This window comes from Triticum aestivum, chromosome 6B, assembly GCF_018294505.1.
Source record: "Triticum aestivum cultivar Chinese Spring chromosome 6B, IWGSC CS RefSeq v2.1, whole genome shotgun sequence".
NCBI lineage: Eukaryota > Viridiplantae > Streptophyta > Magnoliopsida > Poales > Poaceae > Triticum > Triticum aestivum.
The window spans coordinates 649,671,016-649,743,104 of record NC_057810.1 but is presented as its reverse complement, the minus strand read 5'-3'; the positions used below and the strand labels follow the sequence as shown (position 1 = coordinate 649,743,104).

Below are 72,089 nucleotides of genomic sequence, written 5' to 3'. Positions count from 1 at the left end.
CACCTAGTCGGAGAGTTTGGCCTACAGCCAGAGCTCCCCCAGAGGTGATGTTGTCCTTGACAACGAGACGGGCCATCAAGCCTTGCAGCGACAGCATAGAGGAACTCTCAATGAAAGCACCAATGTCGGTGTCAAAACAGGCGGATCTCGGGTAGGGGGTCCCGATATGTGCATTTAAGGCTAATGGTAACAGGAGGTAAGGGACACAATGTTTACCTAGGTTCGGGCCCTCTCGATGGAGGTAAAACCCTACTTCCTGCTTGATTGATATTGATGATATGAGTGTTACAAGAGTTGATCTACCACGAGATCGTAGAGGCTAAACCCTAGAAGCTAGCCTATGATGATTATGATTCTGTCTCTAAGGACTAAACTCTCCGGTTTATATAGACACCGGAGAGGGCTAGTGTTTACATGGAGTCGGTTACAAAGAAGGAAATATAATATTCGAATCGCCAAGCTTGTTTTCCACGCAAAGGAGAGTCCCATCCGGACACGGGACGAAGTCTTGAGTCTTGTATCTTCACGGTCCAATAGTTCGGCCAAAGTATGTAGTCTGGCTGTCCGGATACCCCCTAATCCAGGACTCCCTCACACATAAAAGAGTCCTTCCAGAACACCCCAGAATCATCAAAATAAGGAGATACGTGATAGGATAAGTAAACGGTCTCCGAAAAATCCGCAAAAATATTTTTTGATAGTTTTGGAATAATTTAGAATTTTGGAAGTAAAGAAACTCCCAGGAAATGTCCCCTGGTGGGCATAAGACACCAGGACGCGCCAGGCATGCCTGGCGCACCCATGTGGGTTGTACCCACTTGGGCACCTTCCGGACTCTGTTTTTCTTCTATATACTTGTTCTGCAAGATAAAAAAATTATATATACTTCCCGAACCGGTTAACCATCGTATCGCAAAGAAACCCTCTATTCTATTTTCTTGTTGTTCTTGGTCAGGTTTATCAAGCAAGTAAGCTACCATAAATCCATCCCCGGTGGCAGCACAAGCACTGCTGGCCGAGGAGGAGGAAGAGGCTTCTTCACCACCAAAGGAGAACTGAGTATCGGGTATGGACACTCCCCTTGGCCTTCGTCAACCTTGGGGGAGGTGCCCCGGTATCGCATCATCCACTATCTTTTTTCTTTTACTTATCTTAGTTCGATATTTTTGCTTTAGATGAAATAAAGTTAGTTCGACCCTTTCTTATTCGAGAGTATGCTTAGTGATCTATCCTCGTGATCGTGTGCAAGTTATATAATAAAGTTAGTCTGAGTTTTGCTTTCTTTACTTTCATGTTGCAAATAAAGAAAAGAAATAAGAAAGGAAGAAAAAAATAATGAAAGAAAGGAAATAAATCAATATCATACACTAATCCTATGGTAGGTGATAGCGCCACATAAGGAAAAGTATAAGTAGGAAATTTTTATTAGAGATTGACAAACAGAGCATTAGCCAATGATGCAACTCATGAAAGAATTAATAAGGGAAGAGAAGATTCACATATAAATATACTATCCTAGAAATCTTTTGTGATTGTGAGCCCTCATTGTCGGTGTCAAAACCGGCGGATCTCGGGTAGGGGTACCCAATCTGTGTGTCAAAGGCTAATGGTAATAGGAGGCAAGGGACACAATGTTTACCTAGGTTCGGGCCCTCTCGATGGAGGTAAAAACCTACTTCCTGCTTGATTGATATTGATGATATGAGTGTTACAAGAGTTGATCTACCACGAGATCGTAGAGGCTAAACCCTAGAAGCTAGCCTATGATGATTATGAATGTTGTGATCATCCTCATACGGACTAAACTCTCTGGTTTATATAGACACCGGAGAGGGCTAGGGTTTACATGGAGTCGGTTACAAGGAAGGAAATATAATATCCGAATCGCCAAGCTTGTCTTCCACGCAAAGGAGAGTCCCATCCGGACATGGTCCGAAGTCTTGAGTCTTGTATCTTCACGCTTCTATAGTCCGGACGATGTACATAGTCCGGCTGTCCGGATACCCCCTAATCCAGGACTCCCTCAGTAGCCCCTGAACCAGGCTTCAATAACGATGAGTCCAGCGCGCAGTTTGTCTTCGTCATTGCAAGGCGGGTTCCATCTCTGAATACTCCAGAGTAATTATCGAACACTTAAACCGTGTCCGGATCTGCAAGATGATCTTCGCATACCACCGCACAGAGAATAATATTACAAATGTAATCTGCTGACAACTTTAGACAACATGACACGACACTAAGGTCGGGTTATTATACGAATCGTTTTCCCACAACCAGCCACAGCGCATATTGCGAGGCGGTTTCCTCTGCATGTCTTGCCGAAGCAAAGATAGTGTCCCCTTATTACGGGATTCTCATCAATACGGGTATGGGTAGTCCAACCGCACCGTCAATTGCGGCGAGTGGGGAACGAGCGGGTTCCACCAGGCCAGTGGGGAGGCGCAAAAGCTTTTTACTGCCTCTATAAAGAGATAAGGTCTCTTCCTTTTTTTTCCACGCCTTTTCCTTTCGCTAGTCCATTCCCTTCTGCTCGATCCCTAGCGCCCAAGCACTCTTCTTCTCCATCGAAGAGAGAGATTCCGAAGATGTCCGGATCCGGAGCAGGAGGCAAATGGATGGCATGTACCGTCCGAGAGAAGGATATCAAAAAGCTCCGAGAGGTCGGGTACTTGGCCAAGAAAATCGGCCACCGTCTCCGGAGCCCCACGAGAGGGTCGGGTTCCTTCCTCATTTTGTCCGCGAGCTCGGGTTTCCCCTCCACCCATTTGTTCGCGGCATCATGTATTATTACAGGATAGATTTCCATGGCCTTTCCCCCAATTCTTTCCTTAACATCTCGATGTTCGTCGTCGTGTGTGAGGTTTTTCTCCGTATTTCGCCCCACTTTGGCTTATGGCTGAAAATCTTCAACGTGAAGCCCAAGGTGGTGAATGGTGAGCACGCCGAATGCGATGGTGCCATGGTGAGCAAGATGCTCAAGGTCGTATGGCCGACCGGTGCCTTCAATGATTCTGTCAAGGAGTGGTAGCAGCAGTAGTTCTATATCACCGAACCGCGCGGTAAAAAGTGGGCTGATGCTCCCGAGTTCAGATCCGGAGCCCCATTGCAGCTCACGTCCTGGCCTGAGAAGAGCCGGAACCGGTCCTCATCTGACGAGCTGTCAATGCTCCAGACGTGCGTCCAGAGCGTGGTCGACAAGGATGTCAAACTCGTCAACATAGTCCAGGTGATGTTAGTTCGCCTGGTTCTCCCCTGCCAGCGTCGAGCCTGCAGTTTGTGGAAATATGACCTGGACGAACACCAGACGCTATGGGAGCTCTATGGCTCTTCCCACAAGGACATCTGGAAGGTGCTCTTCAGTCCGGCAAACCGTGGCCGGGCTCCGTCGAGGACCGTGGGTATCAACTATCCCGTTCTGCGAGTCCGGTAAGTCATCGCTGTGCTATGTCTATCCATGTTTTAGCTGACGTGTCCTGAGGGAGATGCCTTTATCATGTTTTCTATAATAATCCCGGGAATGGACGAGAAAGGTGGAGTGGACATACTGTCCAGCCCCACTGCCGGAGGAACCGGCCGGACCTCTTCTGACGAAGATGCTGGTCCCAGCGCCTTACAAGGCACCGAAGAAAGAGGCCTCCGAGAAGGTCAAGAAGACCCGGAGTGGCCTCCGTTGTCGCGATGCTTCGGACACAAAATCTGAAGACTCCCACGACCATCTCCCCTCTGAAGATGAAGAGGAGGAGGAAGAAGACGAGTCCCCCATAGGGGGAGGGAAGAAAAGGACGGCTTCCTCATCCCTGGAGGCCGAATCGCTGAAGAGGGGGAAAGGTCCCCTCCCCGAGGCATCCACCATGGTTGTTGATAGCAGCCCGGAGTGGGATCCCAGGGCCCAGGCCCTGGTAAAGTCGTAAGTATATGAAACCCGCACACACCTTTGTGCCCAAGGTCATTAGGATGTAGTAGTTTTAACTGTCGCCACATTTTGTACAGCCCGGCGAGGTCCCACGCCGGACAGTCCTCATTGGAGGATTCGCTAAGCTCTGATGCCCTGGCGAGCGAGACGCCTCCAGAGGGCCCTTCCCCGGAGCATAGGTGCAACACTGGAGTGTCGTCTCAGCGGGGCCCGGACTAGGGGGAGCATATCCCTGGGGCCGGACACATGGGAGCAGCGGCTCCCATGTTTGTCGACGGCAGGGGAAATGTTGGATTCGGCCCGCGGCCGGACACGGTCCTGGAGACTTTTGGGGCCCCAGGATCGGGTGAGCAGCTACCTTTGATGGGGGGAGGCCCGCCCGCTCCGCCAGCAACCTCTGTCCAAGAAGAGCTGCCGCGCGGCCTATCGATGGCGCTAAAGAGTGCGTCCATCATCGATGAGCAACGCACCCTCATGGATGCGGTGATTGAAAAGATTCGGTCCGTTGAGAGCGGACTGAATGAGTCCTGCCTTAGCCTTATAAAGGGCTTTGAGGTATGTTTTTAGAAACCTTTTGGAGATTATCACGGTATGAGTAGTAGCCCCTGATGCACTTTCCAGCGAAAGGGAGAGAAAGCCGGATAGGGGATCAAATCATCTGCTTTGCAGGAGACTCAGTTAATGACGTGTATCCCTTTGTTTGAAAACAGGCATCCGCAGAGACGACCGCTGCTCATAGTGCGGAGGTGTCCGGACTAAAGTAGTGTCTGGAATGGGCCGAAGAGGAACTTGGCCGTGTGAAGAAGCAGTTGGAGGACAAGCAAGGTATGTCGAAACCTTGTGATAAGTTGAGCACGAATTAGAAGTTGTGCCTGACAAAAATATTTGTATTGTATGCTCTAGGGGCGAGTGCCGAAATTGAGGCACTGAGGAAGGTTGTGGCCGAAGCCGACAATAAGGCCGTCGCCCAGGCTCTTAGTGAGAAGCATGAGGACAGGGTCATTGAGGCTGAACGAGAGCTCCAGGAGGCCGTGACTAAAAGCGAGGCCTTGGAGCAGAGTCTGGTAGGGAAAGAATCCAAATTCGCCCTTGCTCTCCAAGCCGCAGAGGATGCTCGCGAAGGAGCCCGAGGTGCTCTGAAGGACATTCAAGAGGCCCGGAAGGTTGCGGCTGGTAAGGCCTTCTGTACTCAAGGCCGTTTTTGCATAGTAATGGGAGGAACTCTAAGCGACAAGCTGAATTCTTGTTTCTCCAGGGGCATTTGCGGATCTGCCACGCAGCATATCAGATGCTGCCCAATTCTACCAGACTGAGGAGAAGAAGTCTGTGAAGAAGCATTTCTGGTCGCAGTATTTGGCGCCGAATTATCCGGTGCCCTTTATCGATCAGCTGAAGCAGCTGGTCGAACTGCACCAGGCGACCGAGCTGGCCATGAAGGACTTGGTTGTCCGGCTATGGCCCGCGGAGCCAATTCCAAGCAGTTACTTCGGACTCATGAAGTGGATTGTTGGAGCTTGCCCTCGGCTTGATGTCATTAAGAGATCGGTCTGCATAGAGGGTGCATGCATGGCGTTTTCCCGTGCGAAGGTGCACTGGGGGAAGCTTGATGCTGAGAAGCTGATGACTGAGAAACCACCGGAGGGTAAGGAGCATCGCAAGCCCGAGTTGTACTATCAGGGTGTCCTGAAAGGAGCCCGCCTTGTGGCGGATCAGTGTACCAAAGACACTATATTTCCCTGAAGGCATTCATGCCATTCTTTGTAATGCGGGATAATGGCACTTTTATTATTTATTGCCTATTTATGTGAACTTTTTGTTCTTCCTGTGCGGCTGTTTAGTGTATATAAATCCTGAGAGTTGGCCAGTCGTCGGCTTCTGCCCCCTCGTAAAAAGTACGGGGGTGTTCGGGACATACCTAAACACTTTTTATCCTATTGTTGGGTTCTTTTAAGGAGGTGTTACTCACCGCGAACCAGGCAATCAGACTATAGGGCTTTATCACTCTCACTTAGCCATAGGAATTCAAGTATGGTCGGCGCAGCACCCGGTGTTCGGAAGACCGTACTAGGGGCTCTATCGGCACCTGATCGGAAGGCCGATCCGTCGCACTTTGCATTTATAATGGCATTATGCGGAATAAATCTTTAAAGATTTTACAACCTCTCGAACAGCGACCAGCTCTCGTCGTGTCATGACAGTCAGTTTTCGGCTTTATCTACTGAGGTGCTCGTCCGGAAGAACCGGGACACAATCGCAGTAGTTCTCCCAGCGCTACCTTAGCCGATAGAGCGGAACATAAGGTACCAAAACATGGGAGTCGGGAAAACCTAACTAATGACCCAAGACATGATTCGGAGCTGATGCATATATGCTATAAGTTCGGGGTGCCGAGCGACCGAAAAGGTGCTCAGACTTTGTTGCCATATCATAAATATTATGAAGCCCCTGGCATATTGGGGCATAACACGAGGTTTGGGTGCCGTTTATGACAGAAAGGCGTCAATGAGGAACGACGGCCGGTAAGTGTTATTTACGTCTACGCATTGTAGTAGAGTGACATGTCTATGCATATGAGTACGGGTTATAATTATAAAAAGAGGTGTTTTTTGGCGGAACCTATTGTGGCCGAACTGGAGGAGGCTGCGTGTGGATCTGAACTGTATCCGGACTGCCTCCCTTGGGGGGGTTTACTTATGTGCTCGTGCCTTGTGCGTCCGAGCTGATTCCACGTTGTCAGTCCTGTTCTGCTCCAAGGTTAGTCTGTAAAGACAAATGCTTAAGGGCAGTTGCATGTCCTGTGGTTGAACCGCGGGTGCCTGATCGGAGCCTGGCTGAACCAGGCTATCATGCCATAAAGTAGCTCGGACTCCTTAGTTGGTGTCCGGGTAGTTGGCTGCCGAATCAAAATTTGATAAACAGGCACGACTCGCTATTCCAGCAGCGGTAGGATTTCCACTCTGAGGGTGGAGTTCGGACTGGCCTAATGTTGTACCCCGTTGAATCTAGCCAACGTGGTTTGTCCCGTAGTATGTGGTAATTACTGTATAGGGGGGACAGTGCCGAAGACTTATTCTTCGCCGTGGTATTTGTTTGGTGATCCGAAGACAACCATTAGTATGGTGGGCCAGTTAAAACTTGGCCTTTGCACCTTGCATCTTTGAGGAGATGTTGTTGATAGGTTTATGACCGTGGGGGTTCGTGTGAGATGGGTCCCCCAAGCTATTGGGTTGATAGTGAGTGCAATAAACTTGCTATGGCTGATGTTGTTCGGACGGTCGATGTGGTCAGAGACGATCGGCCATATTTTTGGGGGGATCTTCCTTTGACCTCACCATGTTTGATCGGTCTTTGGTTGTTTCGAACATCCCTTCATTGTTTCCGGCGCGCGACCGGACGTTTTGCTTTGAGGATCCAGCATTCTCTATTGGTATGCTTGGTCACCCTTCTAGGGGTACCATGAATTCCGCATGGTTGATCGAGTATGCTACACGGGCTGGATGGGCTTGAGCTGCTCTTTTTCCTGACCGGATTGGGGGCCGCTGAATTCGGCACCAACTTCCCTGACTTGACATTTATGACGATTGCGCCGAGGCTTGAGGATGCTGCTTCGTGTTTCCTGCGTATTGTCCTGGAGTGTGGTGATGTACTGGCGTCGGGGTATGCGACTTAGGTTCTCCTTCTTTGGTTGAGGTAGCGAATTGTGTTGTGTGTGCTTTTTGTCGAGGCGGTCGAGTCCGTATTCCTCAGTGACCAGGACCTTGGTCCATCTGTCAGTGAGCACATCTTGGTCAGCTTTGAGCTGATGTTGCTTCTTTTGCAGGCTCCTCGCAGTGGCCATAAGCCGTCGCTTGAAGTGAACTTGTTCCGCGGGATCCTCAGACACCCTGAATTCATCGTCGCCGAGGCTCACTTCGTCTTCAGAGGGGGCATGTAGTTGTCCCTCTCTGAGTATCCATCCATCACTTGTCTGGCCTGCTCAAAGGCAGGCTGATCGGGCTTGTATTTATCTTCAGCATCTTCTGGATTGTTTTTTACTGTTGTGTCGGTATTGTTGTGGCAGGGCTTGGGGCAGCGCTGGTGACGTTCATACTTTGCCATCTTCCTTGAGGGGTTATCCTCCATTGCCTCATCGCCATTGGTTTCTTTCGGGGTGTCCACCATATACATATCATATGAAGAGGTGGCTGTCCACCGCCCAGTGGGTGGTGGTTCCTGTTCTTCTCCTACATCGTCGTCCATGTCGTCGATGTCTTCGGAGTCGAAGTCAAGCACGTCGGTCAAATAATCGACCGTGGCTATGAAGTGGGTGGTGGGTGGGAAATGAATTCCCTCGTCGCCAGCTTCCCACTCGAGCCGGACATAGTTCGGCCAAGAGTCTCCTAACAAAGAGAGAGACTTTAACGAGTTTAGTATGTCGCCAAAGGGCGAGTGCTGGAAGATATCCGTAGCAGTGAACTCCATTAATGGAGCCCCACCGGATTCGGCGGGCTCGGAGGTGCACGGACTGGAACCTACAGTAGAATACGAGTCCGGGGGTCTGGTGCCACAGGCTTCCTTGGGGGTGAAGTATGTGTTTGGCTCTACCGCCGGTGTGCAGCCTCCGAGGCGGGGTCCATCCACCCGTCCTCGGGTGACGCAATCTCCCCCGGATTTAGAGCCGTCGTGGACGAGGAGCTAAACCGGGTAGGTCCTCGGGGAGCTCCTGCTATTTAGGTAGGCCAAGAAAGGCTTGGTCCACGAGGTGATTACAGCCATGACACCATAGTTGAATCTGGATTCTGATCCGATCTACCACCTAGGGGCAAAGGAGCTCCCGGGCTCGACAGCTCCGGTTCCGGGATGTTGCCAGATTTCTCCGGCCTGTTGCCCGATTCTAAGCTCGGGATCCGGGTCGTTTCCTCCCGCGAACGGGTATCTGGCTCAGAGAGCTCGGTGATCCGGACATAGTTCGTCCTCAGAATAGGGAGGACGGTCCATATGTGGCTCTTCCACTACCGCTATCTCGTGGGTGACCGGCGGGGATTTAATATCCCTCTGGTCGGGTTTAAGCCCAATCCGGTCATAGTCTGTAGCAACTCCCAGAGTGGCGATGCGATCCAAGAGCTCATTCAGGGAAGAGAGCTCCATTGGGTCCATCTGTTCGGCGAGTTCCGAATTGACGTGGAGGCTATTCGTGATGACCCGAGAGGTCATCGTCGGCGCGACAGCCGATTGGGCGGCCATGATTAAGCCACCTAGTCAGAGAGTTTGGCCTACAGCCAGAGCTCCCCCAGAGGTGATGTTGTCCTTGAAAACGAGACGGGCCATCAAGCCTTGCAGCAACGGCGCAGAGGAACTCTCAATGAAAGCACCAATGTCGGTGTCAAAACCGGCAGATCTCGGGTAGGGGGTCCCGATCTGTGCGTCTAAGGCTAATGGTAATACGAGGCAAGGGACATAATGTTTACCTAGGTTCGGGCCCTCTAGATGGAGGTAAAACCCTACTTCCTGCTTGATTGATATTGATGATATGAGTGTTACAAGAGTTGATCTACCACGAGATCGTAGAGGATAAACCCTAGAAGCTAGCCTATGATGATTATGAATGTTGTGATCGTCCTCATACGAACTAAACTCTCTGGTTTATGTAGACACCGGAGAGGGCTAGGGTTTACATGGAGTCAGTTACAAGGAAGGAAATATAATATCCGAATCGCCAAGCTTGTCTTCCACGCAAAGGAGAGTCCCATCCGGACACGGGACGAAGTCTTGAGTCTTGTATCTTCATGGTCCAACAGTCCGACCAAAGTATATAGTCCGGCTGTCCGGATACCCCCTAATCCAGGACTCCCTCACTCATCAAAATATTATATGCCAAAATTGTTGATGTTGGACAAGGAAGACAACTTAATCATTTATGTATATTTATATTCACATAGAAGTCATATTGTCATAGATCCTTTAACATGTGATGCTTGCCCCCTATCTTTGCTAGCCAAAAATTCTGCACCAAGTAGAGATACTACTTGTGCATCCAAAACCCTTAAACCCAAATCTTTTTCAAGTGTCCACCATACCTACATATGGATTGAGCAAGACCCCTCAAGTAAGTTGTCATCGGTGCAAAAAGGCAATAAAAATTGCTTCTAAATATGTGAGATCATTTAGTGTAAGAGGAAATTGAGCGTTGTATGAACTTGGATGACAAAGAATAAAAGAGACAGACTGCATAATAAAGGTTTTCATCTTAAGGGGCAATACAACGTGACGCTCTCTTGCACTAAGGAATTGAGCATGCAAACAAATAAGCGCATGGCAACATCTGCTTCCCTCTACGAAGGGCCTATCTTTCACTTTTATGTATTTACTTTTATGCAAAGAGTCAAAGTTTTCCTTCTATTCCTTTTTATTTTCTCTTTTGGCAAGCATCATGTGGTGAGGAAAGATCTAGGCACATATGTCCAGTTGAATATAGATAGCATGAGTTATTATTGTTGACATCACCCTTGAGGTGAGTATGTTCGGAGGCGAAACTATGAGACCCTATCTTTCTAGTGTCCGGTTGAAACGTTTTGCTCATGGTTACGAGGTGAGTGTTACAATAATAGAAGACTATATGATGGTTGAGTATGTGGACTTGCTAAAAGGCTACGACACGTGAGTCTTCCTCAAAAGATGATGAATTGTAGTTGCAAAGTTGACTGAGAACATAGTTTGTGGGTTTTTAATAGAGTTTTTTATTTATACTTCGATTATGTGATGAACTGTTACTTATTCATGGGAAGTATATGATGCAAGTTCAATGATAAAAGTCCTATGTTCAATTTTGTTGTTGTTATAATAATCAACATGATGCCTCTATGTTTGTATTTTTGTTTTTATCGACACCTCTCTCTCAAAGCATGTGGACATGTTTTTCGATTTCAGTTTTCACTTGAGGACAAGCGAGGTCTAAGATTGGGGGAGTTGATACGTCTATTTTGCATCATGTTTTCTTACTATTATTTATAAAAAATTATCCATAATAATGTTTTTGGAGTAATTCTAATGCCTTTTCTCTCATAATTTGCAAGGTACACACCAAGAGGGAGAATTCTGGCAGCTGGAAATCCGGACCTGAAAAAGCCACGTCAGGCTACCTATTCTGCACAACTCCAAACAAGCTGAACCTTCACGGAAAATTTTTATGGAATATTTAAGGAATATTGGAGCAAATAACTACCAAAGGGGTCCACCAGGTGGGCACAACCCAAATGGGCGCGCCAGGGAGCCCAGTCGCGCCCTGGTGGGTTGTGCCCTCCTCGTCCCACCTCTAGTGCCCATCTTCTGGTATATAAGTCATTTTGACCTAGAAAAATAAAGGGGAGGACATTCAGGATGAAGCGCCGCCGCCTCGAGGCGGGACTTGGGCAGGAGCACTTTTGCTATCCGGCCGAGCGATTTTGCCGAGGGAACTTCCCTCCCGGAGGGGGAAATCATCGTCATCATCATCACCAACAACTCTCCCATCTTGGGGAGGGCCATCTTCATCAACATCTTCACAGCACCAACTCCTCTCAAACCCTAGTTCATCTCTTGTGTTCAATCTTTGTATCAAAACTATAGATTGGTGCCCGTGGGTGACTAGTAGTGTTGATTAGATCTTCTAGTTTATTACTATATGGTTTATTTGGTGGAAGATTATATGTTCAGATCCATTATCCATTCAATACCCCTCTGATCTTGAGCATGTTTATCATTTGTGAGTAGTTACTTTCGTTCTTGAGGTCACGGGATAAATCATGTTGCAAGTAATCATGTGAACTTGATATGTGTTCGATATTTTGATGGTATGTATGTTTCCATTCTCTTAGTGGTGTCATGTGAACGTCGGCTACATGACACTTCACCATATTTGGGCCTAAGGGAATGCATTGTGGAGTATTTATTAGATGGTGGGTTGCGAGAGTGACAGAAGCTTAAACCCCAGTTTATGCGCTATTCCGTAAGGGACCGATTGGATCCAAAAGTTTAATGCTATGGTTAGAATTTATTCTTAATACTTTTCTCATAGTTGCGGATGCTTGCGGGAGGGTTAATCATAAGTAGGAGGTTTGTTCAAGTAAGAACAACACCTAAGCACCGGTCCACCCACATATCAAATTATCAAAGTACCGAACACGATTTAAGCCAACATGATGAAAGTGACTATATGAAATTACTGTGTACCCTCAAGAACACTTTGCTTATTATAAGAAACCGTTTTGGCCTGTCCTTTGTCTCAAAAGGATTGGGCTACCTTGCTGCATAGTTATTGTTACTATCATTACTTGCTCGTTACAAATTATCTTACTATCAAACTACTGGCTACTTACAGTTTCAGCACTTGCAGACATTACCTTACTGAAAACTACTTGTCATTTCGTTCTGCTCCTCGTTGGGTTCGACACTCTTACTTATTGAAAAGAGCTACAATTGATCCCCTATACTTGTGGGTCATCAGGGCCTGGTACCAGTGCATCGCTGCATTCCTGCAGACGCTTGGATTCACATTCACTCGCTCTGATGCGTCCCTCTTTGTGTATCATCACGGAGCTGCCATGGCCTACTTGTTGCTCTATGTCGACGACATCATCCTGATGGCATCCATTGTCGATCTCCTTCGGCGACTCACTGCTCGTCTTCGCGATGAGTTTGCCCTCAAGGACTTGGGGCCCCTGCACTACTTCCTCGGCATCGAGGTGGTCCAACGACCAGGTGGGTTCTTTCTGCATCAGCAGCGGTATGCCCATGAGCTTCTTAACCGTGTTGGCATGCTTAACTGCAAGCTCGCCGCCATGCCCGTCGACACCAAGGCCAAGGTTTCACCTCTGGAGGGCTCTCTCGCGCCCAATGCGGCCTTCTATCGCTCCATCGTGGGCGCTCTGCAGTACCTGACCCTGACGCGCCCCGATTTGCAGTATGCTGTTCAGCAGGTCTGTCTTCACATGCACGCTCCGTGTGACTCTCACTGGCCCCTGGTGAAGCATATCCTCCGTTACATACGTGGCACCCCACCCATGCGACTCATGTTGACGGCCTCTACCTCCACCGACCTCGTCGCCTACTCTGATGCGGACTGGGTTGGCTGCCCGGACACACGGCGCTCCACCTCGGGGTACTGTGTCTACCTTGGGCCGTCGCTGATCTCATGGTCGTCTAAGCGACAACCCATGGTCTCCCGCTCGAGTGCCGAGGCAAAGTATCGGGTAGTGGCCAATGCAGTCGCTGAATGCTCTTGGCTTTGTCAGCTGCTTCAGGAGTTGCTTTGTGAAGTTCACAAGGCCACGCTCATCTACTGCGACAACGTCTCCACCGTGTACCTCTCCGCCAACCCAGTCCACCATCGTCGAACGAAGCACATTGAGATCGACATACACTTTGTTCGTGAGCAGGTGGCTCTTGGGCGCATCCGGGTCCTTCACGTCCCGACGGCGCAACAGTTCGCTGATGTCATGACGAAAGCACTGCCTACTTCCGTTTTCGAGGAGTTCAAGTCCAGTCTTTGCATCTCCGGTGACGCTTCGACTGTGGGGGGGGTGTTGAATATATGGTTGTGCATATATATTGTATATCTTGGCCCACCTCCTAGTCATTGTACAGTTGAGATCGAGGCTCACCTTGTACTCCATATATACGTGCGCCATGCACCGAGCAATACATCAAGTTGCATTGCCAAAACTTTCTTCTCCAACAAACGCTATTACATCAAAGATGATTATCTTATGAGAGCTAATAAACTATGTATTCCCGAGTCTTCTCTTTGTTTGTTACTTTTGCAAGAATCTCATGGAGGAGGACTAATGGGACACTTTGGACGCAACAAGACATTCGCCACGCTCTCCAAGAACTACTTCTGGCCCAGGATGTTCTGCAACATCTGACGCTTCACCAATCGATGCTCTACATGTCGCAAAGCTAAGTCTAAAGCTCAATCCCATGGTCACTATATGCCACTTCCAATTCCATATCACCCATGGGAAGACATTAGTATGGAATTTGTTCTTAGTTTGCCTAGAACTAGAAATGGCAAAGATTCCATGTTTGTTGTTGTGGACTGATTCTCTAAAATGGTTCATTTCATCCCATGCAACAAGATAGATGATGCTTCACATGTTGCAAATATTTTTTGTAGGGAAATCTTGCGCCTACACGGAGTTCCAAAGACTATTGTCTCAGACCGTGACGTCAAGTTCTTGAGCTACTTTTGGAAGACCCTATGCGCCAAGCTCGGCATCAAGCTTCTGTTCTCTTCGCCATACCATCCTCAAACCGACGGCCAAATGGAGCTGACGAACCAAACGCTCTCAACTCTACTACGCGTCTTGATCAAGAAGAACATCAAAGACTGGGAAGAGTGCCTACCCATAGCCGAGTACGCCTACAATCGTGCAAGACACTCTACTACCGGCAAGTCCCCTTTTGAGGTCGTCTACGGCTTCAACCCGTTGTCCCCATTGGACATTCTCCCTCTACCAATACAAGAGCGCACCAATATGGACACAAGTGCACAAGTGAACTATCTCAAGAAGATGCATGAAGATACAAGGCACACCATTGAGTGCCAAGTACAACGACTCGCGTCCAAGTTCAACATCAAAAAGCAACCCATGATATTCGACGTTGGAGATCTCGTGTGGCTACACCTTCGCAAGGACCGCTTCTCCAAAGAACGTAAGTCCAAGCTTCTCCCTCGAGCCGACGAACCCTTCAAGGTGCTAGCACACTACAACAACAATGTATACAAGATCAATCTCCCACGTGACAAGTACAACGTGAGTGACGTCTTCAACATCAACGATCTCTCTCCCTACCATGGTGATGAGGCTTTCGATCCAAGGTCGGATCTTTCCCAGGGGGGAAGATGATGTGGAGCATCCCAAGGTCATCCCCATGTACTTACTTACGTCTCTCACGACACCACTTGGACCAATGACAAGGGCTCAAGCAAAGGCTATAAAAGATAAGGTGAACTCACTCCTCTCTGAACTACCACTTTCTACATATGAGACATGGCTACTACCTCAAGCGGAGACCCTATGTGTGATCAGGCATTCAGACGAAGGCCACGGATCAGCTACGCCCATTGGACAAGACGGCGAGGACACCAAGGACAAGGACCTAGAGAAGGAGCTGCAAGGAGTCTACAGCCACCGGACGACTGGCCAGGACCGGACGTACGACGCCTAGAGCGTCAACCAGCCAGCCCGAGGACCAATCAGCGAAGGCTCCAACTGTCGGGCGACCGACACGGACCGGACGCCCGACACGGCCCAGCGACCGAACGACCGAGCCCCTCCGGACATCCGGTGCCACACAACAGAAGGGAAATTAACAAAAACCCGAGACTCCCAGACGACCCACGACCGGACGACCGACAGCCACCGAAAATCCGACGCCGCCGGATCAGAGACAAAACACCGGACGTCTGACACCTACCAGATGACCAGACCCTCACGAGCCACCGGACGTCCGGTAGCCATCGGACCTCCGACGCCTGTGTGTTGACAGCATGTTGGGCCGAGGCCCATGTACCCCTTCGTCCACTTAGACTATATATACTCCTCCTCCTCCCTCCTTTTAGGGTTAGCAAAGGATTAGCTCATTTGAGAGATAGAGCTTTGCTCATCCACTTGGTTACTTCTCCATTGGAGTCCACGACCTCTTCGGGGAAGATCCCCCAAGCGGATTCAAGACCCCTCAAGCGAAGACCCCCTCAAGACCTCCTCAGAGAGAAGAACTTGCTACTTGTATCGTCCTTTGTTGATCGTGGATCATGTACCTCTTTGTATTTCGAGGATCTGGCACATGTGTAATCGAATCTTGTTGGTTTGAGTGATTTCTCTCGTGTTTCCCCTCGTGTTTTCCCCTTGTATTCGTCGTGTTCTTCATAGGATCCGCTCCAATCGTGAAAGATCGGGCATCTAGGGTTCTACCCTACATCAACAACCCTGCTCCTCATGCCACCAAACGACGTTATGAGTATATTGTACAACATAAATAAAAATACAATGGTGTGATCCTGTCAAATGGTACTTCCTAGACTCCTAGTAACAATTGAATAGACTACTGATATGCAGCAGCAAGAAACAAAAACTTTCACCTATGTCAGGGGTTCATGATCGTAGATGTTCAATCACACTCGCCACATTCGGCCAATTTTTTAGCATGGGCCGACAGGGTTCTCGTGCGTTGCTTGTTTTGAGGGCTCTTGGTTGGTCATCTGCGGTGAAGTCGGAGTCGCTTGCTCGTGGAGAAGTGATGACAATAATAGCTTGTAGGCAACCTCGATGGTGTTCTTATCCGCGAGCGGTGTGTGTGAATCTTGTGGGTATCCAGAATCGGCAGTGGTGCTCTGTCTTGCGAGCGTGTTGTTATGGTTTTCATCTAATTTTTTGACAAATTAATCGTGCAACTCTCTCTTTTCTAATGAATCGAGTCCTAAGGGGGTGGCTTCAAAAGATAAAATAATACTTGGGGGCGCCAACATGCATCTAGATATGTAATCGGTGCTCTAATTTGTGGGGGCTTCTTAGGTCGTTCAGATTCCTTTCTATTTTAAGATTGAGGAAGCTTTTATTGAACTCATATCATTACGTCAAGGTGATATAGTTATGCCAAGATCATTCTTGGGCTCTGTCAGATTCCCTTTTTAAAGAAAAATGAAGCGGTTATTGATCCATATCCAGTGGCAGAGCCAGAAAAATTGGATTAGGGGCGCGGGGGGTGGGTGTTGTCAAAACAAGTTGGGGAGGGCCAAACTGTTGTAAAATAGGTTTTTAGCAACAAATCATCACCAATTTGGAACTGATCATTGGCTAATTAGGTGTAAAACTCATATGTTAGAGGGGGGGCAGGGACCATTGTTGGTCCCCGTGTCTCCGCCGCTACCCATATCACTACATCAAGGCGATATAATGGTTCTAAGACCAGCCTTTGCATAATTAAGATGCACACAACTCATACACACGCCCAAGAAAAAATTATCACAAGTGGAATAACTGGGAAATGCTATGGGCCATCATCACCATACTAGGTCGCAACCCATGCTACCAGGCAAAACACTTTCTCATCACCCGCTCCAAATGTTGACGTGTCGTTGCAACCAAATCCCGAGAACCCGCGTTCTATGGAATAGCACAAGTACAGAGCCAGTGGATAACTAAATATATAACTTGTAAATGATATAATTCTTTTTATTTTCAAAAACTAGATCATTCTTGCACAACCAAAGCAACCAACACGTAGAAGCCACCCTAATAGAACTTGTGGTTTTAAGCCCTTCCTATTGCATCATAGCCAACCACCAAACATATGTGATACATACTACATGATGCCCACGTGTTGCTGTGGTACCCTGTCAAAAAATGCATACATAGTTGCTAAAAATAACTAAAACCAATGAAAAGAAAAGGTAATCTTAAAAATATAAAAATGAAGTGTACCAAAAGGGAAAACCCCGTTGAATTACACTTAAAAGAATGCCATTTCTAACAAAAAATATGAAAGATGAACTACATAGGCATGCTACAATTACCTAACCGATATATTGTCAATAAAAAGCCTAATGTAAAAAATAACTTCTGACTAACATGCATTAATTGATGATGTGGTAGCGCTACATGTGAAATAATAATAATTTATATTACTCAACCACTTATAAGGCTCCACTTATCGCTGCAGATTTGTATTACTCAACCACTTATCCTCCAAAAATTTGATTTGGGTTCCATCCTTTGTCATTAAACTATCGAAGGAGAGAAATTCTGTGACGCCCCGTTATGTCCGACAGAGTCAGGCGTAACGGAAGTCGTCACATCAGAGTTGCGCCAGGGTCAGTTAAGGAGAACAATATCATGTATAAGACGGTGCAGCTGTCATGAGTAGGCAAGCTTTTATTACATTGACACCTCAAGTGTCGACTAAGCCTAAGCGACCATGACGATAGATCGTCATCCGCTTCTAGTTACGAGCCTTCTAGACCAACCATGGAGGGCATCTACTCTTCATAGCCTTGATTGTCGACTTCCTCATAAACATACTCCACTTCAGAATAACTGAAGTCATTAAGATGACCAGACTCATCATAAGTACCATTCTCTATCGCCTCAGAGTTTTTATAACTCTCTTGTTCGGGAAAACAATATAAGTGTAGCTGAGTACGTATAAAATATGTACTCCGCATGTCGCCACGAAAAGTGGATGCATGAGTCTTTAAAGAGGAAAAACTTTATCGGCCATGGCTGCAACAACCGAGCCATTAGCTCAAAATACTTTATAGGTAAAAATATTTTCCCTTAATCCATTTTGTTCAAAACCAAATTTTATTTATAAAATCTACTGGCGACAGAGCAATGTGGGATCTTACATCCCGTGTTAGAGGAAAACCCACACGACGCACTTCCAAACCTGGAAGCTGGGAGTGATATCACATTTACTCTGATCAGAGGTGTACTGCTTTGCCCATAGCATCACTTGGCCCAAGTCGTCCATGCGCTACCCGTGCACACAACTAGAACAAGGAACCAGAACCTTTAACCAGCCCGTACACTACCTCTGCTTTTCCACCTTGCCTTACTAAAGGTCCGATGGTCGAGACCCCTGACCGGCGGTCTCGCCCTAGGGTGATTGTACCTACCCGGCTACAGCCACCTTCTCACCCATGCAGAGGTAGCTACTTGGCATGGGTAGTTGGTTCAGCCCGTCCCATTCCAGGTCTATGGTCAGTATGGTTTGCGCCACTTTTGAAGTAAGCGTCAGTTCGTTGTGTCCTAATGTAATACCCTATGTAGAGGAGCCTGCCATCCAAGATGACCCTCCCTGGGTTGCTTTCACCAACATGAGGTCCCCTGCCCACCAAATATTTATTTATATTGTAACCCTGCCCGGGTCACACCTACTTAATACAGATGCTTCACCTCATCTGGTCCAATTGCCAAATCAGTGGATCCACCTGATCCAAATTTCATTTTATTTATGAAAAATATTTATTTTTAATTCTTATGCAAAATTTTAGAAATGACCTATAGCCCGGAAAACATTTATCAAGACATGGTCAAGGAGATGACGACTTGCCGGGTAGTGCTTCGACCAACTCGGAACCACCAGACGTGACTCCTACGGCCTGAGATCGGCTCCTGATAATTATTTCACAAACATGTTTATATTTCCTAATTTAAAATCTAAAGATCCAGCAACACGGCCATGTTGGGAAAGCCATAATTAATTAACTAGGTTGTGATACGGGAAATACACTTTGGTTCCTGGTTGTATATGCACCCTATATAGTTTTTTTTAATATTTTAATAAAAAGTCAAAATAGGTAAGAACTATTTTGACAAAACACTTGACTTACTTTTGCACTAGTATATAAATCTCGACGGAAAAAAACAAAAGTTGACCTTGCAGCAAAAAAGACAAAATTTATTTGCTATTATAGGTCACTATTCACACTATATTAGCCAAAAATTTGTCTTTTTTGAAAAGAAGTCAAAGGGATATTTTTTTATGAATTCTTTTTCTCACGAGTACAATAGAAGATCAAGTTTATTTCAAAAATATTTTCAGGAATTTTCAACTTTTTGTGGAATTACTGATAAAAAATCCTATATAGGATGCATATGTTCCCATAGACCAAAAGTTCCCCTCCGTTGTGATACGTCCTAGTGTTTCATTGAGAGATAAAATGCATCAAGCCATCCAAATCAGAGTAGCATGCACGTATGCCGTCCGGTCCAGAGAGTAATAAATGATAAGTAAAAGGAAACAGTAGCCTAGTACTGCACTACAGTACTTTACTCGTTGAACCCAGCTCGTTCCTCTCCTCGTCTTCTCTGCTACCCCAAGAACAGAACCAGCCAACCATCTCTCTCTCTCCCCCAAGAACAGAGCATGGCCGCCGTCTCCCTCTATCATTTCCCCCAATTTATTTGATCCGCCGCCGCCAAAAACGTCGCCACCACTCAATCCTAGCGCCGCCTGATTTAGGTCCGGTGGGCTTGCCGCCGGCTGCAGCGGCAACGATGTCTCCATTGTTGGGCATAAGCCACGGCGATCGCATCGGGCGTGCGTGTGTGCGCGTGCTGGACGCGTCGGGTGCGTGGCGTGCGTGCGTGTGTCTGTGTCTGGCCATGGTCTGGCCATGGTCTGACTTGTGTCCGACCAGTGTACATGGCAGGTCTGGTTTGCGCGCTGTGTGTGCATGCGTGGCGCCGGACCCGGGGCAGCCGTTGGCGTGCAGGTCGGGGTGACTGAGTCGGGGCCGTTGCGGGCTTGCCGCGTCCTGGGTGCGATCGTGCGCGGGGTGGACGCGGCCAGAGCGGGCCGGACCGTCCGCTCGGGCGGGTGCAGACGTGGGGTTCATGCCCAGCGTCTGCCCCGGGTATAAAGCCCGCGAGGGCGCGTTGTAATGGTTGTGGTGTCGAGTATGAGCTCGTGGAATTGGCGTCATTGCGCCGGAAAAACCACCGTGCCCCCTGTGTCTTTCTTCCTCCTCTGATCTTCTTCTTCCTTGTGTCATTCGAGTGCAGCAGAGGGAGAGAGAGAGAGTTGCTACGGTGAGAGAGAGAGAGAGCGCTAGGGCAAGGAGCGGGAACAATAATTAGCATCAGAGCCTCGCGACTCGGGGCTGTGGCGCGGCGAGTCCGCAGTGAGCACGGAGGCGGCCACGGCTGTGGCTCGTTGTGACGCCGTTCGTGCGGTGGATGCAGAGGCGCGGCGACAACACACAGGGCATGGCGGCATGGAGGTGCTGCGCTGCGGTTGATGCCGCAGCGGTGCAGGGCAATAAGCCGCGGCGGCGAGCCTGGCGCGACTGGTGCGTGTTATGGTTGCGCACTGGAGGCGTCGGGTGCGTCGGGACCGCGGGCGCGCTTACGAGCGTGCGGTTGACATTGGGAGGAGGCGTATGTCGCCGTTGTGCTCGAGTCCGTGCTCGAGATCGGCTACATCCTTCCGGCGTTTGTCGCTGGAGGCTACTCGACGTGTGTCACCGGAGCCGGAGAAGACGGCTGTGGGGGCACCGAGACGCTGCATGGCGGCGCACAAAGCACTGCTGCAACGGCAGCGAGTGGCGCTCAATGAGACGTCATGCGGTGGAGTTCGGCGGTGCGCGAAAGCTGCCGGCGAGGTGGGCGCGCGGCACAGCGGCTGCAGCGGCTCGTGTGGGGGGCGTACATGGCGACATCGACGACGATGGACTCACCTGCTGTAGTTCGTGGCTTAGGGGGTGAGTGTTGGGCATAAGCCACCGCGATCGCGTCGGGCGTGCGTGTGTGCGCGCGGGACACGTCAGGTTCGTGGCGTCCGTGTGTGTCTGTGTCTGGCCATGGTCTGGCCATGGTCTGACCTGTGTCCGACCAGTGTACGGGGCAGGTCTGGGTTGCGCGTCGTGTGTGCATGCGTGGCGTCGGACCAGGGACAGCCGTTGGCGTGCATGGCGGGGTGACCGAGTCGGGGGCGTTGCGGGCTCGCCGCGTCCTGAGCGCGATCGTGCGCGGGGTGGACGCGTCCAGAGTGGGCCAGACCGTCTGCTCGGGCGGGTGCAGACGTGGGGTTCGTGCCCAGCGTCTGCCCCGGGTATAAAGCCCGTGAGGGGCGCGTTGTAATGGTTGTGGTGTCGAGTATGAGCTCGTGGAATTGGCGTCGTTGCGCCGGAAAAACCACTGTGCCCCCTTGTCCTTCTTCCTCCTCTGATCTTCTTCTTCCTTGTGTCATTCGAGTGCAGCAGAGGGAGAGAGAGAGAGTGCTATGGTGAGAGAGAGAGCTAGGGCAAAGAGCGGCAACAACATCCATGCCTACATCCTCCCCCAGCGCAGCCACACGCACGAGGCGTGCACCCACGGGCGTCGGGCGCGTGCGGCTTCACCGGCGCTGCTGCTAACCATGTGGACTAACCACATCCTACAGCTACTACTGGTAAGTACCAATCCTGATTCCTTCTCCATGAACTGCTCCAAATTTCACAACAAGTGCTTGCTATATGTGAATGTGGGTGTCCATATATTGTTCATTTTATCTCAGGCCCTACTATTCCCCACTCAGCCATATTGCCTTCTTTCTCTTTGTGTATCTCAAGGCCATGAAATTAATCAAGATTTAATCTATGGTGTGGTCATGGTATTGCTACTGATTAGATCTAAATGTTGTTCCTAACTAGTGCTACTCATCCTTGAACACCATATAGAAGTAAACAGTGGCAGTGAAACTCCAAAAATAATTACTTGTGAGTAGATTATAAACATCAATCACTCAATGCTTGCTACAGATTGGCAGGGATTAATAATTAGGACATGGTAGTATACATAGGAAGATTGATCTTTTGGATACACACATACATGTCTTAGCAAGTTACTAGTACTTAGGATTTGATTCTTGGCATGTTAGATCTAGTACAAGTCACATATGTCATTCGCAGAAACTTTTACAAGCTTTTGCAATTGATCTAATTTGTTTTGACTAACTTGGGTGTTTACGCAAAAAATTTGTTCTTTCTACAGCAAGATAAATAGATCAAGGTGAAGATAGATAAATCAAGCAAGAAGGGTAAACACAACAAGGCACTTGATTAGTACCTGGTGGCAACACATGCAACCAAAAGAGTTTTACATCAGTGAAGGACATCAGTGGCAGAAGGTGAAAAGGCAGATGGTGGGGGTACTCCAGCGTAAGTGTGTGTGAGGTAGAATGGTCCACAGTGAAAGGGATGCCTCCTATTTATAGTGGGGTAAAAGGCTAGGTCGGTTTGTGAATGTAGTACATGTGTCTTGCATGCGTGGTTAGGCTTGCATGCATGCCTCCACTTGTGTCTCTTGTGAGTTGTACTAGGGACAAGTGTAATTTGCTTGGCTGCCCATTAGTTGGCATTTACTTTGTGTGTAAGAAAATGAGACAACGATTGAATTGTAAATTTTGTAAAATATATGAAGCTTTGAAGAAGAATTGTTTTGCAAGGCTAAATGGTATTTGCTGTAAAAAATAAATGTAGTTGTTTTTATTATTTTAATTGATGTTTGGGCAACGCCGTTGAAATTATCGTTATCTAATTATTTATCTTTTTACGGTTTTTACAAATTATCCCTTCACTTTGCATCAACAAATAACCCAATTCAAGTTACTCAATGAAGAGGTCACACATCGTAGATAATTTATACAAAATATTTATACTTATGGATAACTTGTTTTTATCATGTAATTTTTTTAATGAATATAATGACTTAGTTGGCGTGGTTAACCACTATCATGTTATATTCTTAATAAGCAAAATGACTTAGTTGGCGCAGTTAACCACATAATATTCTTGATACACATTATTTGCAATATATTATACATAATGGTGCAGTTAACGACATCATGAATTTGTTATATTATTTTGCAATGAACTTAGTATATCATTGCATTCACTTGTGCTAAATTTCAATTGTGTATATATATCATGCTAGTGATCTCTAGAGCGTATGATCAAGCAAGTATCTTAGTAGATATTTCTAGAGTATGATTAGGTAAAGATATTTTTTTAGAGAAAAGGCATATACCCGACTTTATAAATAAAGCCACCAGTCATAATTAAAGCAACCAAACACAATATCCCCGCGGGGAATAAACAAGACAAAAGTTTTAAAAGGGCAACGCATACCATCGACTTACGCCCAAAAGGCCTATACAAGCAAAAGTAGCTACCATAAGACAAAAACTTTAGGCGGGAGCAGTTGGTTCTTGCTGGGAGATGGAAGACGCCATTGAACGCACATGGGATATCAACTTCTCCATCGCCATGCGATCAATATCCTTAATCAATAATTTCCACTGCTTGAGGAAATATAATAGTTTAAATTGGTAGTCAGTGATCAATAGTAAACTGGTGGTCCATAAGACCTAGCACATAGCAAAAATACCAAAACAGAACAAATGTCTCTTCTGTCCCGAAAGCTAAGAAGATAACAAGTGAAGATCGCCGAAGGAAGAGGGGGACCAGTCGACATCCATCCATGACCGGATGCAACACCGGAACAAGTTAGCCAAGTCACAATTGAAGAAAATATGGTTGGTATCTTCACGTGCAGCACATAAAGCACAATATAGATCAGATCCAGGGTCATTACGTTTACGAATTGTATCAGCCGCAGGCAGTCTACCACGGGTAGCTTTACGTAAAGATTTTAATTTTCAAGGGAACTTTGAAACGCCACACATCTTTAAACTTAGAAGTGGGAGAACCCAGGATCGACCTAAAATAAAAAGAGACTTGATGGAAAATCAACCGAAAAAAGAATGAGGCAACCTCACTGTGCCGGCTGACTCCAAGAGCAAAGGAAAGATAGCAGCAAGACGATGCCAATCCACCAACTCTTCGGGAGAGAGCACACACTGGAGGCCCAGGTCCCAGTTATTATGAGAATATTTTGAGATGGATATCCTAGGGTTAGAACAATACGAGAACAAAAACAGAAAAGAAGAGCACAGAGGCGAATAACCATACCACCAATCAAGCCAAAAATGAACGGATTCCCCATTGCCAATTACAAATTTAACACCCGCGAGAAAAACTACAAATTTGACATGGGCGCAAAAGTCATCTCCAACTTTAACCAAATCCCGCCATAATTGAAACCCACTAGTGGAAGGAGCAAACATAGGGCTGCAAGTCGGAAAATATTTGGCTTCGAGAATATCAAGCCACCAAGTCCTAGGATCAGTAACGAGTATTTAGTGGTGGAGCTTGACAAGAATCTATGGGGGGCAATGACAAAAAAAATTAACCAACCGCAACAAATGAGAACTTGTAGCCTTCGGGCAAATTTAAAATTACATTACCCATATTGCTAGCGAAATACATGTATGATTAGCAACATATACTCCACTTTTAAGAGAACTAACTACGCCATAATATATGACTTTTAAGAGGTGTTCTGATGAGGAGTCAAGAGTGTTTACAATGAAGATCAATTTCTGGAAAAACTGGGCAATAGGAACCGCCTCTTTGGATGCATCTACTAGTGCAAGTTGCAATCTGTAAGCATAACAATGAACGTAGTATGCATATGGGCATACCTTCAGAAAAAAGAGATTGCAATCCATTCAGTTCTCCTCTCATGTTGCTAGCCCCATCGTATCCTTGTCCACAAAGATTCTGAATAATCAAAACCATTTAGTGATAATGCAGAGCACAATTTATCTTTCAATGGCATGGCCTTAGTGTTATCCTTGGCCACATGTATCAAATCAAATAACCGCTCTTGTGAAAAGCCAGCTTTATTAATAAATCTAAAAACCACTTTCATTTGTTCTCTTTTCGCCACATCACATGTCTCATCCACTAGAATAGAGAATTTAGAATCCCCAATTTCTTCAGGGATATGTCTCCTAACTTTATATGCATATATGGACAAGATTTCCTTTTGAATATCCGGAGACGTGTACTTTGAGTTGTATGGAGAATTCCCCAAAATGACTTTGGCAAGATCAGGATTGAACCCTGCGAGAAGTTCTAACAATTCAAGAAAAATTCCTATATTCCTTGACTCGACTTTCTCATTATGCCCTCTGAAAGCGCAAGATCGAAATGTGAGCCACCTAACAACCACAACAGATGATTTTAGCCTCAACGGTTTCTTTCTGCCTTTTCATCATCCTTTGTTGCTACAATGTTTTCTAAATGGCCTCCCTGGTTCAATAATGCTTGACGTTCTATGATTGCATTGTTGTGAGTATTCTCCACCGCCACTTGATGTTCAAACATTTGTTCATGACCGAATTATTCATAATGCCCAAACCCCTAAGGTTTTTAGGATTGCATATTAACTCTCATTTAGCTAATACTAGTTGGATGCCCGTGCGTTGCCACGGAACAATATCGATATGCTAGAGACAATAGTAAAATATTTTATGAACACATATGTCATGCATCCCGTTTAGTCCAAGCACCCACTCCTTCCTGCCAAATGGGCATCTTCGTAACCGTCAGGCCGTTAAAGGCCAAGTCAAGTGTCTTGCTACTACCATCTTAACCTAAATGTGTATCATGACAAAAAAGTGAAAACATAGTAACAGTTAATATCTCCATTGTAGGCTGAAAACCTTCAAGCAAAACCACAATGAGTGCTGAAAAGGAAGCAAACATTAAGATCCATAATTTGATCATACAATTTACATGATAAATGAAATCCATGGGATACAAAATTATAATGGGCTATGAGCGAAAACAAGCATGTATAAGAGATAAGGCAACTCCACCTAGCTTGCATAGTATCCCGAGCTCATCAATATTGCATGCGAGGCATCTCTTCCTCTCACATCAACTGCATCCCATTCAAAATTCAATCCTCATGGTCCAATCTTTTGATGTCAAGACACCATATTTGGAGCTCTAAGGTGGGGAAGAAGTTGCTTTGTCCCAGAGCGACCAGACCAAGAGAATAAAATTCACAAGAGGCCATATAATGGTTAGGCCGCATAATATCAGATTCAGAATTCAATCATATTTTCATTCCTATCATTGCATAGAGAGGCAAATAAGATGTGAGTATCACTTGAGGATACATCTTAGAAACAAAAGCATCAACATATACAATAGATAACTTGTAAAAGCGTCAAAAAAATTGACATCACGTAAAAGGTTCAACTTTGAGACACAACAAAACACCAAATGTAGAAATGGGGAAAGGGAATCATGGCCAAATCCTACAAACAGGATAAGAAAATATGTCAACGAAGAAGAACCTTTTACTTTGTCAAATAGTAATGTTTATTACGTTGCATCAGAACCTAAAAACCTAGACCACAATTAAGGTTTTTAGACAGGCAGCCGCAAGTGATTGCCATTTCCAACAACACAAACAGAGAATAAGAAGTGAAGCTTTCATGGAAATATTGTACTTCTACTTAAGTTCTCAGCAATATTACCAAGTTCATGTTTGTCTTGATTTATAGAACATTTCCTCCCTGCATTCTTGGTCATGCCATTCATGAACAATAAAAACACATAAGTGCCTATCAGCATATTACAAAGTGAATCCTCGATTTCAGAAAAGAAAAACAAACAAACCCCTTACATTAATTGATCAATGGTGATCATCATAATTCACACTAATTAATGGTCAAAATAAAAACTTCACTCGCACTACTGAAAAACATGCCAGTGAAATACTCGTACACACTTGTCACTTGACACTAAGACTACATAGTTGATAACTTGTTACACATCCATTTCTTCCTTTGCTTCATCTGCTTTGCTCAGCTAAGTATATAAGACCACAGTCAGCAAGACTACACTATGGACGACCTTTCTTCTTCTGCTTTGACCACTTGAGCGCACAACGCATCACTTGAGCGCATCATCCATTTCAGGTCGACGAGCCATCGAGACGACTTGAGCTTGAGCATGACATGCTTCGTGTCTTGCTTCGAGCAGCTCCAAAGGCGGCTTCTTGCTCACATATGAGGGATCGTTGAACCGCAGAGTGTCAACTATCCGCTCCACCTCCGGACTAAGTCATTATAGCTGATTCGCGACAAATTACCTAAAAGTAATAGTATGTTCTAAGCTTATCCACTTCACCAATGGTGATGGAAGATGGAACTACATCGTCACGTATCCAACCAACACTACATCGTCACGTATCCAGCCAACACTCTGTTCTAAGTTTATGACATATGTCTGACGAGTCAAATACGCAAGGCTGTCTTCACTACCAATTGCCTAAAAATGACAGGTACTCCACCAGTCTGAATTCTGAAGGTTCAAGATTGGTAAGTTCTTTAATAAAAGTTTGGGGCCCCTCCCATAAATTAAGGAGAAGTGCTATACACACGACAGATTTCAGACGATTCACGCATGACGGTTAAATCCAGCCGTACATGGTATGAGATAAAAGGGCACTGGCCGCTGGATTACAGGTCGTGCAAAGATCGTGCATGAGCATCGTGCATGGAGCAGTTTAGTAAATTAAGTGCACACCCAAAGAGCAGAACTATAATAAAACATGTATGTAGAAACAGTAACAAAAGGTAGTCATATAATTACACTCATGATGCTATACATCACTGTGGACTTCAACTGGTTCACCAGTCGCGGGACAAGGATGATCGCTGTTCGCAGCAGTATCGTCGTCAGTACAATAGAAGCCCATCTGCACGCTTAAGACCATCCACGAAAAAAAAAACAATTTACCTACAGGGTCATGCATGTGATCAAAACTGAAACTCCAAGGTGAGTCTGCTGCAGCGAAGCTTAACAGGAATAGAGGAGTCAACGACCTCGACGGACACAAGCTAGCGAGGTGGAGCAACCAGTTGATGATGGCTCGCACGCCCAACAATCTGAAACTAGATCAGGATCGCGCCCTGGTGCGAGGGTGCCGGTTAAAGTGTTTTGCCGAACCACGTAATACTATGTCAGTAGGAAACCAGGTATAGCATTTGCACTTATACAGAATCAAGCTCAGTGCGTTCATACGACCACGGAAGCGCGCCTTGGCGCGTGTTGCCCATCCAAGCGTCGTGACCCAGTGTGTATAAATCTTGTACATCCAGAGAAAATTACAACACTCGTGTATAAATCTTGTACATTCAAAGAAAATTACAACACTCTTTTAGGACTAATCACAAACAGTAGAGATATATGCTAAAAACATGGTAAGCTGAGGATACTAAGTCAATAGGGTAATTAATTTTGCAAGCACATCACAAAGTTTGTTTCAAAAAGCCAGATTGGCAGTGCCAGATAAGACAACTGGTTTGCATCAAGTTCAGTACAAAGCACAAAGATTCAGGAACCATGCATCATCTACAACATAATATAATTAAAATAGAATTTTTTTACCTATAGTCCATTTCCTTATTTATAAGAGATACACAGAGCAAATAGTCCCATATCTTCAGTTGCACGACAAAATAAAAGAAGATTCATGTACATATCAAAACTAAGATTCTCCAAATACCATCTCTCGGTCATGAAATATATTCTTCAGTTGCACACCAATAGTTGCCATTCCAGGATAATATCAAATCCAGTCTTCCACATACCCTTTGTCCAAGACCAAAAGAAGTGCACAAATGGTGAGCGTTATAAGGAATTGTTCTTGGGTCCGTACAAAGCATACTAACCCCATTAAAATTACATGCATGGAGACGAGATGCAAGTACGATAATTAACCAACTCAACTGCGTTAATCCTCAAATTAAAATTCCAGAAAGAACTTGATCTTTAAATCTACTTCATCAATGCCACATCTTCTACATGGTTTCTCATCTACTGGTTGTGAGTAGAAAATAGAGCATTAAACCTAGACCCATCCTATGATTATGTAAGTGCCACGCCAGATTACTACACTTGGAACCTTTATATATATATGGGGATAGAATGGAGAGGGTAGGGAGGGAGCAGAGATGGAGGTACCTAGACGCATTCCAGGAAATATTTTCCATGATATAGATCACGAACACCATCCTTTCACGCGACCACAGCAAGATGATCTGAAATAAGGTGGTAAGCGGATTAAGCAACAATCTTATTTTGGAGAATAGCTTATTTACCAGTTATCACACGCAGTTGAGGCACTGCCATGGAGCTGTCAAGTTCTTATGAGGAAACCTTTTATAAACTCCAATGTATTGAAGGGTTATTAACTAAAAGCACACACAAAATACAAATTTTATGATTCCTGGATATAACTCGCATCTTCTGGATCAAAAACCATTAACAAACATTTTGGATCAATTTCTGCATAGTGTAACCACATGAAATCTCAATAACTGTGAAAATTGCGGAGTAGCGCATGTTTCAGAAAAATGATAAGAGGTTCCCTAATCCCTACCACAACGTGATGAAGCTTTGAAACTACATATACCAAGATTTTTACTGGACCATTCAAGACTTGGACAAAAGATACAAAAGTTGCATCTAACTCCTCCTTCTAGGGATTCCATAATAATAACAAAATACTTCAAAACATAATAATCCAAAAATCATATATAAGAACAATGCATATCAATCTTGCGGCACCTCCTAAAACATTTTACAGAAAATCCAACCAAACATTCTCACGCTGTTAGAAACTACTTTATTACAAGCATACCCAAGGAACAATATAATGACCCAGACATAATCTATCTAAGACACTCCTAGACGGGCTTTAGAACCCAGACACCGAATTGACCAGCTGTGAATACAATAATTGTAATTGAGCACTTGTATTTATAACCTGCCCCCTGCATGTACCAGAGGCCAGGCTAGCTGGGCAAGCACACCTGCAAGCACCAGAACCGACTGTGCAACACCTTTATACGCTAACATGCTATCGTAATTGTAATCTGCAACAACAAACCCATATATCCCTTGTAAAAATTGGTTTGACACCGCACCACGTCATCCCTAGTAAGAATATCAATCTCCACCCCTCCAAGCAAACAACCATCGGATTCCACCTCTCGATCATAAGAATGAAACGGCAATCGACAATAGCTCACAATAGCCTCCAGCAGAGGCACACAGAAAGAACTGATAATAAACATGCCTGTAATAATTAATTATTAAGGAGCAACCGGAAAAATACCAACGCAGACCATACAAAGGGAAGAACACAGAAGCCTATGAAATAAATAGTAATAAACACAATTAAATAGCAAGCAATAGGAAACATGGCAAGGCACGACTTACCCTATGAACCAAGCAGCAGCTCCACCAGTAAGTAGTTTCCAACAACAAAGTGGAACCCAAGAACTCAGTTGTAACTGAAACAAGCTGCCAAACAGAAAGTAAGGACCATGAAAAAAAGCAAGGCAAATTAATAAACAGAGAACCATATGTAGAAGCAATGAAGTCTGTAATTGAGAAGTGCAGATAATCACTAAAGCAGAGAACTAACATAACATAATAGCTGAAGGTGGCAAGAAAAAACAAGCAGACCAGATGAGCATAGCAAGCGTGAAAAGCATTCAGGAGCAGTTGGTCAACATGCAAAGACACAGAATGAAAGCCTAAAGCATGGACACCAGATAACCGAATCTCACAGCAAGAAGCTAACAAGAGACACCCTCTATCAGAAGGCACCCTCATTAGCAGAACTGTAAACACATCAGGCACACAATCTCAAATTCTCTTTGTAACCAACCATGCCAAGTTGCCAACCATCATGGACAACATCTTAATAGCCCGGCAGAGCTCAAATCCAACACTCTCTTCCTAACCAAACATCCACCCCTTAAGACAAGGCAAACATCCAGCACTGAGACCATCATAACAAGCAGAGGGATATCCAACCATAATAACTTAGGCAGACCAAATCAATCGACAGAGGCCAATTAGCAGACCGAACACTTTATTTTTTTCACACGTCACCTGACAAAGGTGTCACATCCCTAACTTCTGGCATTGCTCTAGCCTAGCTTCATGTGTGCATCATGTCTATATTTTTGAAACTTGAATTGAGGAATATTGGAAGCCTCAAAACCCTAAATAAAAGAGGGGCAAAAACCCTAGAAATCTCATTCTTTGCTCCAAAAGGCTCTTCTTAAATGTTTGATAATTTTTGATAAGGGTTCTGGTCCCAACCAAAATATTGAACATTTTTAAGGATTTATTTTTGGGACTTTGAATTTAAATCATTAGCTATTTGAATTTGAATTATATTCATATAATTAGAATATAATTTCAAATACCCCTGAAATATTTTATGAGCTTTTGGAAAAGTCCATCTAGCCAAATAAAATTATTCAGAGGAGTTTTTGGCATTGTTTGAATTTGTTTAAAATTCAAAACAGTGGCAAAACGAAATTAAATAAAACAAAACAAAAGAAAAAAATAAAAGAGAGAGAGAGAAGGACTTACCTGGCCTCACCCGTGCAGCCCACCAGAACCGGCCCAGCCCGCCACCGCTACTCCCCCCCCCTGCCGTCTTCCTCTTGCCAGTGGGAGCAGCTGCGTGCTCGCACGCGCGCGGCTGAGGAGGCCACCTCCTCCCTGCCTGGCTGCCTCCTCCTTCCCTGGTCCCTCCCGCGACGCCACGCAGCCCCGACCCCCTCTCACTTCTCCCTCGCTCTCTGGACCTCCCTCCCCCTCGCTCCTCTGTTTCCCCTCCTGCGACCGAACGGAGCCGCCGCCACCGACGAGAGCCACCGTGGCTACCGGCCACCCCACGGCTCACCGACGCCCCAGGAAGCTCCGCCGGTCCTCCCTCTACCTCCTCAACGAGCCACGAGGCCCCGGACGTGCCACAACACCGCCCTCGATGCCTTCTTCAACCTCGGGACCGCCGGCCATCTTCGTCAAATTCGCCGGCTCCGGACCGTCCCCGACCTCGCCGAGCGTCCCCTCGTCATCGCCGTGAGTCACTGACCCTCTCCCCTAACTCAGCATGCTCCCCTCCGTGCCGTAGCGCCGTTCCCCACGAGCACCGAAGCCACCGTCCGCCATTGCTACTGCACGCATAGCCTCCGTGCTCCCCTGGCCTCACTGAGCTGCTCTTAGTGCTCCCCATGTCTAGCAGGTGCTGCCCAGCCTCTCCATTTGCTCACTGATGCACCGTAGCGACGCGCCCGAGCACCACCGAACACCATCGCCGCCAAAGCTCGTCGCCGGCATGAGTTCCGGCGACCCCACGACCTCCCACTCGGTCCTCTGGATGCGCGGGAGCAAGGGCCATCCCCTGGTGCCCTCAGCGCGCCAAACTGACGCCTCTAGCGCAAGTCCGGCATGCCCCGCCGTGTTCTGTGGTCGCCGTCGGCTGGTCTCCGGCGTGCTGACGTGGCGTCGTCGTTAGGGGCTAATGACCCTGCTAACTAACCCTGTGACACTGACAGCGGGCCCCGTAGCGGGTCAAAGCCCGAGTCAACGCGGGATTAGCCCCTGTGTCACTGACGTGTGGACCCCACACGTCAGGTTTGACCCGAGCCGGCCCCTGTTGACTTGCTGACGTCATGCCAACGTCATGCTGACGCAGTAATGTTTTCTGGATTTAATTTAATTCTGAAATTCCAGAAAATGAATATAAACTTCTAAAATTCATAGAAAATTAACCGTAACTCCAAATTAAATAATTTATATATGAAAAATTATCAGAAAAATTCAAGGAATCCATCTGTACCATTTTAATGCATGTTAGAACAACTTATAGCTGCTGTTTAGCACAAATCAAATAAAGGGCATTTAAATAATCACATATGGAGTTTGAATTTGAATCTTGTATTCAAACCAACTTCATTTAATCTGTTGCTAGTTGCATTGGCTCAAAACACATTCATTTTGCCATGTCATGATCATGCATCATATTGTGCATTGCATTGATTGTGTTCCCTTCTGTGTTGCCGGTATTTGTCCCCTCTCGATAGACGTGATACCGATGATGTGATCGTTGACACTGATGAAGACTCAATGTTATCTTCAAAAGTGCCAGGCAAGCAAAACCCCCTTGTTCATTCCGATACAATCCTACTCTCTCGCTCCTGCTCTCTTTTACTGCATTAGGACAACACCGATTCATCTGTTACTTGCTGCGGTAGCTGAACCCCTTTGTCCTTTGCATGACCTGTCATTGCCACAGTAAATAGATGAAACCCACTAGCATGAGTAGGAGTTCTTTGAGCCCTGATGTGCCTACTCATTCATGTTTGTTTGTCATGCCTGCTATTGCTTAGAGTTGAGTCAGGTCTGATTCATCGGGGATGAATCAGAGGCGTGTGAACCTGTCCTACTGTGTGTGAGCTAAGTGTGTGAACACGATTTGGTAAAGGTAGCGGTGAGAGGCCATGTAGGAGTACATGGTGGGTTGTCTCATTGCAGCCGTCCTCAGGAACTGAGTTCTGTGTTTGTGATCCATGATTCAGCTACTACCACGCATTGGGCCCGAAACCAATGGACCCTCTCGGCTTCTTGATCACCCTTGTCCTCTGTCCAGGAGTTGCAAGTAGTTTCTGGTGTTTGTAGTATGCTGGAGGCCGTGGGCAGCGCTGACCGTAGGGGTGGGCTGTGATGCGGTAGGCACGTGGCACGGTGTACCGGGCGCCCGTTTGGTGTCTCGGGAACCCTGTTCACATCGTTTGGGGCTGTGAGCGAAACTCCGGCCGGATCTCCTCATGGATGGAACCCGAATAGGCGATAAACCTGGACTAGAGACTTAGGTGGTTAGGTAGGTCATGGCCGACACCCACGTTGGGCTTCCGCTTGAAGGTTGCCGAGTAAATGTCGTGTAAACGGCGGTAAGTGGTGAGAGCGTGTGTGAAGAAGTACACCCCTGCAGGGTTAACCTAATCTATTCGAATAGCCGTGTCCCCGGAAAAGGACTTCTGGGTTGCTTATATCAGTTCATAGACAAGTGAAAGTGGATACTCTAAAATACGCAAGATAAGCGTGAGTGCTATGGATGGCGTTCTCATAGGGAGACGGGAGCGGATCCATAGTGGTGTATTGATATGGTGAATATGTGGACTCGTGTGCGCCACCTCAAAAAAGTTACTCGCAGTCGTAGTTCAGGATAGCCACCGAGTCAAAGCTGGCTTGCTGCAGTTAAACCCCACCATCCCTTTGTTGATAATGATGCATATGTAGATAGTTCTGATGTAAGTCTTGCTGGGTACATTTGTACTCACGTTTGCCTATTTTATGTTTTTGCAGAGAGACTTCAGTCTCACTAGTATTTCCGCGTGGTCTTCGACGTTTAGCTTGTTACCTCAGCTACGATCTTGTGCCTCGGCAGGATTTGGTAGATAGTCAGGCTTCTCAGCCTTTTTCATTTATAGATGTCTGTACTCAGACATGATAGCTTCCGCTTGTGCTTGATTTGTATGCTCTGAATGTTGGGTCATGAGACCCATGTTTGTAATATCTCGCTCCTTGGAGCCTATTGAATAGATTACTTGAGTCATAGAGTCATGTTGTGATGCCACGTTGTATTTGCACATATCGAGCATATTGTGTGTATGTTATTGAAATGCTTGGTATGTGTGGGATCTGACCATCTAGTTGTTTATCTTTAGTAGCCTCTCTTACGGGGAAATGTCTCCTAGTGTTTCCACCGAGCCATGGTAGCTTGCTACTGCTCCGGAACACTTAGGCTGGCCGGCATGTGTCCTTCTTCGTTCCTGTGTCTGTCCCTTCGGGGAAATGTCACGCGGTGAATACCGGAGTCCTGTTAGCCCGCTACAGCCCGGTTCACCGGAGTCCTGCTAGCCCAGTGCTACAGTCTGGATTCACTCGCTGATGACCGACACGTTCGATGCTGGGTCATGGATGCCTGTCCCTGTAAGTCTGTGCCGCTTTGGGTTTACGACTAGCCATCTCAGCCCGGGCTCCTTATCATATGGATGCTAGCGACACTGTCATATACGTGTGCCAAAAGGCGCAAACGGTCCCGGGCAAAGGTAAGGCGACACCCGTGGGAATACCGTGCGTGAGGCCGCAAAGTGATATGAGGTGTTACATGCTAGATCGATGTGGCATTGAGTCGGGGTCCTGACAGCGTTGGTATCAGAGCTTGATTGCCTGTAGGATTACCAAGCCAAACTGGTCGAAGTTGAGTTTAGAAATTCTTTAGTTATATAAGGGAATTGATTGTGGGATGGAACGTAAGGCTCTTTTTACTCCTTATACCTCATGCCCTTCTGATCTGAGTCATCTTATCTTTCCTGCGGGGATTAAGAACTAGGCTATCTCTTCTTTCTATTAGGATCACGTGTTACTAATCAGTAGACTTGTAAGATTGTTGGATTTAAGTCTCAGTTCAGTTCCTACTACTTCCGTATGTTAATTGTTGATCTCGGAACCTTGATATTGTGCTTCTGAGTGGTTATGCCACCATTTTTGTGATTGTCTCAAATCTTTTTGAGCAATTATAGCCGTTATGCTGTCCGAGTCATCCCAGGTTTCTAAATAGTCCGATGCATTTGCAAATCCCTTCCTTCTGTTTCCGATGTTCCCATGGGCCAGATTAACCACACTAATCGGTGTGTTGAGGTAATTATTGCCTCGACATATATGTTGGAATTATTATTATGACCCTAAGTGCTTAGGGGATCATCTAGTGGTCTAGCCATGATTTGTGTCCTAGTGTGAAGATTCTGGCCTTTATTCTCGGAAGCATCCCGTGATGCTACTTAGTAGTAGGTATTCTACTCCTGGGTTCTGAACCCGAGATTCACTCTACCTACTTCATGTTGATAGTAATTGCTAGTGCCTTTAGGATATTAGTAACCTTTGCGATAGTCCTTGAAGTCCGTGGTATCTTCTTCTTCCAAATACCATGAACTACTTATGGCAGAAGTTCCTCGTTGAACTGAAATATCACAACAGGATTATTCTTGATGAGTTCTCCGTTATATATTGTGACTCTGCCAGTTCTACTTTTCTGCATGGGTTATCCGGAAGAAACATGTGGAATTCGTTCGACATGCTAAACCATGCATCCACAACTCAGAAAATCATATGTTCCTTGAGTTGTCTCTCTTTAGTTGCATTCTGACCCTCGTCTATCAATTGATAGCCAAGAGTATGCGTGCGTTCGTTTATCGATGCCTATTACTCTTGTGGTCCGTCAAGCCATTCTATCGCAGAATGACTAGGAGAAACAAACTCCAGTACCTCTTCCATATCCAGGATTGGGTCAAAGAAGTTGTGCCCCGCAGATCAAATTGCTAATCCAGCCTTTGATCCTGTTCTACCCTGAAGTATTACCATCTTTATATCGGGATTGTTATAGGAATTGCACACCATCCTATGAACTCTTGGTACAGTGATACTTCTTGCCATCATTGTTCATTCCTCGGTTCCGTGTTGTTGCAGCCGGAGTGCCGACAAGTGAATCATGATGTGTGAACTCAATACTCCTAGCAACCCCATTGCTTGGTAGTTAATGGACAATAATCTTATTCTTAGTATGTTGGTTATTGAATCACCATTCTAAGATTGATCGTGCTACCTAGTCTTTATTTCCTGGTGCACTCTTTGATTGATGAGTTAGGATTTTGTCAAGTCCTCGCTCATTTGATCATATCATCTTGCTCTGAAAAGCAAGATTGTTCTCGAGCTTAGTAACATATCGGTGGTTCGTGATTTTCCGAATATCTTCTCGAAAGTATCACCAGGTTGTCGCCTGACTGTTATGTTAAGCTCGTGATCAAGTTGGTTTATCCTGTAAACCACCCTTTCTCCAAGAATCCGTGTTGGATACCCCTGAGCTAGTTGGTTAAGCTATGCATCAACTTGGAGAGTTGGAAGATAGAAGCTTGCCCGATTTAGTTCATCCAAAGGGATATTCTTGTGTAGTGTGTGTTGAAGAAAGATGATATCTTCATCGATTGGTCCTTGTGATCAGTTGTTGGACCTATTGTCTTATCAATCCTTTGATTTGAGTGTGGGCTATCGTCAAATCAAATCAGTACCAACAATGCTCGTAATGTTGTCTTATTCGTGGTTGATCCCTCGAGCATACACCATTATATCTTTTAGGTCTGACCAATGCTATCACTTGTTCACTTAACTATGGAATTCCTTTTAAAAGGAAACCCAGATGAATTGTTGTTGTGCCCATTGACAACATCCTTGTCTTCTCCATAATTTTGCTGAACATTAAGCTAGTGTTGGAAACTTTTGAAAGCATTTGTTCATGCTAGCTCATGAAGCATATGTTTGGATGAAGGTAGTGACTTCCTTTAATTCATGTGCATCTGATGCAAGTTGCCGCCGTGGATTCGAGAAAGTCAATGTTGCTTTCTTTGGAATCATTCCAAATCAGTCATGCACACGTGCGAAGAATGCTGTGCTTTGAAGACTTGCAACCTTCAATCTATATGTATCCCTAGCACACCAAGCCACTGATTGATTTGTTCAAGGAGAAGGAGTTCCTTCATAAGAGCTAATCCGGACTTATGAAAGAACTTCGATACCCTCGTTGATGGTTCCCCCTCCTGAACTCGGTAGTGTTTTATTATAAGACTACCACGTGGTCATGCTTGTCTGGGACAACGTGTTCACATGTTTGTAGCAGAACCAGCTCATGTTTTGGAGCTTGCTATCGTAGTTCATCTCCCGAGAATCCCGCAACGTCATCTCGTCGATTTGTGTTGCAAACTTTCATTTTTCTTCCTAAGACTCGATGAGCTTGGAATATCCTAACACCAACCAGAGCTGAATCTCAGGCAGATATGATGGTTGGAACATTTCCCTAAGAACTATAATATTGGTCTCTCGATAACCGGTAAGGTGGATGTCGTGGCCAACACACCCATCCGGTAGACCTATTATTATAGTATCTTGTTTGAGGAAGTTGGCCACCCCCCCCCTAGGGATTTCGTAGGATTTACTCCCTAGTTGCCCGTATGGATTTTTGTGTTCCCGAAGTCCGACCTTTTACTTGATGTTTTAGATATCAAACCATATCTATGAATGGGTTATACTAGCACATCAAGGAGAACATTAGAAGCGGAGTGCTAAATGTCTCTCAGTCGATCATCTAGATTTTATTTGCTTGGCCTCGCTAAGGTGAAATCTGAGAAAGTGTTATCCTCCTTCGCATCTGCATCGTCCATCGCTATTCATCATGGTAGTATGTTGTGTTGTCAGCACCCTTGACGCGGTTGTTGATAAAACCTTGATGATTGTGGAAATGCTCAAGTTCTTGAGAGCACGCACAAGCGCTACGTCTTATCATCGGCACTAGCTGGGATTGCCCCAGATTTCCTCGGTTATGCTATAACCACTCCAACAGTGAATTCACTCTCTATTGTTGGGTTCTTCCCCAGTTACCAGAATCATTCCCAGCATTTGCATTTTGTTCCCAGCTGGCACCGCCAATGTGCCATTCTACCATGGGTCTCTTCCATTTCCGGTGATAAGCAAAATTCATCCATTACGTTGTCTTCAACAAGGTAATCCACATCATCCAAGTTTGAGTATGCCATTCTACCGAACCCCTCTAAATGATCGATTATGATTTGCCTTAAGCTGGTATAAAGAGTTTCAATGATCTCTGAATCAAAGGTAATTCTTTTGCCACTTAAGGGGAGATATCTACGAGTCACGGTTCCGAAGGTGTCTCGTTGTGGTATCATGGCAACTCAACTCCTCGCTACGTTGACAACCGATTACCACCTTCTTAAGTGTGGAATTGTTGTCCACCTAGTGAACCTTCGTCATCCGTTTCTTTCCACCCCTCTTGATGTGTATCTCGTGTCTCAACCCGAGAGATGGTCCTATGTCTCATTCCGTGAGTTGTTCGATCTTCGAGAAGATCGACCCTTCTAGAGTCTCCTTCTTCCCTCCATGTCATGTTGGCAGGATTTCTCAGAGCAAGACGACAAGACAAAGATGGTGTTCAACTCAACGTTCATTTGAAGTGCAACCTGGATCGTGAAGATTGTACTAGTTTGCGTTTCCCCTTCATCCTACCCTACGCTTGAATCTCGAGACGAGATTCTTGTTTAGTGGGGGTGAGTTGTCACATCCCTAGCTTCTGGTAATGCTCTAGGCTAGCTTCATGTGTGCATCATGTTTAAATTTCATTTAAATTTGAAATGAGGATTGGTGGAACCCTCAGAATCATTTTGAAAATGACCCAAATAAAAAAATTCCCCAAAAGGGTCCAAGAAAATGCTCATGTTGCCCTCTGAAAATATTGGACAGAGATAAAAATCAAAACAATATTTTTAGGAGCTCATGGACATTTAATTTGGCCATTTGGATTAATTCGATAAATATTTGCATTGGAAAGATATTTCTATATATATGAAATATGGTCCAAAAATTATGCCAATTATAAAAGAGCTCTGGAATAATACCATTAGCCCCTACAAAAATTGGCATAATAAAATTAAATGATTTAATATATTTGTTAAATCAAACAAATGTCAGAAAAATAGAAAACAGAGGTAAAATAGGAAAAACAGAGAGAGGGAGGGAAACATTACCTGCAGCCCACCTGGGCCACTTACCTGTAGCCGGCCCAGCTCCTCCCGCTGGCCCAGCCCACCTCCTCCCCTTTGTCTTCTTCCTCCCCTCGCACCGAAGCAGCTCGGTGGCGAGCGCCGATGCCGCCTCGGCCACCTCCTGCCTCCCTGCTTGCCTCCGCTACTCCCTGGAGATGCCACGCGGCTCCCTCAGGCCTCTCTCAACTCCCTCCCGTGCTCATCCCCTTCTCCTGCTCTCCCTCTCGCTCCGCACCTCGGACCCGAACGGAGCCGTCGCCACCGACGCCGTTCGCCGCGGCCACCATCCCCCTCTCGCCTCCCCGACGCCTCCCAGAGCTCCGCAGTGCCTCCCTCGACCTCCTCGACGTCTCACGCGACCAGAAGGGCCCCGAGCAGCCGCCATCGTCATCATCCCCAAGCTTCGGCCCCGGCGCCGTTCTCCGTCGAATTCGGCCACTCCGGCGCGCCCCCGAGCTCGCTGACCCTCCCTGCACGATCCCCGTGAGTCCCTGCTCCGTTTCCCCCTAACCCCAAGTTCGATTTCGAGCTCTAGCCGCCCCCTCTACCGGAGCCGAGACGCTCCGCCGCACGGACTCGTCGCCGGCGAAGCCCCGGTGACCAAATGGCCCCGCGCGTGCATCCGTTGCACTCGCAACGACCCGTGGAGCAACGCTAGCGTGGCAGCTAGCTTGTTTGCAAGCCGCAGCACTAACCTCGCTCCGCCCAAACCCGAGCTCCGGCAGCCGCCGCGGCCTCCACTCCGGCGAGCTCCGGCCACCCCGCGCCTCCCGCATGCCTCCTTTGGATGCGCGCAAGCAAGGGCAACCCTCTGGTGCCCTTGGCTTGGCCCAAAACCGCTCGCAGCGCCACTCCGGCGAGCTCCCGCCGCAGTTTTGGTCGTCGCCGGCCGAACTCCGGCGAAGTCGACGTGTCACTTAATTAGCGCTAATGACCCCACTAACTAACCCCCCCCTCTCACTGACTACTGGGCCCACGCCCCTAACTAACACTAGTTTAAATTCTGTTTAATATTATCTAATCACTGTGGACCCACACGTCAGAGTTGACCATGATGACGTGGATGTTGACCTGACCCCACCTGTCAGCGAGCTAAACAGCCCTGGGTCACTGACCAGTGGACCCCACTGGTCAGGTTTGACCTGGAGGCGCCCTGTTGACCTGCTGACGTCATGATGATGTCAGGCTGACGCAATAAGTATTTTCTGGAATTTAAATAATCTTAAATGATTTAATAATTTCAGAAAATAGCTAAAACTTCTATAAATCATAGAAAATTAACCGTAACTCCAAATTAAATAATTTATATATGAAAAATTATCAGAAAAATTCAAGGAATCCATCTGTACCATTTTCATGCATGTTAGAACAACTTATAGGTGCTGTTTAGCACAAATCAATTAAATGGCATTTGAATAATCACATATGGAGTTTGAATTTGAATCTTGTATTCAAACCAACTTCATTTAATCTGTTGCTAGTTGCATTAGCCCAAAACACATTCATTTTGCCATGTCATGATCATGCATCATATTGCGCATTGCATTGATTGTGTTCCCTTCTGTGTTGCCGGTATTTGTCCCCTCTCGATAGACGTGATACCGATGATGTGATCGTTGACACTGATGAAGACTCAATGCTATCTTCAGAAGTGCCAGGCAAGCAAAACCCCCTTGTTCATTCCGATAAAATCCCACTCTCTCGCTCCTGCTCTCTTTTACTGCATTAGGACAACATCGATTCATCTGTTACTTGCTGCGGTAGCTGAACCCCTTTATCCTTTGCATGACCTGTCATTCCACAGTAAATAGATGAAACCCACTAGCATGAGTAGGAGTTGTTTGAGCCCTGATGTGCCTACTCATTCATGTTTGTTTGTCATGCCTGCTATTGCTTAGAGTTGAGTCAGGTCTGATTCATCGGGGATGAATCAGAGGCGTGTGAACCTGTCCTACTGTGTGTGAGCTAAGTGTGTGAACACGATTTGGTAAAGGTAGCGGTGAGAGGCCATGTAGGAGTACATGGTGGGTTGTCTCATTGCAGCCGTCCTCAGGAACTGAGTTCTGTGTTTGTGATCCATGATTCAGCTACTACCACGCATTGGGCCCGAAACCAATGGACCCTCTCGGCTTCTTGATCACCCTTGTCCTCTGTCCAGGAGTTGCAAGTAGTTTCTGGTGTTTGTAGTATGCTGGAGGCCGTGGGCAGCGCTGACCGTAGGGGTGGGCTGTGATGCGGTAGGCACGTGGCACGGTGTACCGGGCGCCCGTTTGGTGTCTCGGGAACCCTGTTCACATCGTTTGGGGCTGTGAGCGAAACTCCGGCCGGATCTCCTCATGGATGGAATCCGAATAGGCGATAAACCTGGACTAGAGACTTAGGTGATTAGGTAGGTCGTGGCCGACACCCACGTTGGGCTTCCGCTTGAAGGTTGCCGAGTACATGTCGTGTAAACGGCGGTAAGTGGTGAGAGCGTGTGTGAAGAAGTACACCCCTGCAGGGTTAACCTAATCTATTCGAATAGCCGTGTCCGCGGAAAAGGACTTCTGGGTTGCTTATATCAGTTCATAGACAAGTGAAAGTGGATACTCTAAAATATGCAAGATAAGCGTGAGTGCTATGGATGGCGTTCTCGTAGGGAGACGGGAGCGGATCCATAGTGGTGTACTGATATGGTGAATATGTGGACTCGTGTGCGCCACCTCAAAAAAGTTACTCGCAGTCATAGTTCAGGATAGCCATCGAGTCAAAGCTGGCTTGCTGCAGTTAAACCCCACCATCCCTTTGTTGATAATGATGCATATGTAGATAGTTCTGATGTAAGTCTTGCTGGGTACATTTGTACTCACGTTTGCCTATTTTATGTTTTTGCAGAGAGACTTCAGTCTCACTAGTATTTCCGCGTGGTCTTCGACGTTTAGCTTGTTACCTCAGCTACGATCTTGTGCCTCGGCAGGATTTGGTAGATAGTCAGGCTTCTCAGCCTTTTTCATTTATAGATGTCTGTACTCAGACATGATAGCTTCCGCTTGTGCTTGATTTGTATGCTCTGAATGTTGGGTCATGAGACCCATGTTTGTAATATCTCGCTCCTCGGAGCCTATTGAATAGATTACTTGAGTCATAGAGTCATGTTGTGATGCCACGTTGTATTTGCACATATCGAGCATATTGTGTGTATGTTATTGAAATGCTTGGTATGTGTGGGATCTGACCATCTAGTTGTTTATCTTTAGTAGCCTCTCTTACGGGGAAATGTCTCCTAGTGTTTCCACCGAGCCATGGTAGCTTGCTACTGCTCCGGAACACTTAGGCTGGCCGGCATGTGTCCTTCTTCGTTCCTGTGTCTGTCCCTTCGGGGAAATGTCACGCGGTGAATACCGGAGTCCTGTTAGCCCGCTACAGCCCGGTTCACCGGAGTCCTGCTAGCCCAGTGCTACAGCCTGGATTCACTCGCTGATGACCGACACGTTCGATGCTGGGTCATGGATGCCTGTCCCTGTAAGTCTGTGCCGCTTTGGGTTTACGACTAGCCATGTCAGCCCGGGCTCCTTATCATATGGATGCTAGCGACACTGTCATATACGTGTGCCAAAAGGCGCAAACGGTCCCGGGCAAAGGTAAGGCGACACCCGTGGGAATACCGTGCGTGAGGCCGCAAAGTGATATGAGGTGTTACATGCTAGATCGATGTGGCATTGAGTCGGGGTCCTGACAAAAGGATAATGTCATCAAACTAGTCCAAAAGGCGCATACCCCGGTACATTGACCTCTTCTGAAAATCTCACTACAATCATAGAGAGAGAATCCCGGCCCTAGCAAGATCCAGACAACTAAGAAAAAAACACCTGTCACGCACAAGAAAACAAAGGAGGCACAATCGAGAACTACTAAAATCTAACCGGAGGACACCACCATTCATCTCCGTCAACATAAAGAGACAAATGTGAACCACCAAAATCGAGGACCCAGCCAATACAAGAAGAAACCAAACAAATTCACTGATTTGCCACCGTCCACACCCATATGATCGACGGACACACCATACCGAGCAATACACACGGACAAAAAGAAACATAAAAACATAGATAAGGAAAACGAGAGGTCGACCTGTAGTTTCCTGATGAAAACGCGAAGACCAGCATAGATCGACCAGCGGCACAGCAAATCTAGGCCAAGTGAGGAGGAGAACAACGGACCTGCAAGTAATAGACACCCAAGATCAAAAACTGGTCAACCATGACAATTCAAACACAGAAAAGAGGAAAGAACCGAGAGGAGAACCACCTTAGCTGGCGTCACCCCAGCGCGCCGCCATCGGAGCCCCTCGGCGACCAACCCAGCGACGACTCATGGACCAGGGAGCAGGACTACAGAGAGGATTGAGCAACAAAACGAAAGGAGGAGTGGAGGAGAAGAGGCAGGCGACGACGCGGGATAAGGGAGACGGCGAACTGTTATCTTTATAACCAACAAGAGAACAGAAATGTTCCACTTTCATAAAGCTGAGAATTTTAAAAATGTATAGAAAATGCATAAATGGTGCATGGGATTTAAGCAAAATATACAAAAATACAGAAAATCTATTCGGTGGTAGCCATGTGGACCGAGGAAGTAACTAAGGGACCAATTGAACCAAAAACAAACTAAGTAACCAAAATATCACATCAAGATGCTAACAGTACATCAGTGAAATCATTACATAAGACAATTATAAATACTGGAAGCGAGTCTGTCTAGCATAATAAAGTTCAACCTACTTTTAACCAGATTAAATCAAGGACCAACAACAAATAAGAAATATCAAGAACAAATTATATGCAATAAAGATATGAGAGAGAAGAAATCTGTATACAAGACGGCTATAAGCACTGGAGCATAAATAAGCGACACCTTTAAATACAAATAAAGGGTTCATTGCATGGTGGGCTCAGATTCACCTTTACTCGTTCACATAACCTACTCCCGTCATCTCTTATCACCAGATCAATTTGTTTATACAATGGAGCTGCCCTGGTTACCTCTCAACAAGAGTGGCCATCCAAGGACAGAACAATAAGTATCACCTGATCAAAAAGGATTCAAGAGACAAGAGGGAGGATCCAACTCGATACCCACAGGTGCCTCGATTGCTCAAATGCACACTTATTTCAGTCACTGTTAATCATCATCGCCCTAGAAAGAATGGCCTCCCTCACCTCATTGACGCACTGACTAACCAGGAGCCAGCACACACATGGCCTCAGATTCGCCTTTGCTCGATCATTACCCTTCGTCCCTTCCCCTAGTGTCTCCATCGCCAGATCAATGTGTTCTCACAAGGGTGAAACTGCCCTGGTTATCACTCATCAGAAATGAACATCCAAGGGTAGAGCCACTAAAATAAGCACATGATCAAAATGGCTTAAAGAAACAAGGGGAGGTCGTACTTAACACCCACAAGTGCCTCGATTGCTAGAGAGCATGCTTATAACAGCCATAACCGATCATCATAGCCTTGCGCCAGCTAAGTGTCTCTTTTTGATCCAGCGGGCGGGGAAAGATCCAACGGCCCAAAACGCATCCGAAATCAAATCCAGAAGCATAGCTATAGGACCAGGGCATCCACATGTAAACCAGAGAAGCACATGAGCTCCTATGATAGCAAGTAAACATGAACAGCAGCATGCAAACCCTAGAATAGCATGGATCCACAACTATAGAGCTCAAGTAGGAACCGATGGATGAGTAGGGCATAGAGCATCAACCAGACAAGCACCACATAACATAGCCACGGCCATGCCCCCATACAGTAGCCGAAGCAGAGGAGCGGGAGGAAGATGGAGCTCACCGAGGGAGGTTGTAGCAGAGGCAGTACTCAGTGGATGCCGGGGTTGCGCCTGAACGCCGTCCAACCGGCGCAGAACTACAACAAAGAACAGATCCACAAACTGTGAGATTTGGGTAAAAAATAAACTTAGCAGAAGAATGCAATGGGTGGAACTCAAACGATAAATTATATGAACTAATTGACAAAATAATTGTTTTGCATATATTTCTTAAGCCCAACATCCCAAAAAATAGATAAGTTCAGTCTGCCAAGCAGATAAATTAATCTAGACAGGTAAGTTTAGCATCCCAAGCACAAGGGACAAAAAATAGAAGCAAGCAGATAAAGCAAGGAAAGGAACAAAAGCAACAATCCTAGGCCCTACCAGGAGGGAAAAGGCACACATACTTATACTCCGGTAAAAACAAGCAAGGAAGAGAATCATCTGAGGCCTATCCTTGAATCAGCAAAGGTAAAGAAGGAGACGAATAAGGGGTAAAGACGAAGAGGCACAGTTAACTGATCAATGCCTAACCCAATCAATAATGTTGGTGGATCAAATTATTTCTAGGAGCAAAGTACATAACATAAAAAATTCTTTTTACAGAGAGAACTTATCCAACAGTAGACCAATATTTCCTGATAAAAAAATAAATATTTTGGAAGTTAATGCAGTTAAGAAAATCAGCATGTAAAATAAACAAATGTTGCCTGCATAGCAAATGTTTAGCAGATGTATCTCATTGAATAACACATACAAAGCCCTGATGTCTTATTTCTAAGGATATTATTCATCTTTTGACAGTTGGAAACAAAATGTAAAACTGACATCAAATGGGAATTAATATTTTATATGGGAATGCCTACTGGTCTTGGAAAAACATTCTTACACTTTGTTATGCTATCTTGCAAGATAATGGTAAATAATTTTCTAAACTGAATATCCTCAAAAGAGAAAAAAATCTAAACTGAAAAATGGAGAATAAATATTTACGATGGACTAAACTATCTGTCATTACATCATGAACCATGGCCTTTGATGCCATATAAACCTAGCTTGGATGCCGAAGAATCAATTCGTTGAACATCTGTATAATACAGTGTGAAGAGGCTTATCTCTCTACATGAATTGAGTAAGGAGACAGCCACAACATACTATTTGCAGAGTTCTATGATTCCGCTATCCAACTTCTGTAGCTTTAACAATGGTGGAAGAATAAGCTAAATGTGCCTCCTCCTATTCAGAAAAAAATAAAAGATGCTCCTCCCCGCACACAATCCCCTGTCAGACAAGAAGCAAAATTTCAGTAGCCTAACTAGGCACCTTAATTCATGCATACTCTGTAGATCTTAAGAAACTGGGCAATAAACATGGAACTAGAACAACTAGAACACGATCCTCATTTGTATTTGTCAATGCAACCCCATTACCTAAAAGCAAAAAAGCACTCCCACTTGAGCTAAGCAGTAGGCACGGAGAAGTTAGCTGGGTACCAGCATGGTTGCGCCCGCCGGAGGCTCTGGATGATGAGATGTGGTGGCGCGCCCTTGGCAGTGGACTCAGCGTGTTCGAAGCCGTCATGGGACCCCTCGAGGGAACTGGCGAGGTTGAGCACCTCGGAGAGCTTGGAGTCGAGGAGGGCACCACGGCGGAGGCGCGACTACATCACGAGCAGGCGTGACGGGTGCGCGGGGTCGCGGTAGAGCACTAAGAGGTCGCGCATGAGGCCCTCGTCCTCTGGCTCGGGGGCGGCGAGGTGGGGGACGAGGGCTTGCCGCGGCCGATCCCGATGGGAAGGAGGAGGGGGGCGCACAGAGGAGGGGTGGTCGGCTGGGCCGAGGAGACGGCGGGGGCAAGGGTCACATCCCACCTCGTGCGGTGCGGCGGCGGCCTGCTGGGCGAACGAGATGACGGCGGCGTGGGTTTCGATCTGGACGGAGGCGTGTGCGGGTCTAGGGTTAGAGAGGTGAGGCAGGAGGAAGAGGAGGAGGCAAGCGGCGCAAGTGGGAGAGGAGCGGCGGCTAGGTTTTCTCTCATGGGAGCCACTTACTTTTATACGTTTGCGTGTGAAATGATGAAAATGCCCTCGGTGGGGCAGCATAATTACGCGCGGTGGCACGAAGGAGACGGTAACTATTCATTCCAGCAGTAACTTTTTTTGATCCGACGGACAAGATTGATCAGGAGCGATATCCAACGGTCCAGAATGCATCAAAAATTTGATCCGACGGCCGAGAGTCGCTGAGCTCTAAGGAGCCTTGTAGGAGGCTTCATCTCTTATTTCTTGACTAGATCAGGAGCGCGCCTTGGCGCGAGGGTGCCGGTCTTAATGTTGTGGTCAAGCGGTTAATGCTCAAGTTAGTAGGAATTCAGCTTTAACATAGCATTCAAACGGGATAACAAAATAAAAGAAGAAAAATTCACATGTGATACAAGGAAGGCATTATGTAGTTCAACATCGACATGTGAGATTATAAGGCAGAATCAAGTAGTTGCTTGATTTCGGATGGGGAAATGTTCAATTCACCTACATAGACACATTCATGTCAAAGGAAGTCGAAACTACCCAACCGTGGACCTATATGTTTATCAATAAAAATTATTTGCTTCTATATGTTTAATCAATCGTTTGAAAAAGGTTTCTAAATGCAAGCAATGGAGATTAGGGTGTTATCACTTGTCAAGGTCCTGTCACAGACATGGTTCACTACATGTGATCTAAACCTTCCGTTACTTTGTACGGCGGTGTTTACATAAAATTTGATCATACCAAAATAGGCAACAAATGTCATACATGACAGAGCAGTTATAATATCCACGCGGGGCGCCTGGCTCATCGCGTTGTCCTAGCATTTAATCAAAGTGCTTAGTATTCCCAAAGGGAATTACACAGATTGGTCAGGATGGATTATCTCACTACATCAAGGATGTATTATAAAAAAGGCAGGATAACCAAGTCCAGTACATACAATTTTGGCAAAGTTATATATGCCAAAGGGCAAAGCAATTAGATATACCAAAAGGAAGGCAAGCATGATATATTTATTCAGTAGAACAGTTGATATGGAAGCTCATGAATAAGGAGAAACATATATTTTGTTCCAAAAGTAAATCATACCAAATGCAAGGTGAGTAGGAAATATTTACTCAGTAGAACAAATGACCTGGAGGCTCGTAATAAAAGAGAAACATTTCTTTGTTCCAAAGCTAAGGCAGGACGATCAATTCACATTAAGTTAGATACAGAGAGTAGAGTTAGACAACAAAATCAAGCCAGAGCGCCAGTGAGAGATAAGGAACCTATACAGTTCAACTAAAGCATACTATTTGATATCTTCACTTGACTGTCTTGTCGTTCAACTTCCCACATGGCACGTCACATGAACCTGCTGTGAGTTTTTAGTTTAACCAATAAAGCCATAGAAAAAAATCATGGATAATACGGTTATGTTCTTTTAACTGACCGCTTGTTGATAGTGAGCGATGGTTTGCCCCATAGTTTGCACCATATTGGTCCTATGCGTAAGAGTTCAGTTTAACATGCGAAGAACAATCTATTGAACAATGGTGTAAGAGTTCATTTAATATGCAAAGTATTGAACAATGGCATAAGGCCAGCATGCTACCTCTTGTTACGGTCCTCTCACAAAGACATGGTTCGCTACATGGAGCTCGGCCCCTTGTCTTTTTGGCACATTGGCGTTTATGGCAGCGCTTACCTGAATATTTGAGACAACCAGCGTCGGATACAACATCGTTAATAGGAATTAGAGACAACGACGCTGGTACTCTATATATACACCCATACCTTCATCATCACTGATGTAAACAACATCGCTGATTATTTCATAATGTGGTTTTATTACTGGAGTCCTATTAATTGTGAAAGCAAAAATGCAAGAGAGTGGGATCAATGCAGACCTAGAGAGAACAGTCCCAACAAAAACAAAATATCGGTTACTCTCATAAGTGTTAATGCGCATTTTATTTTGAACATGGTCGTATTCAATGGAGAGGGAGGGAAAAAGGAGAGCAAAGAAAATTGGTCAAGCTGAATTGAAATCACATATAAGCAGTAGTTATATTTTAACCAAGCACGGAAGGCATTCAACATATTGTAATCTTGAAGCAAAAGTTTTTCGTAAATAAAACAAATAATTGTTTGTGTCCTAAACCCATCACGTACAAGAACATGAAAAATAGCAAGTGTTTTGGTATACTGAAGCATCAGCCAAAAGGCTATGACTACTCAATTTAGTCCAACAACAAATCCAAGTTTCAGTTCTTTCCAGCCAATCACAAGCATCCAAATATATGTGTACCAACATAGTCTAGTATCTTAATTAAAAGGCACTCAAACAGCATATACGGATTTAACTCTTTCTCAAAATATTATACATGGATTTATCAGTCGATCCACAAGAAGGGTAGCTTTAGAATTTTCGTATCTTATTTTGTTCTTAATGCTAAATCCATTCAAGCTATTTATTTTGTACTATCGATCCAGTAGTCGTTGTACAGAAACATATCTTACTCTTCGTTCTAAATCTATGTTGCATGATGTCACTTGACAGCAGACCTATTCTTACAAGGCACAAATATTACTGTCTCTACAATATATATATTCTGCAAACATTGCCAAGGAAAGAGAACATTATGCATTTAGAGATACAACAGATGTTATATGTCTTCAGTCCAAAAAACAGCCAAAACTTCACAACTATGTTTAGCTATTTTTTCCTGTCTACCGATTTAGAGACTGGAAATGTATTATGTATGATGTATATTGGAAATGCAGGATAGAAAAATGAAGGAAAGTAGTAGCAACACAATAAAATATGGATATCATCTCCGCAATGGATATTACTACTACTCATTTAGTAACCCTATAGCAAGAAAAATAACTTTAATTGGTATTTCATAATCAGCACAATTAACTGAAAAGAACTACTTGTCAAAATTTGCAGTTATTTGTGTACCTACGGAGCGAACCGATGTACTCTTCCCTGGATTGCTCCTCCATTTCCTTCAACTCTTGGTCGTAGCTAGACAGCTGCAAAAGGTTCGTCAAAATCCAATTAAGAAGTCAGGTACGTGTGCTTGCATTGTGCAAGTCCTAGGCATGCCTCCGCGTCAATGAATAATATCAACACACTGAGGAGTAGCTTGGAAGCGGTACCAGGAAGTCGAGGATGGTGTCATGGCCCCAGTACTTCAATTCCGCCAGGTTGTAGGCGTGCGCCGCCGCTTCCTCGCCGCCATACGCCCCTGCAACGACGGCCGGCTTTCATATATCTTAGGGACGCCAAGACTGAGCTCTAATATCAACAGCTCAGTACATTATCAATGCCTACTAAGAAGAACTGAATGCCTACTAAGCAGAATTGTATGCCCACTCAGGCAACTTTGCTTTTTTTTTTGCTTTCCGGTCAGATGATACAGGCTCATGTACATATGCTCATTTTACTTTTTTCTACTATAGTTTCAGGAAGTTGTGTCTTTCGTAGATCTCCTTCCTTTTGTATGATGTTGTTTAGTTAATAGGAGAGCTCACACCTGTGCTAACAAACAAATAGTAGTACTGCTATTTAACCATGCTCAAGAGCTATTTACCAGTTCAACAGTTATCCTGTCCTACTAATTTCACAGCTTGAGTTTAGTACGGATTACAGAGTATAAATATAACATAAGCTACACTTTATAGAGAAGAAATAATCAACTATACTGTACTGCTTGCATGTTTTCCATTAGTGTATGATTACAAAGTCAGAACAAACTTGTGGCCTGACAAGTGACAACTCAGCTAGAGCAAATATATAGTTAATTAGTAAAAATCATAAATCATATTCAAGCTATCAGCATCTTTCTATGGATATACAGGGGATCTCCTTCTGCACCCCAATTTGTTCTGTTGGTGCTCTTGCCGGCAGCCCAACGGGAGACAGAGATACCCTGCTTCTGAATCCCGTTATCCTTTGGTGGTTCTCTTGCCGGCGGCACAGCATGACACGGGGAGGGCAGGGAGATGGCGCGAGGGAGAAGTGGGCACTACCTGGGGCTGAATTACCGGTGGAGTGGCTGAAATCACCCATGCCCTGCTAGGCTGGAGTCGAACTGCAGGAAGACGTCGCCTATAAGAAACTGCTAGACTGAGCTCTTGTGGGCTAGATGCTTGATGTTTCTCTTTAATTCGAAAATAGCATATAAGAAACATTTCTAAGAAATTCTTATCAATGAGAAAGCTAAGGGATATACTAAACCTTGATATCTATTCTGGATAGGGGTGGGCAAAAAAACAGAGAACCGAAGACCGGAGCCCAAAAAAATAGCATGGTATTTTCAACTCAAAAAAGAAAATAAATAGCATAATATCCTAACCTGCAGTTCTATAGTGAAAAATATTTTGTGTCACCAGTTCATTCATGTTAAACATTTAAATAGCTTCATCTATGTGCTAGACATTTATTTGTTTGGTGCATTCTTTCCGAGATTTTGCTGTTAATAATAATGATAGAAAGCTTTATCCCATTCTTTTCATTTATATATGCAAGGTTCGCCCTATCTATTAGTTGCTTCTTCCGAATCCCTTCCTATCAAGTGATTTCTCTGAATAAAAACTACTATAGTGTTCTCTGCATCATATTGTACGGCACTGAACCAAGCAACTGAAATTAATTAACAATGTAATGAGCCATTACCCTTTTAGTAAGGTAAATATCATCCCTATGACTATGACCATTAGCAGGCACCAAAGTAAACATCTATGAAGTACTGTACACACACTAAGAAAGGTACTAACTTCCTAAATAAAAGAAATTGCTAATACAAAAACCAAAATACTGATCCGACCTCGATCTCTAATTACAGTTGCAGCACACATTTGACAATATATTTTTACCGAGAATTATCTTTGTTTTGCATAATAAAGTAATTCTACACTTGGAATGTGTCGATACATCACCATCAATTTTTTATGCCAGTACAACTATTCTGAATCCATTCGACAACAAACTATACCTAGAATGTATCAGACCTAAGTAAAATAAATGGGGGAGGGGTAAAATCAGGTACCTGAACACTGAGAGAACCTGCAGCAAACCGAACCACTGTCGGCTAGAAAGGTGAGGCAGAATCGACACCCAGATTTGCACCTACAAAAAAAATTAGGAAGCACACAAACAACAAATAAAGTTTTGATCCCCTGTCACATGCTAAAACTTTCTAAGATAGTAGCAACATCTATTTATTGGTGCACCAAATGACTACTAAAAAAGCAAGAATAACCAATGATTCAACCATATGTGAGTACCTACGAGTAGGCTGCTTTATCATGGAAGGAGGCATTTCACTGATAGACATGGCAGGAGCAGCCTAATTTCAGCCGGAGAACATCTGAAATAGGACCCGACAACAACAATATAAGAGGGAACAAGTTAGCCATAGTGTCGGGGGGATGAACCCCGGGCAGGCAACGGAACCCGGATCCTTTTCAAAAACAGTGGGGCCCGCATCGCCCCGCAAGCCGACACGCGCCTGGCCAGGTCGCTCGACCCGGTAGGGCTCGCAACCCGGCCAAACTCTCCGACACAGCAAGGTACGTCAACCCAGCCGCAGCAACTGGCGCAAGGCAACTCAACCCGGCGTAACCAAGGCTTCCCCAGCAAGCCAGCCCCACCCGTGGCGTCTACGGCAACCCAGCCACGGGTCAGCTCCCGTCCCATCCAGGACGTACGATGGGACGAGACCTAAACCGCCGATGACCAAGACAACAGTGTTTCCACTCATGCCTATGGTCAGCCGGAGCATGGCAACAGTGCCCCTCACCTACCTGCTGACCAAGGCTGGCGTGGCAACAGTGCTCCCGCCCTCACCGCTGACGACAGCAAGCGGCGGCCTGACGGAGAGCACTGTACGCGACTCGACTCGGTCACGCCCTGATGATCGACAAGACGGCGCACAGTCCCCCTAGGCACGCAGGGCCCACGCCTAGGGGAACCCGGCGAACCACAAGCCCACAAGCGGGACCCAGCTCGGAGTCCCGGACACCGACAATACGGACCCACCGACTCGGCATATTACCATTGTAACCCTGGGTGGGTTGATCTATAAAACCCCCCAGGAACCCACGCCCATAGGGGCATGACACACAGAGACGAAAAGTAAGAAACAGAAGCACGAGTAAGCATAGGACTAGCCACCCAATAGCAGTACCAGGGAGAAGGAGCAGCCCAAGCCTTGGCCAGCTTCCTTCCTCCTCCACACAGCTCCAGGAGCAACATTGTACTATCAATCATCCAACCAAACTCGGCAGGACTAGGGGTGTTATCTCTCCGGAGAGCCCCGAACCTGGGTATGTCCGGCGTCCCGTGCCCGCGCATGCCAACCTCGCCTCTGGAGCGCACTAGCGCCCTCGAGCCTCCTCCTTTCTTTAGCCATCCCTTGGCATCTGTCGTGCGCCCACCACGATAGTTGGCGCCCACCGTGGGGCAGCTCGAGGAGCTGGCCGGGAGCATGCTTCAGACGGGGTCCTTCTCCTACACCGATGAGTTTGTCGCGCTGGCGGACAACGCCGTCGGCGCGCTTGCCGCCTCCTTCGCCGCGCTTCGCATCTCCAATGCGCTCGAGACCGACGAGTACCCCAGCAAGGTGCTCAGCTACTCTGACTCTCCCCTTTCCCTCGGCGGTGGCATTGCCGTCGGGGGTATGGACGTCCATGTGGAGGTTTACGCCACGGGCGATGGCGCCTCTTCCTCGTCGAGCAAAACGAGGAAGGCCGCGGAGGCCAGGGCCACCGCGGAATGGACCGAGCTGTCCGACCCGCTGCGCGCTGCGATGCAGAGCTTCCGCATCCCCATCGGCACCAACGTCGACGCCACCAACATCGTCGAAGCCCGAACCCAGCTTGAGGATAGGCGCCAGCAGATGCTGGACCTGTCCGAGACGCTGGCCGCCACCAGGCGCCGCCTGGAGGCCGCTCAGATGGAGCAGGACGCCGCTCACGAAGTTACGCCCGCCACGGCCGAGCCAAGTCGGGTCGCCGATGCGCGCGCCCGGGGAGGAGCGATCGGTCGAGCCTTCGGTGTCGTCCGGACCGTCTACGAAACCCCAGTGAAGAACATGCGCGCTGTGAAGGCAGCCGTGGTCGGCATCGACCAACTCGCGGGTGAGGAGCTCAAGGAGTGCATCGGACGGATGCGTGAGCTCCTCCACACCGCCAACACCCAGCAGGATCGCCTCAACCAGCTCGCCAAGCCGGCGGGATCCGGCTCCGCCCGTCTTGGCGGACCCGGCGAACTTCTGCACACGGCTTCCTCGCCACCCAACGAGGGACACTCCGGCCAAGCCCGGACTCGACGCAACCCGGCCGCCACCGCCGCCGACGCTCTGGGCAATGACCCCGCCCCAGAGACCCAGCGCGGACCCAGCCAGCTTGGCCAGCGTTCGGCTCCAACCGACCCGGCCCCTCGGGGCCAGGCCACCAGTCGACTCGGCCCGCGCGCCATTGACGACGCCAACGCGCGCCACCGCCTCGATCAACTGGCTCGCTCCCTGGAAGAGGAGGAGAGGGGCGCTATCAGGCCGGCGTGCTTAGGCCCACGCATCCGGGAGGAGCCCTTTCTGAAAGGGTTCGTGCTCCCCTGCGACACCCCCAAGTACAATGGGAGCGTGAAGCCAGAAGACTGGCTCACCGACTACACCACGGCCATTGGCATCACCGGTGCCAATCGTCGTCTAGCCGTGCGCTACGCACCGCTCATGCTCCAGGGGTCGGCCCGCACGTGGTTGAACAGTCTGTCGATGGGCAGCATCAACGCGTGGGTCGATTTCAAGGAGGCCTTTGTCCGCAACTACACGGGGACCTACAAGCAACCCGGTCGCCCTAGCCAGCTCGCCATGTGCGTGCAGGGGCCGACGGAGACGGGTCGCTAGTACCTCGCATGCTGGACCGAGCTCCGAAACAGCTGCGAGGGCGTCCATGAAGTCCAGACGATCCAGTACTTCGTCAGCGGGTGCCGAGACGGCACCCTCCTCAAGCCCAAGCTCCTACGCTCTGAGCCGGCCACCATGGTCGCGCTCATGGTGAGGGAGGAAAAGTATGCCAACGCCGACTTCGCCATGAAGGTCCAGGTGGCGCTGGACAAAGCCAGCAAAGCAAAGCCGGTTCCACCTCCCAAGCCGGCCGGCGAAAGCAGCCGGCAGCAGCATCACTAGAACAACAAGCGCAAGGCCGACCAGCCGGTGCAGCATCACGACAACCGGCTCGTCGCAGTCGCCGAGCCCGCGGCAGACCCGGCAGCAAAGCGCCGGCAGACCGGCAAGATGGCCTGGCAACCTGCCATGAGTTTCGAAGAGATGCTCGACGCCCCATGCAAGCACCACAGCGGCGCAAGACCCTCCACGCACACGCTTCGACAGTGCGCTATCACCAAGCGCATCATGAGGGGAGACGTTCCGCCTCCTCCGGCTCCGGCTCCAGCTCCAGGCGCAGGGCAGCCACCTCCGCCTCCACCACCGCCTCCCGCTGGCGACGCGATGCAGAACGACACCTACCCCAACCAGAACATGGCCTACATCGTCTTCACCAGCCTCGGCGACGACAAACGCAGCGAGCGCCTTCTTCGGCAGGAGGTGAACACCGTCGTCCCAGCCAAGCCGGATTTCATGCACTGGTCGGATCGCCCGATCACCTGGACCCGTGAGGATCATCCGGCGGTCATGCCGAGTCCAGGTGGATACGCCCTCGTCCTCAACCCCACCATCGTCGTGCGGCGCACATGCAAGTTCTCTCGAGTCCTCATCGACGGCGGTAGCAGCATCAACATCCTCTACCGCGACACAATGACCAAGCTCGGCCTCAAGGCCGAGGACCTGGAGCCAACCCAAACAGTCTTCCACGGCATCGTGCCCGACCTTTCCTGCTCGCTCATTGGACGGGTCCGGCTCGATGTCCTGTTCAGCGACAGCAGCCACTGCGCGAACCAATCTGGTTTGAGGTGGTGGACCTATCCAGCGTGTATCATGCTTTGTTGGGCCGGCCTGCACTCGCCAATTTCATGGCGGTTCCCCACTACGCGTACCTGAAGATGAAGATGTCGGGTCCCAAGGGCCTCATTACCATCACCGGCGACTACCGCAAGTCTCTGGAGTGCGCCCGAGACGGTGCCAAGCTGGCCGAGTCGCTGGTCATTGCCGAGGAGCGGCGCTAGCTCGACTAGATCGTCGCCCTGGCAGGCGAGGCCTCCGATGCGTCGATCCCGACCTCGGACCCGTCCGACGAGGCTGCCTTCAAACCCTCAAAGGAGACCAAGAAAGTGAAGCTCAAGCCTGAAGACCCAAGCTGCAGCAAGTACGTTGTCGTAGGCGCCCGCCTCGACAGCAAATAGGAAGGTGAGCTCGTCGACTTCCTCCATGAGAATCGGGATATCTTCGCATGGACCCCCAAGGACATGCCGGGTATCCCGAGAAAGTATGCCGAGCACAAATTTCACATCTACAAGGACGCCAAGCCTGTCCGTCAACCCCTCTGACGATTTTCTGAAGAGAAGAGAAGAACCATTGGTGAAGAGGTCGCTAAGCTTTTGGCGGCCGGCTTCATAATGGAAGTGTTTCACCCCGAGTGGCTGGCCAATCCAGTACTCGTCCTGAAGAAGAACAAGACCTGGCGCATGTGTATCGACTACACCAGCCTCAACAAGGCCTGTTCCAAGGATCCGTTCGCTCTCCTGCGGATCGACCAAGTCATCGACTCGACCGCCGGGTGTGAGCTCCTGTCCTTCCTAGACGCTTACTCTATCTACCACCAGATCAAGCTGGACCCGGCCGATGCCCTGAAGACGTCCTTCATCACGCCCTTTGGGGCATACTTGTCGGGTGTTGGGTACGACATATGCCAAAGGATGGCTAATCATGGTGGGAGAGAGTAGAACGTCGCCGGTGCCCGGAAGCGGGATGAGGCAAAGACATGCACGCCGACGGATCTTACCCAGCTTCAGGGCTCTCCGTGGAGATAACACCCCTACTGCTGCTCTGCGGGGTCTCCGCATGGTCACTATGGCAAAGTGAGTACAATGGTGCTCCTGGAGCTGCTTCTGGAGGTAGAAGAGGGCAAGGCCAACTCTCTCCTTCCTATATCCTGGGGTCTAGTGCTATCTAGGTCCGAACCCTTTGCATGGGCTCTCCTGGGGGTTTATATAGGCCTACCCCCAGGGGTACAATGGTAATCCGGCTGGGCACAGGTCCCAGTCGTCTGCCTCTCAGGCCGTCGTCTTCCCCGCCGACTACTTGGGCCCACCGACTGGCGGGGCCCGTGGACAGGCCTGGTACTGTAGCGGTGCTTCTGATTACGCTGGCTTGGTCATGAGGTCATGGCAACAGTGCTACCGCCTGGCGTGCGTTTATTGTCGTCATTCCCCATCTTGTCTGATTAATGGCACGCGGGGCCCGAGGGAGGGGTCGGCCGACTCCCACGGGTCCGTCACTGCGACCGCGGCGAAGGCAGGGGGTGGTTGGAGTCGTGAGCCGACTACCCTTAGCCAGCTTCTCTGGAAGTCGCCAGCTGAGGGTCGGCTTGTCTTGGAGTCGGTTCTGGGACTCGGCATATCTGGGAGTCGGTTCTGGGACTCGGCAGATCTTGAAGTCGGTTCTGGGACTCGGCAGATCTTGGAGTCGGTTCTGGGACTCGGCAGATCTTGGAGTCGGTTCTGGGACTCGGCTTGAGGGGCGCAACCTGTCCCGATGTCTTGAAAGGTTCTGGGGCTCGGGTTGGCCTACCCGTGGCCCATTACTCCGACAATACTGCTACATCACCATGTCGTTCGGATTGAAGAACGCCGGTGCCACCTTCCAACACTGCATGCAGAAATGCATGCCGCCGCAACTCGGCCGCAACATCCACGTGTACATGGACGACATCATGGTAAAGACCAAGAAGCACCTCACGCTCCTCGACGATTTGAAGGAAACATTCGCCAACCTCCGCGAATACAAGGTCAAGCTCAACCCAGAAAAGTGTGTTTTCGGCGTCCCGGCCGGAAAGCTACTCGGCTTCCTCGTCTCAGAACGCGGCATTGAGGCGAACCCGGAGAAGATCAAGGCCATCGAGCGCATGCGCAAGCCGGCTCGGCTGCGCGACGTCCAGAAGTTCACCAGGTGCTTGGCCTCGGCCAGCCGGTTCCTAAGCTGGCTGGGCGAGAGGGCGCTCCCCCTGTACCAGCTGACGAAGAAGACAAGCCCATTCGAGTGGAATGGCAAGGCAGACGAGGCCTTCCAAGACCTCAAGCGCATGCTCTCCACCGCACCAGTCCTGGCCGCCCCGACCGACAAGGAGCCGTTGTTGCTCTACATAGCCGCGACCTCGCGGGTGGTCAGCACGGTGCTGGTGGTCGAGTGACCAGAGAAGGGCAAGATCCAAGCCGTCCAGCGACCAGTCTACTACCTGAGCGAGGTGCTCTCCATTTCCAAGCAGAACTACCCGCATTACCAGAAGATGTGTTACGGCGTATACCTCACCGCCAAGAAGCTGAAGCAGTACTTCCAAGAGCATGTCGTCACCGTCATCAACACGGCGCCTATCGGAGAAATCATCGGGTGCCGGGACGCCTCCGGCGAGGTTCCCAAGTGGGCAATCCAGCTAGCCGGCCACACCATCCTCTATGAGCCCCACACCACGATCAAGTCTCAGGCCCTAGCCGATTTCCTCGTTGACTAGACCGAGACCCAGTACTTGCCGCCGCTTCCCGACTCGACGCATTGGCGCATGCACTTCGACGGGTTCAAGATGCGACTCGGCTTAGGGGCCGGCATCGTACTGTCATCTCCGAAGGGCGACCGGCTCCGCTACGCGCTCTAGATCCACTTCACCGCCTCCAACAACGTCGCCGAGTATGAAACCCTTGTGCACGGCCTCCGGCTTGCCAAGGAACTCAGCATCCGGCGCATCCTGTGCTACGGCGACTCAGACCTGGTGGTGCGGCAGTGTTCCGGTGAATGGGACGCACGCGACTCCAACATGGCAAGCTACAGATTCCTCGTTCAGAAGCTGTCCGGATCCTTCGAGGGTTACGAGTTCCTCCACATCCCGCGCGCAAAGAACGAAGCAGCTGACACGCTCGCCAAAATCGCCTCATCACGACAAGCCATCCCGTCCAGCGTCTCCCTCGAGCACCTGCGCAAGCCGTCCGTCAAGCCATCGCCAGACTCCGAGTCCATTCATGTTCCAGACGACCCAGCCGCACCCCAAGTCGGCTCGGGGACTGCTGAACCCGACCCAGGGGCTGCTCAGCTCGACCCGGCCACCATCATCCCGGACCCGGCCGTCACCATCCCCAACCCGGGGGCTGCTCAACCCGGCTCGGGGGCTGTCGACCCGGAACCCACCCTGGTGGTCGTCTTCGCAGTGGTTGCAGCTCCATCTTGGGCTCTCCCGATATCGGAGTTTCTGGAGAACGGGGTTCTCCCCATGGACGAGATCGAGGCTCGGCAAATTCAGCGCCAGGCATCCGCCTACAGCATCATCAACGAGCTCGTCAAACGTAGCTCTATCGGCGTGTTCCAGCGCTGCGTCGAGCAGGATCACGACATCGACATCCTCCTCGACATTCACCAGGGCGAGTGCGGGCACCACGCTGCATCTTGATCGTTGGTGGCCAAGGCGTTCCGCCATGGTTTCTATTGGCCCAAGGCCCTCGAAGACGCTGAGTCGCTCGTTCTCAAATGCGAAGGGTGCCAACGGTTCAGCAAACGCAGCCACCAGCCGGCATCGGCGCTCCGCACCATACCGATCGACTGGCCCTTCACGGTCTAGGGACTCGACATGGTGGGACCATTCAAAACCGCTCGAGGCGGCATGACGCACTTACTAGTGGCAGTGGACAAGTTTACCAAGTGGATCAAGGCAAGACCTATCAAGAAATTGGACGAGCCAACAGCCATCTGGTTCATCAAGGATATAGCGGTGTGCTATGGCATGCCGAACAGTGTCATCACCGACAACGGCACCAACTTCGCCAAGGGCGCGCTCGAGCAATACTGCTCCATCTCCGGCATCCGCCTCGACCTGGCCTCCATGGCACATCCGCAGTCCAACGGGCAGGTCGAGCGGGCCAACGGACTCATCATGTCCGGCATCAAGCCGCGACTCGTCGAGCCACTTATCCGCTCACCCGGCAGCTGGCTTGACGAGTTGCCAGCGATACTCTGGAGTCTGCGCACAACCCGAATCGGTCGACCGGGTTCACCCCGTTCTTCCTCGTCTATGGATCCGAAGCTGTCATCCCGACTGACGTCGAGTTCGACTCGCCGCGCGTCGCGATGTACACCGAAGCCGAAGCAAGAGAGGCACATGAAGACGGCGTCGACCTGCTCGAAGAAGCGCGCCTTCTGGCACTTAGCCGTTCTGCTATCTACCTGCAAGGCCTAAGGCACTACCACAGAAAGAAGATCAAGCCTCTCGCATTCCGTGAAGGCGACCTCGTCCTCCGACTCGTCCAAGAGCAGGCAGGCCAACACAAGCCGTCCTCTCCATGGGAGGGCCCGTTCATCGTAAGCAGAGCCTTGCGCGACCGCAACGCCTACTACCTCATCAACGCACGCAAGTCAAAGAAGCGCAAGAAGTACACCGCCGACGAAGAAACGACACGACCGTGGAACGCGGAACTCCTCCGCCCGTTTTACAGTTAGCCGCACGAGTGTATGTATCATCGTCTTTTGTAAATGCATGAAACTACGGGGTCCCCGAACGAAACTCGGGGGCTACCTTTTGCCAACCAATTTATTGTGTCCATATTTATCTGCATCACTTTACCACTGAACCCGGCCACCGGCTCGACTCGCTCGGCCCAGGGGCTCGGGGGTAGGCCGGCTCGGTCGCCACCCCGCCGCCTTACTTGGTGATCCTGGAAAAGTTGGGACGGCGCGGTCCCCCACTTCGCCCTAAAACCGCAGATCCAGCTTTGGCAGTCGGCGGGCAAGCACAACAGGCCAAAGCTCTTTTACGATTCATACACTAAGTCAAAGGCTGCCGGGTGGACCAACCCGGCCCGTCACTCATCAAACAAGTAGCCGCACGACCGGTTGTTCGCCAACCGGCCAAGCCGGATTGCCGCCAGCCGGCCCAGTGGGTGTTTCGCTCTCGCTCAACGCTTCTAAGGACCCAAGTCTTGTGCGCACCTCTCGAAGAATCGAACCCCTTGTCATGGACCGGAGCCTCGGTCGTCTGACTCGTGGAGGGGAGGTTTGAGAAAGGAAAAACGCATGAAATCGGTTCGACAAAGCGGAAGGCAAAGAGCAAAAAAGCACTCACGACATTCACACACAAATATTTAAAACAAAGGCCCACGGCCCGAGTTCATTACACCCTAAACAACCCCCAGTGGGTGGGTGGACCTGCTACTTAACAGATTCTGTGTAAAGTATCTCAGGCATCTCCAACGCCGCGTTGCGACCTTGACGGCCCTCCTCTGGTGGCCTCCAGGTCCAACGTGACACCGGTGTCCTCCTCAGCATCCGCGTCACCGTAGATGCCCGTCTCCTCCGAGCTCCCCTCCGGGTCATGGAGAAGAAAGCCGTAGTCGTCGCCATCCACGGCCCTGCCGTCTTCCGTCCGCTCCGGATGGAACTCGTGTGGAAGGCGAACTCGGCGATGTAGCTGGCCCGGGAGGCGATCCGGCCGGCTTCCTCCTGCAGCAACTGCTCCGAACCAGCACGCTGGCCCATCAGCGGGTCCAGCTGAAGATGCAGATGCCAAGACAGCATGAACCGAAGCGCCATCTCGGCACCGGCACGGGCGGCGGAAACACGCCACTCACCAAGACGGTCCGGGCCCATCTCCAACCAATGCGCCAGGCGCGAGAAGCTGCGCAGATGGACGGAGTCCGGCCACAGGGCCACCGTCATTGCGGTGCCAGCCTGGGACAGCCGTTCCATCTGCGTCCCCAGGATCCACAGGCGGGCCTCTGCAGCAGCAATGATCTCCGGGAAGGTCCAGGCCACCCGCGGATCCATTCCAGACCCGACAACGCCGGTCGGGTCGCGCTGGTAGCGAACGGCTTCCTCCGCCAGCCGCTGCGTCTCCGGGAAGGCCCTTTCCGCAAAGGAAGAAGCAAGATTAGAAGAACTACAAGGAAGAAAAGCCGGGTATCGACCTGGCAAATTACAAGAAGTAACACTTACTATAGAAGGACTCTTCCAGGTGCTGCGCCTCGAGCAACATACTACGCCGCTCCCGCTCCACGACACGATCGCGCTCCCCGAGTGCCTTCTCCAGATCGGCCGCCTTCAGCTCGGCGTCCTTGTCTTCGGCCGCCTTATCAGCCGCCTCCTGGCGACGAGTCTCGTCCTGACAAGCCTCCTCGGCCGCGGCGGCCTGCTCCCGCAGACGATCCACCTCGGCTGGAGCCGGCCCTTGTCGTCGGCCAGCTGGCCGCGCTGCTGGTCTGCCTCGGCGGGCCCGCTGCATCTCCATCACCTTGGCGACCTCCGCCTTCAGAAGCTCCACCTCGGCCTCGAGGCGGCTCTTGTGACCCGCCAGCTGCTCATGCAGCCGGTTGGCCTCATCAAGAGACCGCTGGGCCGCGGCCACCTCCACCCTTGCCTGCGCCGCCTCGACGCCAAGGCGGCCGGCATCAGCAACACGCCGGTCATAATGATGACCAGCCCAAAGCAGTCGGGTCCGCCAAGACAGCACCTTGGTTGCAAAGAAAAAGAACTCAGCAGAAGAAAAAATACAAGACATAAGATTTGGCCCAACTGTTACACAATTGGCCCGAATCTCGGGGGCTACACCTAGTGGGTGCGCTAACGCTCCCCCACTAGAAAAGAGCACGAACATACCTGCGGTGACGTGAAGCTCCTCCTCCTTGGCAGCAAGCTGCTCCTTGAGCTCCCGATGCTTGCCTGGGAGACGGTTGAAGGCGGCAACCCGGAAAGCGTCAAGATGCTGAAAAAAGATAGAAGTCAGAACAAGGCCCAGCGATCTAAAGATTCAACCCAACTACTACGTAGTTGGCCCGAACCTCGAGGGCTACACCCACTGGGTGCGCTGGCACGCCCCCACAATGAAGAAATTACAAGGAAACAAAAGAAGAAGGACTTACCAGGACGGCGCGCTCCAGGTCGCGCGTCCGCTCCGTCTTCGCCTGGGCGAAGGCCTCAAGACGCTCCGTCCGACCTCGCAGGCGGCAGCTGACGGCATCCAGCGCCACCTCCTCCTGGATCTGAGGCCCGAAGACGGCCACGCCCCTGCTCCGTGCGGGCTGCGGCACGGAAGCTCGGCGCCCGCCCTGCCGGGGCACCAAGGCGTGCCCCCCGCTGGCCGCTTGCAACACAGCCAGCACCTCCTTCGACGCCCCTCCCAGCGCCGACGGCGACCCGGATGCCGGGATGCCCTGCGTCGCCACCTCAGGCACCGCCGTCCGCGGTGCCTCCTCCATAGCCGACGGCGCCTTCGACGCCGCCGCCTGCGGCGTCTCCTCCAGGACGCCGCCGCCTCCACCACCATCAGCCCCCGCACGCTCGACCATGTCGGCTCGCGGCGGAGTATCGCCCCCACCTCCACGACCTCCTAGTCGAGGATCGCCACCTCAGCCCGGTCCGCATGGCCGTGCTCCCTCACTGACGACGGCTCAAAAACCATCGCCGCCACCATTGTGCCCTCCGGCATCTCGCGCCAGGCCGGCTCCATGCTGGATCACGCCCATGCCGCCACCGCGTCGGTCCAAGCCTGGACCGATGCCGCCTCCAGCTCCGCCTCGGCCCGGTTCCTGTCCCACCAGGCTAAGGCCTCGGTGTCTTCCGAGTCCAGGCCGAGGTCCGAGTCGCCCCGTCCCTCCTCCCCGGCCAGGCCGACAAGGTCGGACCGACTCCTGCGGAACGCGGCCCCTTCGGCGGCCACAGCCTCTGCCGCCGCTCTCGCCAGTGCGATGGGCAACCTGAAGAAGAAGGCAAAATAAGCAAAAGAGACAAGAAATCCAGGCGCAAGCAGGAAATAAAACTTACCCCGTCAAGACCGGGACCGGGGTCGGCCTCCCGCGCTTCTTCTTGGCCGGCCTCCCGGGCTCGGTCGGGTCTGCCGCGCGCTTCGATCCGTGGGGTCACGGTGCGATGCTGTCCTTTCCATGTGGGCGGCTCGGCGCCGCCCCATGCAAGGACCCGGCTCCGGCCGCGTCTCCGCCTACCCCGCTCAACGCCGCTACACCAACAACCGGCGTCAGCATCGCCTTCACCGCGACATGATCAATAATACAAGAAAAAATGAAAAAGGAAACATGCAAGACTTACCGGCTCGGCGCCCAGCGCCGGCGTCGGACTCAGCCACCTCCTCACCGCTTCGGGCCGCGGGCTCCTCTGGTGCCACCGGCCACCTGCGATAGAGCCCGGGCGTAAGGGTGGCGGATTGCGTTCAAGAGAATCTCCCGCGTCGCATCGGGACAAACAAGAAGATGCGCGGCGGCAAAGTAAGAAGACCAGACGCTCACCTGAGACACCGGGTTTGACTAGCTATATGGCGCCTTGCCGAATCGCCAATCCTCTCCAAGGTTGGCCTTGGAGATGTCGTTGACGCCGCGCGCGACCTGCTCTGCAGACAGCCGCGTCGACCCCATTCGGTTGGGGTCCTGCAGGCCCATCATCTTGCCGATGAGGCAGGAGCGCCTCTGAAGCGGAAGGACCCAGCGGGTGATGAACGTAGCGAGGAGGTCCGTGCCGGTGAGCTCCTCCTGCGTCCTCATCACCGTCACCCGCTCGCAGAGGTTGACGATCTCCTGCGACGGGCGCCGGAGTGAGTAGCCCCAGTGCATCTTCGCCAGTGGCGGCGCGATGATGAAGGGTGGAAGATTGATATGGTCCGCGCCATGGTTGCGAACGTAGAAGAAAGAATTCTGCCACTTCTTGGCAGAATCCTCGAGCGGGATCTTGGGGAAATCCGCCCCCGACCGCTTGGACATGACGGCGGCGCCATAGTCGATGAACTCCCTGGCCGACGGGCCCTGCTGCTTCAAGGAGAAGAAGCACGCCCAGAGGTTGATCGTCGGCTCGACCCCCAGGTACCCCTCGCACAGGGTCACGAAGCCGAAGAGTTGGACAATGACGCCGGCGCCAAGATGGTGCGGTTGAAGCCTGAAGAACTCTAAGAATGCGCGGAAGAAGGTGCTCACCGGCAGCCCGAACCCATGCTCAAAATGAGTGAGGAAGACGACGCGCTCCTGCCCCTCGGGCCGGGGCCATTGCTCGCCGCGCGGCAGGCAGACGCCGACGTCTGTCTCCCACGACAAGCACCGTGAAGCTCGAAGCTACGTGATGTCCTCGGTGGTGATGTTGGAGCCCATCCAGGAGCCTGACGGCAGCGCCATGGATAGAAGCGGGAAGAAGAAGACGAGCGACGGAGGAAGCTCTGCTCAGGGCTGCGGGTGCAGCTGTGCGTCAGTGGCAAAGAGCAGAGCACGAGCAGGGGGACAGGAGGGCGCGAGCGAGAATGGTGTCCGCTGCCCCCTTGCCCCCCTCAATTTATAAGCCCCGGTTCAAACATGGGGAAGTGGGATCGTCTGCACGCGCCCGTTCCACTACCCCGCAATAAGTGAGCACGTACGCGCGCACTAACTGCTCGGGGAAGTGCAACCGGCCCCCAGACGCCACAATAAATCCGCGCGCGTGGCCCAAGGGCACATGACGGCGGAACCCCAGCCCGTCGCCCGGTCCCGTCATGCGCGTGGCCTGTCAGGCCCCTCCGACTTCTGGGCGCCACGTGGCGCTTGCACGAAGCCCAAGGGATCGCCTCAAGATTTGACGGACTCCTCGGTTCCTGCCACAGCCGGAATGCCGCGATCCAGTTTCCAAGAAAACTGGCACACAACGGGTATTGCCGGACCCGGCGTTCGCAGAATCCACCTTGCTCAAGGGGGAAACTACAAAGGCCCACTCATCAGAAGACGGTGGACCTTCACGGCTTCGGGGACTACTGTCGGGGGGATGAACCCCGGGCAGGCAACGGAACCCGGATCCTTTTCAAAAATAGCGGGGCCTGCATCACCCCGCAAGCCGGCACGCGCCTGGCCGGGTCGCTCGACCCGGCAGGGCTTGCAACCCGGCCAAACTCTCCGACACGGCAAGGTACGTCAACCCGGCCACAGCAACTGGCGCAAGGCAACTCAACCCGGCGTAACCAAGGCTTCCCCAGCAAGCCAGCCCCACCCGTGGCATCCACGGCAACCCAGCCACGGGTCAGCTCCCGTCCCATCCAGGACGTACGATGGGACGAGACCTAAACCGCCGATGACCAAGACAACAGTGTTTACACCCATGCCTATGGTCAGCCGGAGCGTGGCAACAGTGCCCCTCACCTACCCGCTGACCAAGGCTGGCGTGGCAACAGTGCTCCCGCCCTCACCGCTGACGACAGCAAGCGGCGGCCTGACAGAGAGCACTGTACGCGACTCGACTCGGCCACGCCCTGACGATTGACAAGACGGCGCATAGTCCCCCTAGGCACGCGGGGCCCGCGCCTAGGGGAACCTGGCGAACCACAAGCCCATAAGCGGGACCCAGCTCGGAGTCCCGGACACCGACAATACGGACCCACCGACTCGGCATATTACCATTGTAACCCTGGGTGGGTTGATCTATAAAACCCCCCAGGAACCCACGCCCACAGGGGCATGACACACAGAGACGAAAAATAAGAAACAGAAGCACGAGTAAGCATAGGACTAGCCACCCAACAGCAGTACCAGGGAGAAGGAGCAGCCCAAGCCTTGGCCGGCTTCCTTCCTCCTCCACACAGCTCCAGGAGCAACATTGTACTATCAATCATCCAACCAAACTCGGCAGGACTAGGGGTGTTATCTCTCCGAAGAGCCCCGAACCTGGGTATGTCCGGTGTCCCGCGCCCGCGCATGCCAACCTTGCCTCTGGAGCCCACCAGCGCCCTCGAGCCTCCTCCTCTCTTTAGCCATCCCTTGGCATCTGTCGTCCGCCCACCACGACACATAGCGTACTTGTACTTCCACACACCTACAAAAAGAACACATGAGAGTAATAAGGTCTGGGAACTGTACTCTAAATAATTCTATAGTTGCACGAAAACTTCCAGGCGAAATATTTGAACCCAAGCACAATGCAAGCAGCAGGACTACTGTGGGGGAGTTTCGGCTGTTTGATGTGCCCTGCCTTCTATCGTGGCCGTCTATTTTCATCTATGGGTTTGACCCTAGAAACCTAGTGGGGAGCTAGCAAGACGTGTACACTTTTAGATAAGCCCAGTGCACAGCCTGCAAGGCTACCATCTGCAAAACCTAGAAAACAAAGCAGAAATAAGTACTAACAACACATCGACTGAGATTGGAAAAAGGGCCCATTTCATAGTCAAATACACTATACATACGAAATCTATTTGTTAATAAATATGATTATAGGGCCCATGCAGTGTACAGCCTTCCAGACTCCTAAACCTAATAACCAATAACTTAACTATAGATGATTCGACAATACAAATAAAAAGGAAAAGCAATGCATGAGCCAGAAAGAAAATAAAGCAACAGCTTGTAAGGCTCATAGAACTAATAAGGGATCCATAAACCAGAAATGATCTGATAGTACAAATAAAAATAAGAAGCAATGCATGACTCAAATAGGAAATAAGGAATCCGTCTAACTGGTCCTTGTCTACAGATGAAAATTTGCTCATGTTCCACATTGGCACCTAATTTGTTAGACACTTCAGCATGAATCTGAGGCTAAAAATGGAGCCAGAGCTTGCAATGACACTAACGCTAAGATCTCTGCAACTATTTTATCCTTAATCATGGACTAGGCCCACTTAGTTTATCCAAAAAACAATCAATACCATACTAACCATCATATCACAAACTCGACATTCATTCCTTACACTCGAGGACAAGGAAAAACGAACACCAACCAAAGAACATAGGTTAGAAAAATCCTTCCTTGACAGAGAACAAAACGAGGCATGGGAGTAAACAAGGAAGACAATAAAATACTACTTTGGATGAATTTAGCTACATCCAAGGCTCTACTCACCAGTTAGGTACCCAACAAAGCCAGATAGAGAACAAAAAAATCCCTCTGTTGGAATGTAGCTAGACATGAGAATATTCTTGACATGAACAAACAAATAAACCTAGCTAATCGTGACCATTTCCTGAACAATTAGAAGGCTACCAAGCAGCATCAACTAAGGTACACATCACACATACCCACGGGGACAACATACAAAAATCAATAACATATATAAGAGAAGAATCTGCAAGAACTTAACTGGCACATTCGCTGGAATCAGGTGGGGCGTCATAGGTGTTTGGCAGTCTGTGTGCTACTTACCTATAAATCCATGAATGGACAAGCGAGAGGGGCAGATCGAAGGAGGCACCGGTGAAAATGGACGAATCTGCAAGAAAAGGAAGACGAAAATTAGAGACGAGCAGCGTCTAGAATAGAGACATACCTAGCAAATCAACTGCAGGAATCCCACAAGAATCTCAACCAGAGCCGACACGCGAGGAAGCCATCCCAGAAGACGTAGGAGGAGGAGTAGATCGAGGACGGTTGACACCTTGAGGAGGAGAACTCCTGCAGTTCGGGAGAAGAAACGGTCAGAGAGAGAGAGAGAATCGGGGGAGTGGAAAGGGCGCTCACCGCTGCCTCCGCAAGATGGATCGGAGGCGGCTCACCTTGGGTCGTCTTCTTCCTGGAGGAGCACGAACACAAGGACAATGGCCCGATGCTCCCGCTGTGTGGTCGAACAGGAGGTGTCGACGGCCGGCGACGGATGGCGGCTCGACCTCCCCTTGTCGTTCTCCTACTTCCCGCCATGCTCCTGCTCCTGCTGCGGCCCTCGCCGTCGATGGTGGCCGCGTCGGCTTGGAAGAAGGGGGGGTCGGGGTCAGCGCGAAGGGGCTCAAGCCGGACTAGACCAGCGAGAGGTTGCCTCGGAGCTCCGCGCCACGGAAGAGAAGGAGGAGGAGGTGGGCCACCCGCCGAGGGTAGGCGGCGGCGATAGTGTGGCGGCGGCGGACGGGGAGGATGGGAGAGAGATGTGCGGGAGAGGGAAGTGGAGGAGAGATCGACCGATTGGGGAGGAGGCAGCGAATTGGAGAAGGGCACATGTTGACCTAAGATGTGAAAAGATGAAAATACCCTCTGCGGGGCACGGGAATAACGGCGGTGGCACGAGATCTTTACAGTGGGGGTGAAACTGTCCTCCCCTGGTCGTTCTCCTCCTTCCCGCGGTACTCCTGCTCCTATTGCGGCCCTCGCCGTCGATGGTGGCCGCGCCAGCTTGGAAGAAGGGGGGTTTGGGGTCAGCGCGAAGGGTCTCAAGCCGGACCAGACCAGCGAGAGGTTGCCGTGGAGCACCGTGCCACAACGGAGAAGGAAGAGGGGGTGGGCCACCCGCCGAGGGTAGGCGGCGGCAATGGTGTGGGGGTGGCGGACGGGGAGGATGGAAGAGAGATGTGCGGGACAGGGAAGTGGAGGAGAGATCGGCCGATTGGGGAGGAGGCAGCGAATAGGAGAAGGGCACATGTTGACCTAAGATGTGAAAAAGACGAAAATACCCTCTGCGGGGCATGGGAATAACGGCGGTGGCACGAGATCTTTACAGCGGGGGTGAAACTGTTCATTGCTACAGGGTCACCTCTTCGATCCGACGGCCGAGGTCGTCCCAGGGCTCGATCCGATGGCCCAGATTTCATCAAGCAAAATGATCCAACGGCCAGAATCGCCTAAGCTTTGAGGAGGCGCGGGAGTGACTGCATCCCTTATTTCTCGATTCAAGAAACGGTCAGGGGCTCAGGGCCCATGGAATTAAACAGTCGGTTGCCGGTGTACAGAGGCGGCGCGAGGACAACAACACGAGGGTGGCACGAGGGCCATCCTGAAGAGGAGAGTGCAGGGCCGGCGGCTACGGCCACCGCGACCACAAGGCTAACGAGGAGGGGAGCGGCGGCGGCCACAGCGAGGACTTCGGCCACCGCGACCACGAGGCTCACGAGGAGAGCGGCAGCGGCGGATCGAGATCTAGGCCGGCGATTTTTCTGAGAAAGGGGAGAGGGGAGAGATGGGTCGGGGCCGAGGGCTGCGGGGGAGATGGGTGATGTGTGGGAACTGGGACGTGAGTTCATGGGCGGGTGATTCGTTGGGAGAGGTTTTTTCTTTTTGAACAGAAACGAGGGATAGGTGGAGGTCGGCTCAGGTTTCTTTTATCGATCGTGGTTCTCTTATTGATTGAACCGCTTGGTTTGCCTTTGGTTTTTGGAGGGACTGTAGGATCGAAAAAAAATCAATGGGAGGATGTGGGTGGGAGGAGCTAGCGATAGGAGGGGGTCGGTGGAGGTCGAACCATCACGACGTTCGATCCTCCTTTAATAGTAGAGATATGTACTTTAATCCGCAAAAAAAACTAATATGTACTTTCTTTTATAATATTTATTTTTAGCGTGTAGTGATTGATCTTACATTCCTACTGATATGATGACAGACAGGGCCCTTGCTCGACTGGAAAGTACTAGTACTCCTACTTTCTGACAGGAAATGGAAGACAGACATTGGGGCGTTGAACAGTTCCTCCATGCTGATGGGTGATGGCGCTGCATGAGCAGTGGACAGAGCACTCGACACGAGTTTAGTTGGGGGGCGTGAACCGGACTGGTCGAGCGATTAGGCCAACCCCACCACACGACCCCATCCCGTCCGGGTGCGTCTGTTTGGGGTAAAATGGACAAACTAGATGGCCCAGCGCGCGGACGCAAATGGACTTTTGTCCGCTTTCGACCCATCTCCGACCCAAGTTTGGGCCGCTTTTGAGGTGAAACGGACAGCGCGCGGACGAGTAGGACGCGCACACTTGTCCTGCCCTGGCCCGCTTGTCGGTGGCACAAAGCACCGGCCCGGCGCCCCATTTTGCGCCATTTCCTTCCAAACCCTCCCATGTCCCGCTGTTGGGGAACGTTGCAGAAAATTAAAATTTTTCCTACGGTTTCACCAAGATCCATCTATGAGTTCATCTAAGCAACGAGTCAAGGGAGATGCATCTACATACCACTTTGTAGATCGCGAGCGGAAGCGTTCAAAAGAACGGGGTTGAAGTAGTCGTTCTCGTCGTGATCCTATCACCGGAGATCCTAGCGCCGAACGGACGGCACCTCCGCGTTCAACACACGTACGGAGCGGATGACGTCTCCTCCTTCTTGATCCAGCAAGGGGGAAGGAGAGGTTGATGATGATGGCTCCAGCAGCAGCACAACAGCGTGGTGGTGGTGGAGCAGCAACACTCCGGCAGGGCTTCGCCAAGCACGTGACGGAGGAGGAAGAGGTGTAGCAGGGGGAGGGGGCGCCAGAACTTCAGGGTGCGGCTGCCCCTCTCCCCCCCCTCCCTTTATATAGGCCCCCAGGGGGGGCGCCGACCCTGGGAGATTCAATCTCCCAAGGGGGCGGCGGCCAAGGGGGGTGGAGTG

The 72,089-nt window shown here is 49.3% G+C and overlaps 1 long non-coding RNA gene across 4 annotated transcripts; it reads right to left on the bottom strand.

Annotated features, from left to right (window-relative positions):
• Window positions 1-28,563: 28,563 nt before the first annotated feature.
• Window positions 28,564-47,641, bottom strand: LOC123138494 (uncharacterized). 4 transcript variants are annotated; one of them, XR_006469185.1, is made up of 7 exons: window positions 47,058-47,641; window positions 46,783-46,908; window positions 44,105-45,722; window positions 43,928-44,016; window positions 30,564-30,647; window positions 29,304-29,380; window positions 28,564-28,931 (listed from the first exon to the last, which is right to left on the bottom strand). It is a non-coding gene; the product is annotated as an uncharacterized lncRNA (long non-coding RNA). The 4 variants fall into 4 exon arrangements; XR_006469188.1 differs by having other exon boundaries at window positions 30,564-30,637; XR_006469187.1 differs by having other exon boundaries at window positions 47,121-47,641.
• Between the last annotated feature and the right edge of the window lie 24,448 nt (window positions 47,642-72,089).